The sequence below is a fragment of the Oncorhynchus mykiss genome, chromosome 4, assembly GCF_013265735.2.
Source record: "Oncorhynchus mykiss isolate Arlee chromosome 4, USDA_OmykA_1.1, whole genome shotgun sequence".
NCBI lineage: Eukaryota > Metazoa > Chordata > Actinopteri > Salmoniformes > Salmonidae > Oncorhynchus > Oncorhynchus mykiss.
In genome coordinates this window covers 19,615,118-19,676,065 of record NC_048568.1, presented here as the reverse complement: position 1 = coordinate 19,676,065, position 60,948 = coordinate 19,615,118, and the positions used below count along the sequence as shown (strand labels likewise).

General features: G+C 42.1%; 2 protein-coding genes across 5 annotated transcripts in view; one reads left to right on the top strand and one right to left on the bottom strand.

The window, feature by feature from the left end:
* Positions 1-209: 209 nt before the first annotated feature.
* Positions 210-35,557, bottom strand: LOC110522257 (atypical kinase COQ8A, mitochondrial). 3 transcript variants are annotated; one of them, XM_021600493.2, is made up of 15 exons: positions 35,420-35,557; positions 24,591-24,773; positions 23,701-24,096; positions 23,540-23,606; positions 12,932-13,006; positions 10,557-10,682; positions 6,748-6,833; positions 6,334-6,474; positions 4,486-4,567; positions 2,951-3,044; positions 1,850-1,997; positions 1,456-1,563; positions 1,198-1,263; positions 1,023-1,109; positions 210-805 (listed from the first exon to the last, which is right to left on the bottom strand). In XM_021600493.2, the coding sequence occupies exons 2-15, from the start codon at positions 24,753-24,755 to the stop codon at positions 512-514; spliced, it is 1,935 nt and encodes a 644-aa protein (XP_021456168.1). In that variant the 5' UTR covers positions 24,756-24,773; positions 35,420-35,557; the 3' UTR covers positions 210-511. The 3 variants fall into 3 exon arrangements, with proteins under 3 accessions (XP_021456168.1, XP_021456169.1, XP_021456170.1); XM_021600494.2 differs by having other exon boundaries at positions 1,856-1,997; XM_021600495.2 differs by having other exon boundaries at positions 12,944-13,006.
* Positions 35,558-38,854: 3,297 nt separating this feature from the next.
* The window catches only part of itpkb (inositol-trisphosphate 3-kinase B), a 53,993-nt gene continuing 31,899 nt past the window's right edge, over positions 38,855-60,948 (top strand). Inside the window, exons 1-2 of one of the 2 annotated variants that reach the window (XM_021600491.2) lie at positions 38,855-39,151; positions 42,179-43,446. In XM_021600491.2, the coding sequence (XP_021456166.1) occupies positions 42,310-43,446 (1,137 nt within the window). In that variant the 5' untranslated portion in view covers positions 38,855-39,151; positions 42,179-42,309. Of the gene's footprint in view, positions 39,292-42,178; positions 43,447-60,948 lie in introns of both variants that reach the window. The other variant, XM_021600490.2, reaches the window with a different exon arrangement.

Genomic DNA, 60,948 nt, shown 5'->3' with positions numbered 1-60,948 from the left:
ACTTGCAACCTTTCAGTTACTAGTCCAAGCTCTAACCACTAGGCTACCCTGCCGCCCCAATCCTTCAAGACTGTTGGAAAACAATTCCAGGTGAAGCTGGTTGAATGCCAAGAGTGTGCAAAGCTGTCATCAAGGCAAAGGGTGGCTACTTTGAAGAATCTAAAACATAAAATATATATTTATATATTTTTTTATATATATATATTTTGTTTCTACATGATTCCATATGTATTATTTCCTAGTTTTGATGTCTTCACTATTTTTCTACAATGTAGAAAACAGTAAAAATAAAGATAAACCCTTGAATGAGTAGGTGTTCTAAAACTTTGGACCGGTAATGAATATACAGACATACTCTGGTTCGGGGGAGAGACGGGCAAAAAAGTGCCATTCATATACATTAAATTAACAGCAGAGAAAGTCTGGCTAGGGTCAACATCCCTCCCCTTATAGTCCACACCCTCTGTAACTATGATGCTGTAGCCCTGCTATTGGCCCTCTGCGGTGTCCGTCACTGGCTTGGTCGGTTGAGGCGGCCCCTCCAGTAGTTGTTATAGGCCTCCTGGAACATGTTCTTGCAGCCGAGCTTGGCGTCGAGGCGGGAGCAGATGAGGAAGGAGCCGCCCATCTTGCGGTGGAGAGAGTAGGTCTCCTCGGGAGGCGGGGTGAGGCGCTGCTTCAGCATCACGGGGATCAGGTTGTGGATGCGCTCCGTGGTGCTCTGGGCTCCGAAGTTAAAAGGCTCCATAGAGGCAAAGGCCTCGCCCAGAATCATCACCGCGTCCACATGGGCGTTCACCATGGACTGAGGGAGGGGACGGACAGAACATACTCAGAGAGTAATAACCTGTATGTGTTTTTTAGTGGGTTCAGGGGGAGCCATTGTAATTAAGTTATGGGTATTCACTACTCAGTTTATGCCATGGAGTAATGAAGAGCCTTCTCAATTCATTGTCTACGACAAAATAAACTAGTACGTGGCATTGTTGATTCATGTGTTGAGAACGAATGAATTGACTCACCTTTGACTCATAACCTGTGAGGAACTTGAGATCTACTGATCTTCTCCGAACGCCCTCTCTGTCTCCCTCTGCTGCTGACTTGATGAGCTGATTAAAACAATGAATGTCACACACACGTCAAATAAATCATTTTGATCGGCTATGTTTTGTTGTGGGATAAAGCCTAATAGCTTACCTCGATGTAGATGTCAGTGAAGTCCTCACTAAATCCTCTTGTGGCTCCGAAATCCAACAATGCAACCTATGGATGGAACAGAAGTCATGTTTAGTCATTCAACAACATCGTGCTACTGGAGGTGGCTACTGTATAGGCTTGGCAGGCTCTACAGAAGACACCAAGAAGACCCATTTAAACAGAGACAACCTTTAGGAGGGTCATCAACATTAGTTACAGGACTCTAATGATGAAACTGATAACAAGAGTTAAACTCACCCTGTGTGTCTGTGGGTCGTAGAAGAAGTTGGACCAGTTGGGGTCAGTCTGCATGTATCTGAACTCAAACAGCTCCCTTAAACAAAGTTTCAGGATATTCTCACATATCTGACACACACACACCGAGAAAGAGGCAGAGAGAAAGAAAGATACTTTAAGAACACACATTTTTCAGTCTGCAATTTCACCACCAAGGGGCAGTAATACACTGTAGCAGGTGCTTTGGCGGGTGAGGTGACAGAAATGAGTTCTGTAGTGGCGTTTGTCTTACACATCAAAACAAGCTTGGGCAAGCAGAAAGCACACATCAAAATCCACAAGTACACAACGTACAATAAGTAAATACCAAAATACATAATGGTGGCCTTTGTTAATGAACACAGGTGCAGCATACAGTGACCTCGTTCTTGAGCTCCTGGGAGAGTTGTTCAGCCTGGTCCAGAGGGAAGCCTGGGACCAGCTCTGTGGTGAGGACGGCGTTGCTGCTCAGCTCGTCTATTACATCTGGCACGTAGAAGAACGGGTGGTCTTTCAGCAGCTCCCTGTACCAATCACATAACCATCATCAGACGCAGGAACACCACAACACACAGCTTTGAAAACTCAAGCTCTTAGGACTAAATGGGAGTATATGTGCAGTATTTATGTCATGACAATTCACAGGATATTTCCAGTGTTTCAAAAATGGCATTATGTCACTGTATGAATTTATAATACCACGGTATGATCTTCTGTTCAAACTCCACAGATGTGTCAGTGAGTGACCTCTGCAACAACTCATCTCCACAATCCCTCAAATAATCCTCCCGTGTCTACACTCTAGCTGTACAAATCACTGTTTAATACTGTATGAACATGTATAGAAGGGAGAGTGTCCACCGGTCATGGTGAAAAAGCATGTCATCCACAGCTGGTGCGTACTGTATGTAACAGGAGCCTCCTCTCTGGACACAAATCTTATCTCTCACCCTCACCCTGCCTGCCAACAAACCTGGGGATCATGGAGCGGGGACAGGGGGCATGAGGACAGGGTATGGAGAGGGGGTGCTTGTTGTCTCCTTGTATTATGTCCAGATCGGCTATATTTAAATGCTGGCTGTAGACGAATGATGCACTTTTATATCAAAGTCATCCAACCAACACTCCCCAAAGGGCTGGAGTGGCTATTCGTAGACCCTACAGGCTACAGTACATTTCCTGATCTGGAGTCATACAATGATATGCTGTGTTGTCCTCCCACCACGATCTGGAAAAGTCACTGTGTTTAAGAGATTCATTTACCTTGGCCCCCTTGGGATTTATGGATTTACTAAGTGCTCACTAAAAAGCCACTGCTTGAGTCATCACAAATTCATATTGCTTGTCTACATCCAAAAGATAAAGCCACATTTCACCCCTTCATTTCTAGAGCTTGCTGTGACGATTAGATGATGAAAATAGTTACGGGGGAGGTGGTCTTTAAGAGAAAGCTCATCTGGTTGTTTTGATCACTCACTGGAATTTCTTGGCACATTTGGCCTCTCTTATGTAATCACATTCCAGTGCCAGCTCTCTGCTCATCACCTCAATCAGATGCTCAGGGAAGAGACCTGCACAAGATGTTAACAGAGGGAGAAAGAGCGAGAGAGATATAGAGAAACAGATGGATTATGGTTGACTGAGGCCTAGAGGGATGTGTGCTCGGATCATTCCCAGAGTACAGTGGAGGCCCAGACGGATGGGTATTGGACACCATCATGTCATGCATCTTGGACCAAACAGTCAAATTGCGAGAATTCCGATCGCTGCCGGTGGTGCGGAATCAGCTTGTTGACTATATTTGCCTGTTTTTTTGTGTACCATTCACGTGGCTAAGTCACTACTGACAATATCAACGGCGATGGTAGACTATAGCTACATATATTTGGGGGAGCAGTAACAGTGAATGGGCATTCCCCCTTTCTCGTTATATTGGACATTTTACAGCTCCCGTGAAAAGTTTGGCTGTGCGTTAAACCCTCTGTAGTCTACATGGTCTTAGGACTAATATGCCCACGGGGAGCAATTATGGGAACTGTATTTAGATATAGCCTGATCTGAACAAGTTGTTTTGTTTTAGTCAAATTATTAACTGTCTTTTTAGGGCTTATCTTTAGTGAATTTTATCTTGCTCAGTAATGGTGGGAACTCCTTCAGGACGGTTGGAAAAGCATTCCAGAGGAAGATGGTTGAGAGAATGCCAAGTGTGCAAAGCTGTCAAGGCAAAGGGTGGCTACTTTGAAGAATCTCAAATATAAAAATATATTTTTATTTGTTTAATACTTTTTTGGTTACTACATGATTCCATATGGGTTATTTAATAGCTTTGATGTCTTCACTATTACTCTACAATGTAGAAAATAATAAATAAAGAAAAACCCTAGAATGAGTAGGTTTGTCCACATTTTTGACTGGTACTGCATATCCATATTTAAGCCAAGTATATTTAGCAAATATGGGATAGGCCTAGATTTTGTTTCTGTAGGCTATTTAACAAACTAGGCTATAACGGACTAACATTCAAATTGTAGCAGATGACAACATAATACATAAAAGACTGTAAATACACAACTTGAACCAACCACATATTTATCAATGGAGCACGTTATGATTGCCCAGTGAAGAGGGTCAAGCCTCAACATGCCTTCAACTTGTCTTCATCAAAACCCAGCAATTTCGCGCCAGCTACTGTGCCCATTATTCTGGTTGCAAAAATAGCAAAAATATTTTACACACTCCAAACCTATAGCGCTACCTACCGCCTGCTCTTATATTTACCATTGCGTTAGGGTTGTTAAAATAGAGCCCCGTATGTGTGTGAACAGGATCAAAGCAGGATCAGAGTGTGTGCTTACAGGGAGGGGGGCAGTATATTCCCCATGTTATGTTGTGCTGCATGTGTGATTTACGCTAAGTCATAAATGTAATTACTACATCATGCTACAAATAAAAAACATAAAATAAAAATTGAATTCTACAAAACAAATCTGAAATCCGTTCCGGGATCATCACCTTCAGGCAGTGCGTTGCTCATGGTGAGGAGAGTCATTAGGTTGTTGATGTCACTGTCGATGCTTTTAGCCACTCCGGGGTACTGCATGGGACAAACAGAGCAGGAGAAACAGCATGACAAAACAACCATGTTTACAGGTTTGACTCCCTGACACCAAAAACTGTGAAAACACTGCCATGATAAGGGACACCATAGTGCCCTCAAAGCTCATATCTAAGCTAAGGACCCTGGGACTAAATACCTCCTTCTGCAACTGGATCCTGGACTTCCTGACGGGCCCCCCCCAGGTGGTAAGGTTAGGGAATATCTGCCACGCTGATCCACAACACGGGGCCCCCTCAGGCGTGTGTGCTCAGTCCCCTCCTGTACTCCCTGTTCACTCATGACTGCAAGGCCAGGCAAACTCCAACACCATCATCAAGTTTGCCGATGACACAACAGCAGTAGGCCTGATCACCGACAACGGTGAGAGAACCTACAGGGAGGTCAGAGACCTGGTCGTGTTGTGCCAGGACAACAACCTCTCAATGTGGTCAAGACAAAAGGAGATAATTGTGGACTACAGGAAAAGGAGGACTGAGCACGCCCCCATTCTCATCGACAGGGCTGCAGTGGAAAAGGTTGAGAGCTTCAAGTTCCTTGGTGTCCACATCACCAACATGGTCCAAGAACACCAAGACAGTTGTGAAGAGGGCACGACAAAACCTATTCCCCCTCAGGAGACCGAAAAGATTTGGCATGGGTTCTCAGATCCTCAAAAGGTTCTACAACTGCACCATCGAGAGCATCCTGACTGATTGCATTACTGCCTGGTTTGGCAACTGCTTAGCCTCTGACCGCAAGGCACTATACAGAGGGTAGTGCGTACAGCCCAGTACATCACTGGGGCCAAGCTTCCTGCTATCCAGGACCTCTATATCAGGCGGTGTCAGAGGAAGGTCCTAAAAATTGCCGCACTGAAAGCAGTACCGGAGTGCCAAGTCGAGGTTCAAAAGGCTTCTTAACAGCTTCTACCCCCAAGCCATAAGACTCCTGAAAAGCTAATCAAGGGCTACCCGGACCCCTCTTTTATGCTGCTGCTACTCTCTGTTTATAATCTATGCATAGTCACTAACTTTACCTGCATATACATATTACCTCAATTACCCAGTGCCCCCGCACATTGACTCTGTACCGGTACTCCCTGTACATAACCACGCTTGTTAATTTACTGCTGCTGTTGAATTATTTGTTAATTTTATATATATTTTTAAACTTCTTAAAGCATTGTTGGATAAGGGATTGTAATTAAGCATTTCTCTGTAAGGTCTACACCCGTTGTATTCGGGGCATGTGACAAATACAATCGAATTTGAAATGCTAATGAGACAGGAATTTAAACTTCTGAAAAGCACTAAGAGCCACATCTATATACAAGTTTGATGATACATCTCTACAGTTTATGACAACAGACAACAGAGCTTACTCTAAAGCATTTTAAGGTAAACAATACAGAGTTGACACACAACACATGTGATTCAAAAAGGTCATGTTTTATCTTTTCAAGGAAAGACGAACATTGCCTTAAATGGAGCCACGGGAACAGCAGAATAACAAAACAGATCGTTAATGCTGCTGGTCACTGCTGATATTTGTTCGCTCATTCAACATCGGTCATTTCTACACTTTGGACTATTACGTCAATGCAGCAGACGAGGCCTTTAAAGTAAAAACAGAGGATATGAAATGCCTATACCGTGATGTAAGGTTTGTTCAGGAGGGTGCAACATCACAGAATGTTCAGATATAGAAATATACTGGTGTAAAACACAGCATCCTCCTGAATGACTCCCAGGTCTCCATCTCACCTGGATCTTCATGGCCACCTCCCTGCCGTCCTTCATCTTAGCCAGGTGGACCTGTCCAATGGAGGCCGCAGCAAACGGACGCTCCTCAAACGAATCCAGCTTGTCCCTCCAGTTAGGGCCCAGGTCGTTGTTGATGGACTTCTACCGAGGGAAAGGGACACGGATACCTAATGGCAGCTCCCTCAACAGTGTATCACTGCAATGGGCTATAGCCTTCAATGATGGTACCTTATTAGAAGACTAATAGGTATCTGTTATTCACTTTCATTGTCTTATCATGACTGACTGACTAATTCATGACTCAAAGAGCAGCTTGGCACAATTGGTTTTTCTAGTATTCCCCTTTATAGCCAGGGGCTACAGGGCTAGTGACGAGGGGATTTAAGAGTAGGTTATTAAAAGGTGAGACATTACCGTCATCTGCTTGATGGGCATGAAGTCTGCACTCTGTCTCACACGCTCAAATATCTTGGCCAGCTGGGGGTTGATGAAGGCATCATCTGAAACACAGAAGACAGGGAGATGGCAGTGAATGGCTGATTGACGTACAACAGTCAGAACAAAACATGAGGAGACAAGCCATCTTGTTGCTGTCTGTCAACCTGTTCATTACACTATGCACCAACACAGGACAGGAAATGACAGGTCTTAAATCACAATGCCTTGTTCAGTTAAAAATGACCAACTAATATAAATAAAATCTAAGGCCTTGGTACCTCTGGGCACTTAGAGTTTATCACAATTTACAGGTCCTTGCCAGTGTTCACTAAATGTCTCTGGGAGACCAAGATGTTTGGCACAGCAACCACCTTCACATACCTGAAGCTGGCAGTGCCGTAAAAGGGCCCTTAGATTTGTTATAGCAACAGAGGTGTCTGTGCATGTTAAACAAAACAAAGTGGTGTGAGGCGCACTGCAGGGCATTGTGGGTAAGATCTACAACCGTACAAACATTCCGACAACAAGTGGGGAAAAAGCACTGGAGGAGAACAGCAGTAAAACACATGACTGAGGTCAGAGGAAGAGATCCAGATCCAGCTGATTGTGAGTGAGGGTGACTTTACTCGGTATTTAGGCTTAGTTTGGCAGAACAAAAATCTATTACCTGAATCACATCCATCAGCCTGTTTTCTGAACTGAGAATTACAGAAGTGATTTTACCAGTCTTACTTTAAATTACAGTGATTATTATGGATGTTTATCGTGACTTTTATCTGTTTATCATTTATCTGTTATGATCAGACAGCCATTGAGTAAAATCATTAAAGAGATTCTCTGGTGCTCTTGTATACTTTTTAGCCAGTAGTTCTGAAAGTAGGCAAAAGTGGTCCCCTAAAATTGCATACGCGTCACATATGTGCACCAGGTCATTGTGCTCTCTCTGTGTGTGCATCTTGCTAGCTGTCATTCAAACGGCGAGGGGCTGAAGCTCATTGGCTAGAACTCAAATTGCTAGGGGGCTGGCCCATGTTGGGGAAAATGGCGCACCACAGCGTACAGAAAACAGTCACTTTCAAACTAGGGATTTAGTGGCTAAATAAGGTAATAAAGTAATTCTGCTCATAGATTTTAAACCTCCAGCCCAAAGCAGGAGGTTTAAGTAAATACTTAGTCGCCGCCAAAGTTCCAGAATATGTCTTTAACCCTTCACACATGTAGAAATGGGCTTTTATGGATAAGGCCAAATTGAAATGATTCTAACAGAAGTAGTACAAAAAGCATATGCATGACCATGGTAGCAAATGAAAGAACACTTTGGAGTTCATGGGGAAATGATCAGGCCGACGGTGAGGACAAAACAGTTCATCTGGCATAAGACTGAATCCAAACACTTAAACCGTTGATTTCATGTGCATTTCACATTTACCGTACATTTCCCAGCAATGTATACTCTGTACACATTCAGTAACGTAACAATATTCATGGGAATTCTGGGGTAGGTGCAACAAAATAAGATTACAAGGGTTTGAGTGAGAGGTCTAACTGGTGTCTCCAAGTAGCCACAAACACACACCTCTCTAAACTGTGCACAGTTCCTAAGTAATTTCAATGCACATTTATGACTCAAAGAAGAGTCTTCAAATATAGGGTGCTTTGTTGAGCTCTCCTAGCTTTGTCGTTGGAACACAGCCCTGCGTCCCCACCATCACACAATTACTGTTATTTACACAATGCAAAAATGTACATTATAAATCTCAATCTGAGTCAGGTAGGCATCATTTGAAAGTTTGTCCTATTGCCAACGTGACTAGCTAAGTTATAAAATACGAACTTACAGTGTTAGGCTTTCACAAGGCACTTCAGACAGATTGTAATTTTGGTGCACATAGAATGGAGTCAAACGCACTGTAAATTATATGAGTTTTCAATTATGGAAATGTGAAAACGCACATTTGTACTCATGGGTGTGTGGTTTCCTTGTAGGGCATCAAAATCGGTATTTATTATGATCCTCAACGTCTAATCTTTCAGAACACATGGACTCCTCTCGAATTACAGCATTTCCTACACTCTGACAACAAAAAATGCAAAAGTAACCCAATTAGCAGGAGGGATGGGGCATCTTTTTGTTGCGCTTGGTACACACGTTTAGAAGGGCTGTCAGTTGAACCCCATACAGCGCTGTAAAGCGAATAGCCTGAGCTCTGATGTCATATATAGTACATTACTGTACAGCCACTGCGTTCCAATTGAGGCGCTTATCAATGACCAAAATCTGCCATTTTCAATCCGTATACGGGATGACAGGGGCTGTGAGTGTAGGGCTACCCCATCAATTTAATGCTGTTTTACCCTGTCTTACTTGACCTAAATAATAGAAGTAGCAGCCGCATTTCTATTCAATGTGCTGAAAAGAAAAGGCTAGGACCCATCCAAGAGAACCACCAACTTCTAGATAGGACACTGTATACCCAGGTGAACATTACAGTACAACTAGGTGGCCACATATTTGAAGCTGGAATAGTTAATGGTGAAACTGCCACGTCCGTTTGCAATATTACAACAAACTGTTTTTCCTGTTCGGACTTCATTGCACAAGCGATAGAAGAGCCGAAAAAAAAGCTGTGAAACGCACGGGAAACTGTTGAGCGTGAAAAACCCAGCAGCGTTGCAGTTCTTGACAGAAACCGGTGCGCCTGGCACCTACTACCGCACACCTTTCAAAGGCACTTAAATCTCGTCTTGCCGATACACCCTCTGAATGGCACACACACAATCCATGTCTCAGGGCTTAAAAATCCTTCTTCAACCTGCATCCTCCCCTTCGTCTACACTGATTGAAGTGGGATTCAACAAAATCTATCAATAAGGGATCATAGCTTTCACTTGGTCAGTCCATGTCATGGAAAGCACAGGTGTTCATAATGTTTTGTACACTCGCGTGTACGTCACAGGTTGATAACAAGAACTGAAATTCTACGACTAAATCTATTACTAAGATTCTGCATACAGTTAAGAGCTACCCGTATGCAACACCTTCCTAGAATACCAAGCCAGTTTGAAAACCAGTTGTGTCTAAAAACAGCAGAGGACACTTTCTTAGTCACCTCTGTTTACATAGGGAAATATCAGCGGTTTTCTAACAAGCAGCGATTCTGGAGCTTTGGTAGAGACCGGCCACTTCAAAACACAAAAGGTTGCAGTTCTAACATGGCTGGTGGCTTATTGTGAGCCCTGGCTATGCCTTGGCTGTTGCTGTCCCACAATGGTACATTTGTTATGTGTCACACAATTGACATGACAACGGCAGGAGAATGCCTGTGCATCGAGTTGCATTAATCCTATGCTGTGCCCTGTGGCGCTGTTTACTAGCTGGAGCAGTTGGGAATTAAGGATGGGCATGTGTTGTTGTGAGCCGACCTGAGGTGAACTAGGCGATGCAGGAAGAGATGCCAGAGGGCCAGAAATAACTCCCGTCTCCGTCACATACTAATCTACAGAGGCTGGATTAAGGCCTCACGGTATCAACCCAGTGGAGGTTATGAAGATGACTCAAGACTGCCCTGACACTAGGGGAAAGGGTCATGAAGCCTGCCATGCTGCAGCACAGTAGACGTCGCTGGTGTGGGCAGTAAAAAGACGGAATGGAAAAGCCACAAACAACTAACCATAGGTCAACAGAGCAGTATAGAGGGGTGACTGGGGTTACAAAGGGAGAGAATGTTTGGAGAACAGAGAAGGTGCTACTGGAGGTGTGTATTACAATGTAAGCCAGTTGTCACCTTGAATGCTGAGCATCTGGCCCAGTTTCAGTGCGGCTCCGCGGACCTTACACAGCGTCCTGACGATCCGCTCTGCGTTAGCCTCTGACAGGAACGGACTGGAGTCCAGAACGGCCTTCTTGTCAGCTGAGGGGAGAAACAACAGTCAGCTCTATGCTAAACTCTGAGGTTGGCATGGAAAATGTGATTTTCCTGGCGAGAGGTAAACTAAATGTTGAATCTCATGGGTTTAGTGGATAGGTAGTACAGGTATGGCTTAAGAGAGATAACTCTTTAATAAATGATATGTAACTCGAGTTGGGATCATTTGAGGTAAAGGTGGCCAGCTGTTAAGTCAAAACAGTGATATGATAACTCCTGACTGAGAAGGCCTAACGCAGTGAGAGAACAGTGAGAAGGGTCACTTCCACACTACTGACACTCAACACATGGTGTAGAACACCAGCGCGCTTCCTCACACCCTGTCTAGAGCACCCCATTCCCATAGTAAAAATGTGTTTACTAGAAGACTGCGGAGGCCTGACATGTGAATGTCTTCCCTGGCTATACAGTAGTGTGTACGTCAATGTGTATGTGTTCTATATTCCTGGGTTTGTTGGTGTAGTGTAGTCTCTGATGAACTCATTAGGCTCCATGTGTGGCGTCTACACTTGGGATCACCGTACTCCTCCCTCCCCCTGCTCTCCCTGGACGAAGATACACCAGGGCACAGCCTGGAAACAAACCAGCTTAAAGCCTACCCACATTCCAGACATTTAACCAAAAAAAATACTTTTCATAAATGAGGCATTTTCATAAACCAGTGAGCTAAACAATCAGACAAGGAATCTGGTCTCTAGGTCAGGGCAGCCCAATTCCGGTCCTCGAGGGCCGAAACGTTGTTTTTGTTTCTACCTGGTAGTTACAGTAACTGCACACACCTGGTGTCCCAGGTCTGCATTAGTCTCTGATTTGGAGGGTGACAACCAGAAGTGTTTCGCCCTCCAGGACCCGAATTGGGCAGCCCTGTTCTAGGTAGTGCTTTGGTACCAGCACCAGTCGGTCTGGTTTGAAGCCCCCAGACACCCTCCAGCAGAGAAAGAGGACCGCCAGGCAGCCCAGGTAGAGGGGGGGGGGGGTCAGTGGGCCACACTGATGTCAGCAGTCAGCAGTCAGACTAAGGCATTAGGAGCAGAAGGAGATTTAAAAAGGACTGTTAATGTATCTTGAACCAAGATTACCTCAGCCACAGTACTGCTGTTACGTCATATCCCCCAGGACAGTCTTGATTAGCATAACGTCAGACCCCCAGTAGATCTGCTCTGATGACCAACTATACTCTACCACTACATACTCACTTTGTATTGTGCAGCAATTACGCTCATTTGAGAATGATGTGTACTTGTATACCACCTATGACTTTATTTGTACTTGACCCTGGTTTTCTCCCTAATTTCGATCTGGTCTCAATGCTCAACTCCCCAACGGGCTCGGGAGGCGAAGGTCGAGTCATGTGTCCTCCGAAACATACCCTCCAAACCCGCCCGTTTAACCCAGAAGCACCAAAGTGTCAGAGAAAACACCGGAGGAGTCGCTAGAGTGCAATGAGCCAAGTAAAGCCCCCCTGGCCAAATCTTCCCCTAACCCGGACGATGCTGGGCCAAAAGTTCACCGCCCCGGTTGTAATACTTCCAGGGATCGAACCTGGGTCTGTAGTGATGCCTCTAGCACTGTGATGAAGTAGCTTAGATCGCTGCGCCACTCAGGAGGCCCTTATTTCTGATCCATGGATTAAAGTTGGAGCTCCATTCACAGCCCTAGATTCAATGTATTTGTCTTTCTCCCAGGGTATTAAGGAGACAATGGCCATGTGAATGGCTGTGTAGTCGCCCCTGCTCTAGATTGGACTGCCACACCACCTCCAGCGGTCCAGCCGTGGCATGGCGGAAAACTAGTGCGCTGGAAAGGTCAGCTCAATAAACGGCCCTCTCCAATTCTTCCCCAGACAGCTGCAGAGGGTAATATCACAGAGGGCAGTTTCATTAAGGGCCCTTTGTAAGCGCTAAGACCACCCATACCTCAACCTAACTATAGCAGAGTCAAAGAACTACAGCCTAGTGTTTTCAGCTACGCTGAATGACAAATGATTGATTTTGATATGAATTATTATGCCTCTCTGCATGTCTGTATAGGTTCATCATCATATCATGCACTTGTCCATTGCATGCTAATTGAAAGGTTGTCATTCCTAGACAGGTTACATCCTGCAGGGGCATTGTGTGCATGTTACTGCTGGGTTAAGTGTCTAGTATGCGAGTGTGCATGCATGTACACGTAATGTCAAACATAAGCCCGCTTCCAGTTACCGTAGGAAACCGCTTATGTTAAACAGTTACCGTTATCCTCACTTGGCCTCATACTCTTCTTGGCTACCTCAGCCAGCGCTCCGAAGCCCAGTCCTACAGCCAGACCTGTGAGGACACAACACACCAGCGTTATGACATCCTGTCATAACATGCTGTTAAGCTCTGGGTCGTTCAGTAGGGTACAAGGTTATGGAACGTTCAGATAGAAATACATTGTGTAGAACAGACATGGTTCTCTGTCATGAAGCGTAAGGAATTGTTCCAGCTCTATTCATGGCCTTTATAAATCGACAACGTTCAGATTATGGTGTGCCCCCCCCCAAAAAAAGGTTCATAAAACCCATTTTTACATTCTTAAAATATTGCACAGTATAGCCCATTGGGTAAATTGCGTCGTCTAGCCTTTTGCTTTCCCCATGACACATCAGTCAGGTCAAATCAGTTCCTGATAGCTCTAGGAACAGTCATTTATGCCAGGCTAGTTTATTTAAGACAGACGCAGTTCAGTCTTATTTACAGACAGATGTTAATAACAGAACCGACGAGACGGTCTCTGACCGTTTTCTATTTTGTCATTTCAATAACTTAATTTCAATAAAAACCTTGAACCCACCTGTCCCTGCCGAAAAAATAGCGGGGCCTCGAGGAGTACCAATAGCCAGCAGTCTAATAACAAGAAAAGCCTGGCCTCATTGGACCCCCTTCGTACGAATGTAACTTGGTTGTGTTTATAAAAAGGTGTTAGGTAACATTAGAATACGAAATGTAAATATCTGAAAGAACATAACCCTTTCAATAGTTTGTTACTGTGGGCTATATGCAAAATTATTGGATATATATACATTTTTAAAGGAATTTCAAGTATAAAAGCCATTATATTCGTGGAGTGCCTTTATTACAACTATGAAACAAAAAACATGTGCATTGAAACACAGTAACAGCATATTTTTTATAATGACTAAACAAATAAAAATACCCACGCAACAGTCAATAAAGAAAATATCAGCAGCATAAACATCAGCATAGGCTCCAAGCGTGCTTGTGAATAGTGAAATCTGCACAAAAGCAAGAACGGCATTGAATGGCAGTGAAGAAAAAAGCCTATTATTGTCAGTTATTGGTCACATTTATTTGTGGCCTCACTCGTGCTGACACTATGGTGTGCGTCTTCGCGCAACAGTTAGTACAAGGGATAACGGCTAAATGAGATCTAACAGTCACCCCAAATCTTTGTCACCTTCACTTGATCGCAACACTTCCCACAAAACAACTCGCTTGCAGCCGAAACAGGTGTCGTAGGTTTTGTTCCGAGTGCATCTGCCCAGCTTGCAGTTTCTCCTCCCCAGGAGCTGTGTGCAAATGTCTCTCACGTAGCCCATGTGCCAGACTCATGATGAAGTCTCTCCTGCTCATGGTGTTGTCCATGCACTGCCTGAACAACACTTGTGCGTTGAGAGCAGCCAAGTCAAGCATGTTGTAGAACACAGCAACAGGCCAGCGTGTTGGATTGATAGCAGAGAATTACAACACTGACTGGATCATAGTTCTCTACTTGTGACGATGCAAGAATCTGGGCACAGAAGAGCAATGTGTCACCGTACTGAGAATATGAGGGGCATCCAGACCTGCAGCGCAGAATTAAGATCACACCTAAATGGCACATTCCATGGAATGTACGGGAAATGTTATTCAAGTAATGCACCCAAAACAACATTCAATAGTGCCGAGCTCGGCACATTTTCAGCCACAAACCGCATGGCACAGAAACAAAAACAAGCTTGATCAGACAGTACAGCCGTACAGTAGCGTGTTACATAACTCTACATTTGGAGGAAAATGTGGGGAAATACTGTTAACTTAATGTGGCCGATGAGCTGTTTGCTCCCTTTGAACCAGTGACCTTAGAAATCCAAAACAAGCCCGGTCTTTTCCCCTCTGTTAGGGAGAATTCTAGGTCATATCCTGCCAATGATTAAACTACCAGGCTGTTTTCCACAACACCAGGAGAAAGCCTTATCAGTTAGTCAGCCAACCATGCAGCCACACCGGTGGTTCAAAACACCATGTGTATTGTATTCCTCGTCAATGATTAAGAGGCACTTCCTACACTGGTTAGATCTAGGGCTGGGAAATGTGAGGGACCTCGCGATACGACACTCACGATATTTAGGTGCCGATACGATATGCATTGTGATTCTCAAGATTCTATATGTATTGCGATTCAATTCTGCGATTTTATGTTCCAAACATATTACTCACTATATGTCTGCTTCAGAGAGACGAGACAGTACGAGAAAAGGAGTTTTGCTCAGTCAGGGAAATAAAAGAAAAAGTGCTGAAAACAGGTTGGCTCACTACTTTAAAAAAATGAAGAACAAGCTACAGGATGAAACAATTTTATGTAGGTACAGCAGACTATCGCGACTGTATTTATACTGAGTGTACAAAACATTAAGAACACCTGCTCTATCCATGACAGACTGACTCGGTGAATCCAGGTGAAAGCAATGATTCCTTATTTATGTCACTTGTGAAATCCACTTCAAAATCAGTGTAGATGAAGGGGAGGAGACAGGTTAAAGTTTTTGTTAAATCTTGAGACAATTGAGACATGGATTGTGTATGTGTGCCATTCAGAGGGCGAATGGGCAAGAATAAATATTTTAAATGCCTTTGAACGGGTATGGTAGTAGGTGCCAGATGTAGGGCTGTCGTGGTGGCCATATTACCGCCACACCAGAGTCACGAGTCATGACTGCAGTCAAATTCCCTGTGACTGCTGGTCATGGTGATCAACTCCAACTGGTGTGCTAATTCCAGCACGGTGGAAGTGCGAACCACTGTTCACCCGTCTTGGAATACCTGATGGTTGAATGCCGACCCTTCTACCTCCCAAGGGAGTTTTCAGCCGTTATCGTGACTGCTGTACACATTCTACCTCATGAAAATAAAAATAACTAGCTGGTGCTTAACGAACTGTACAAGATTATAAACCAGCAGGAAACCCTACACCCAGAGGCTGCCTTTCTGGCTGCCAGGGGTTGGCTCTTAACTAAAGAGCAGGGCTACCGCACACAGAGCTATCGCAGACAACCCTGATGCTATGGCTGAAGACAGGAATAAGTACAAGAAGGCCCGCTTTGACCTCCGCAGTGTCAATACGAGCAAAAAGACAGTATAAGAATAAGGTGGAATCATATTACACAGGCTCTGCCGCCTGCGGCAGGGGCAACAGTCCATTATGGATTACAAAGGAAGACCCCATCCGTGACCTCCCCAACGATGCCCCTCTACCATACGAACTCAATGCATTTTAAGCACGCTTTGACAACAACATCGAGCCGGGTGTGAGGGGCGTCACCGACCCAGAGGACTGGGTGATCTCGCTCGCAGAGGCTGACGTGAGAAGAGTCTTTAAATCAGGTCAAGGGCCCCGGCGGTATTCCAGGGCTTGTTCTCAAAGCATGTGCAGAACAGCTGGCAGACATATTAACGTCATTTTCAACATCCCCTTGTCTCAGTCTGTAGTCGCCACATGTTTTTAGATGACCACAATCATTCCTGAGAACTCGAAGACTTCATGCCACAATGATTACCGCCCTGTAGCACTCAGTTCTGTAATCATGAAGTGCTTTGAGAGGCTGGTTGTGGCACACATTAACGCCATCTCAGCCACCCTAGAATCACTTCAATTTGCATACCGCCCCAACAGATCCATAGATAACGCAATCTCAATTTCTCTCCACCTACATAAGAGGAATACCTATGTGAGAATGCTGCTCATTGATTACAGCTCAGGGTTCAATACCATTGTTCCTTCCAAGCTCGTCACCCAGGTTATGACTCTGAACACTTCCCTCAGCAACTGGATCCTGGACTTCCTGACGAGCCGACCCCAGGTGGTGAGGGTTGGCAACATCACCACCGCGCTGACCCTTAACACAGGGGCCCCACCGGGGTGTGCCTAGTCCCCTCCTGTATGTCCTGTTTACCCAGGACTGTGTGGCCACGCACGACTCCAACACTATTATCAAGTTTGCTGACGACACGACGGCGGTAGACCTGATCACCAGCGACATTAAGTCAGCCTACAGGGAGGAGGTCAGTGACCTGTCACCGTGGGGGGGGCATCCCCCACCCAGATTGACGTGGCGACAGTGGAGCAGGTAGACAGCGTCAAGTTCCTCGTGTCCAAATCACTAGACTTAAAAATGGTACAACCCAACACACACACGTGAAGGTGCGACAGTGCCTCTTCCCCCTTAGGAGGTTGAAAAAGTTTGGCATGGGCCCTCTCAACCTGAAAAGGTTCTACAGCTGTACCATTGACAGCAATATTGACTGACTGCATCACTGCTTGGTATGGAAATAGCACCACCCTCAATCGCATGGCGCTACATGCGATTGAAGATTGTGCGGACAGCCTAGTACATCACTGGGGCTGAGCTCCCTGCCAGACTCCAGCCATTTACTATTTTCTCTGCTGCCGCACGGCAAGAAGTAGAAGTTCTTATTCCTTGTGAGGGGGGTTTTGTAATACATTGTTATTTATTATTGCATTGTTGGGTTTAAAGTTTGCAAGAAAGACATTTCACTGTACTTGTGCATGTGACATTAAAACTCAAAACTCAATCCAGATTATAGTGTAAAATAGCTGCCTACCTGTTGGCTTTTGGTCATTGTAGCCTTTCTTTTACATTTCACTTTTAAATTCTGTCATTTTAATTCAGTCTTCCATTGATTAGATATCCCCTACATTTGTTACGCAAGCATGCCAGGAGCACCGATGTGTCAAAAACCGCAATGCTGCTTGGTTTTTCACGCTCAACAGTTTCCTGTGTGTATCAAGAATGGTCCACCACCCAAAACATATTCAGCCAACTTGACAACTGTGGGAAGCATTGGAGTCAACATTGGCCAGTTTCCCTGTGGAACGCTTTCGACACCTTGTAGAGTCCATGCCCCCCGACGAATTGAGGATGTGCGGAGGACAAATGGGACGGTGTGATGCAACTGAATATTAGGAAGGTGTTCCTAATGTTTGGTATATGAGACACACATATTCAATTTTTTTTTTATTATTTGTACTATTTTCTACAGTGAAGAAATAGTGAAGACAACACTATGAAATAGAATGCTCAAAGTTGTCACAATTTGCCTTGGTGACAGCTTTGCACCCATTTGGTATTCTCGCAACCAGCTTAATGAGGAATGCTTTTCCAACAGTATTGAAAGAGTTCCCACATATGCTGAGCACTTGATGGCTGCTTTTCCTTCACTCTGCCGTCCAACTAATCCCAGACCATCTCAATTGGGTTGAGTTCAGGTGATTGTGGAGGCCAGGTAATCTGATGTAGCACACCATCACTCTCCTTCTTGGTCAAATAGACCTTACACAGCCTGGAGTTGTGTTTTGGGTCATTACCATGTTGAAAAACAAATGAGTGGGACTAAGCACAAACCAGATAGGACGGTGTATCGCTGCAGAATGCTGTGGTAGCCATGCTGGTTAAGTGTGCCTTGAATTCAAAATAAAATCACTGACCGTGTCACCAGCAAATCAACCCCACACCTCCTCCTCCATGCTTCACGGTAGGAAGCAGAGATCATCTGTTCACCTACTCTGCGTCACAAAGACACGGCGGTTGGAACCAAAACTCTCAAATTTGGACTCAGACCAAAGGACAGATTTCCACCAGTCTAATGTCCATTGATTGTGTTTCTTGGCCCAAGCAAGTCTCTTCTTATTAGCGTCCTTTAGTAGTGGTTTCTTTTCAGCAATTCGACCATGAAGGCCTGATTCACGCAGTCTCATCTGAACAGTTGATGTTGAGATGTGTCACTTAAACTCTGAAGCATATATTTCTGAGGCTGGTAAGTCAAATGTATACTCTGCAGCAGAGGTAACTCTGGGTCTTCCTTTCCTGTGGCGGTCCTCATGAGACACAGCTCCATCATAGCGCTTGATGGTTTTTGCAATTGCACTTGAAGAAACGTTCGAAGTTCTTGACATTTTCCGGATTTACTGACCTTATCTTATAGTAATGATGGACTGTCGTTTCTCTTTGCTTATTTGAGCTGTTCTTACCATAATATGGACTTGGGTCTTTTACCAAGTAGGGCTTTCTTCTGTATACCACCCCTACCTTGTCACAACACAACTAATTGGTTCAAACACATTGAGGAAAGAAATTCCACAAATTAACAAGGCACACCTTTTAATTGAAAAGCATTCCAGTTGACTACCTCACGAAGCTGGTTGAGAGAAGGCCAAGAGTGTGCAAAGATTATCAAATCAAACCGTCACATGCGCCAAATGCTTACTTACAAGCCTTTAACCAACAATGCAGTTCAAGAAAGTCAAATTATTTTACCAAATAAACGAAAGTAAAAAATTATAGGCTATACCGAGTCAATGTGCGGGGGTACAGATTAGTCGAGGTAATTTGTACATGTGGGTAGGGGTAAAGTGACTATGCACAGATAATAAACAGCGAGTAGCAACAGTGTAAAAACAATGTGGAGGGGGGGGGGGGGGGGGGGGGGGGGTATATGCAAATAGTCTAGGTGGCCAGTTGATTAATTGTTCAGTAGTCTTATGGCTTGGGGATAGATGCTGTTAAGGAGCCTTTTGGTCCTAGACTTGGCACTCTGGTATCGCTTGCCATGCGGAGAGAAGATATGTAGATATGTAGGATATATATAAGATATGTAGGTACGGTCACTGTGGTGACGACGTCGTCGATGCACTTATTGATGAAGCCAATGACTGAAGTGGTATACTGAATGCCACACACACACAGTTTGGGGTCACTTAGAAATGTCCTTGCTTTCCATAATGAAAACATACATGAAATGAGTTGCAAAATGAATAGGAAATGTAGTCAAGACGTTGACAAGGTTAAAAATGATTTAATTTAAATAATTGTGTCCTTCAAACGTTGCTTTTGTCAAAGAATCCTCCATTTGCAGCAATTACAGCCTTGCAGACCTTTGGCATTCTAGATGTCAATTTGCTTGCTTCCCGAAGCACCTCCCACAAGTTGGATTGGCTTGATGGGCTCTTCTTACGTACCATATGGTCAAGCTGCTCCAACAACAGCTCAATAGGGTTGCGATCCGGTGACTGTGCTGGCCTCTCCATTATAGACAGAATACCAGCTGACTGCTTCTTCCCTAAATGGTTATTGAAACATTTGGAGCTGTGCTTTGGGTCATTGTCCTGTTGTAGGAGGAAATTGGCTCCAATTAAGCGCCGTCCACAGGGTATGGCATAGCGTTGCAAAATGGAGTGATGGCCTTCCTTCTTCAAGTTCCCTTTTACCCTGTACAAATCTCCCACTTTACCACCAAAGAACCCCCAGACCATCACATTGCCTCCATAATGCTTGACAGATGGTGTCAAGCACTCCTCCAGCATCTTTTCATTTTTTCTGCATCTCACGAATGTTCTTCTTTGTGATCTGAACACCTCTAATCTACGTTTCTGTCTATAACACTTTTTTACAATCTTCCTCTGTCCAATCTCTGTACTTTTGCCCATCTTATTTCTTTTTTTTCATTGGACAGTATGAGATATGGCTTTTTCTTTGCAACTCTGAGACAGGTGTTTGCGGGGTACTATTTAATGAAGCTGCCAATCGAGGACTTCTGAGGCGTCTGTTTCTCAAACTAGACACTAATGTACTGGTCCTCCTGCTCAGTTGTGCGCCGGGGCCTCCCGCTCTTTTGTTCTGGTTAGAGCCAGTTTGCTCTGTTCTGTGAAGGGAGTAGTACACGGCGTTGTACGAGATCTTCAGTTTCTTGGCAATTTCTCGCATGGAATAGCCTTCATTTCTCAGAACAAGAATAGACTGACGAGTTTCAGAAGAAAGTTCTTTGTTTCTGGCCATTTAGAGCCTGTAATCGAACCCACAAATGCTGATGCTCCAGATACTCAACTAGTCTAAAGGCCAGTTTTATTGCTTCTTTAAAATCAGCACAAATGTTTTCAGCTGTGCTAACATAATTGCAAGAGGGTTTTCTAATGATCAATTAGCCTTTTTAAAATGATAAACTTGGATTAGCTAACACAACGTGCCATTGGAAAACAGGAGTGATGGCTGCTGATTATGGGCCTCCATACGGCTAGATATTCCATTAAAGAACAGCCGTTTCCAGCTACAATAGTCATTTAGAACATTAATCTCTGCACCGTATTTCTGATCAATTTGATGTTATTTTAAAATGGACAAAACATTTGCTTTTCTTTAAAAAATAAGTACATTTCTAAGTGACCCCAAACTTTTGAACAGTAGTATATGTGCACACATACCACTTTTTTTGTGTTGTTTACAAATAGATAGTCAAATATCAATTTATATTTTTTTTAATGGAAAAAATGTGCAAAATGTAACTATCGATTTCCACCCCACCATCACTAGTGAGATCCCAAAGGGTTGTTCACAGGACAGTTAGCAGGGTGCATATCAATCAAATGTATTTATAAAGAACTTTTTACGTCAGCCGATGTCACACAATGTATGTACACAACTAAGTACTAAATAAACCAAATCTGGTTTTAGATCATTTTTAACTCTGAAAAGGGTTTAGTAATTGATTTCTTCACTAACTTTACATTGCCCTCTAAATAAATTCAAGCCAAAGCAACAACACATTCAAAAAGCATCACCATGATATGTGGATATCGGTTTGTTTTTTTACACCCATTTGAACCCCTCAGTATTAAGCCTTCCTGGTTAAACAGCATCCAATCAATGATTTCTACACTTCATGGGCAGTAGCTGACTAAGTCCTTCTGCCAGCCAAGTCTCAGTGAAGGCACAGAGGTTACACCTCTGTCATCTCCAGACACTGTCACACACAGCACTCACTGCTTCACACCCCCAAGTTAGGTTAGGACAAAGCAGTGGGACACACCATACCAGGAAGCTGCTGGCTCACCTGGATATCAACTTACAGAAATAGGGAATTGTGTTTATGGGGGGGGGGGGAATAGATGGCTTGTTTTGGAGATGACAATAATACCAGGGGTTTTCATAAAAAGACAACCGGTTAGACACATTTTGAACTTCATGGTATGCTAACTTCCGTGGTAAGACTACAACAACAAACAGCTCTACATGGAAGCATGTGTACCTGTCAAAGGGAACTGAAACCCAGAGAGCATGGTGTTAACTTATGTATCCATGTTCCAACCCAGAATAACAACCAGGAGAGAGCAGAACAGGAAACATGCATGGCTAGGCATTCCCTCGCATCGGTACACCGACTTCAGGAACTGGATAGCCTGTCAGCAACTCGATCTCAACGTGAGACCAATTTATGTTCAATCCTCAGGGGACAGCACATCACTTTTCCCCTGTAGGAGAGGGCCCTGGGGGGGGCTACTAGGTATCCCCCTGAGCCATGTTGGGGAGGGAGAGCAAACCAATAGGGTCCCAGGGTGCTGGACCGGCAGGTGTCTGTCGAGACTCACATTACTCCAATGCCACCAAACCTGGCAACCCTAACTTCCAGCTGAAGGACGGTATTGACCGGTCAATACTGTCCCCACCCCAAACCTCCCATGAAAGAGAGAGAATGCCAGAGCTGGCCCTGTAATATATAAAGATGGGTTCTCCTTAGTGGCTTTGCTCTCACTTGTGTATCAGCTCGCTGCGCGGATCTGATAACCTTTCAAAACAGTGACAAAACATGCAGCATGCTGACAGCGACAGGTGGCCCATGCTAGGGCAGGGCCGGGCCGTCCCGTCAGTCCAGGTCCCAGAGAACAGCAGGACCAGATATCAGACTGTCTCTTTTACCAAGACGCTGCCTCCGTAAACTCAGCCTGTGTTTCTCTGAGACGGCAGCAGTTGACTGGCTTTACTAGTTAAGAACTCCAAAGTAGCTAAATCTGTAGTCTGCTCTGCAGGCCTACTACTGGTCAAAGTGCAGATTAACCTCCAGGACTCAATCTGACCATGTGGCCGTCAAGGGGAGAGGAGATCTCACTCACGGGATGAAGACACACGGGCCACCTTTCACCCACTGGCCTGCAATTTACAGGCAGTAGATATATCAAGTTGAGGATAAACAGACACTAGGGTTGTGTTAGGCAGACACTGACAGGGAACATGGGGGCATGTGGGTGGGACACTTTGGTACACGGGTGGCTTGAGAAGGGGACATAATAGGGTAATAAATAAATAAAAACACAGGCCGAAACACAGGCTCTATTTCTAGATATTGACACTGGTTACAGCAATAGTTGTCGCTGAAAGTTTTGGCAGAAGAGTAGGTTTGCCTCGTGTGGATCGGTGGCATACGACTTCCCATTTAATGGGATGTGGATGAAATGGGGGATTAAAAAGGTGAGCTCAAGCCAGAAACAGTAGAATAGAGCGCTGTGTGTGTCAGAGCCTGATGTGAATATTGATGTGGTGTCCTCAACAAGTTAAAAAGGATCAAGTTCTTAATACTTATCGCAATGTAAGAAAGGAGGGATCTTACTGATCCAATCACATTTTCAGTACTTTCCCGACACGAACATAAACAATATAATACATTTGTAATGGTAGCCTTTTGTGCACTTCAACGTCAGACAGAGCAATATTAAAACAACATATTAGAAACCAACATAATGTACAGCCTTACCTCCAAAATTAGCCAGTCTCCCTAACCTGGTCACTGGTACCTTTCTCTCTCGTGCCCTTTCACTGAGCTACAACAGAGAGAGAACAGCATAATGGTAGACAAGATACACACACAGCACATCTCTGAGCCACAGGTACCAGTGAGAGAATGTGTAGACGTACCATTTGTTTGTGTGGTTTCTCATTCCTCTTGGCTTCTCTGGCCTTCTCTATGTCCTCGGCCGTGAGGCCCCCAACCCCCGAGCCGTCCTGATGATAGGAGCGGTAGGAGCTATAGGATAGGTAGGAACGGATCTGTCCTGAGAACTGGCTGCTGGGGTCCTTGTAGCCCTCAAACAGCTTGGATTTGACTGAGGCCTGGCCGTTGTATGTCCCGCAGTTCGTGCTGTCTTTGGTCCCCATCCCCTCTGAGGAGACGCCTTGTCCCTCTTCTCTGAACCCTGGCTCTACGTGTTCCCCACTGTCCATGCTGCTCCCCTCTGCTTCGGAGAAGTCATACTTACTGTCTATGTCTGCTGGGAAGTTGTCAGACACGCTTTGCTGCTGCCCACCAAACTCCTGGAACAGATATACAGATGTGGAAGGTCAATGAGGAGCTGGGGTTTCACTGGAGCGTCCGAACCAGGAAAAACTCATGGCCCGAGATATTTTCCATGTCAGGTCATGCGGTCAGAAAAAAAGGGGAAAAAAAAACAATTCTTGGCCCTATTGATCCGCCTCAAGTCAAACTGTATTTACATCCACAGCAGGCCACTCTTAGTGGCAGCTTTGTTCTCTACTATTGGACTATTTCTACGCTGTGAAAACAAATAGGAGCCAGTTGTACAGACCGTAACTCAGCCATGATAAGACCACAAAAGCTCTATGAATCAATCTTTTGTTGAGCTCACACAAAATTAGATTAGGCAAAAAGAAAGGCTAGGAAGCTATGACACCGAAGCGCCGTCACCCATTTTACATCTGGCCATTGGTGGTGTTGTCTGACAATGAAAAATACAATCTTTGCCCACTACCCCCATAGAAGAGCCCCGTTCATCTCTCGCTTTACCCACCTGCATCTTCTGCATGGCTACTCCCAGGCTCTGCTCTGCAGTCATCTGCATGCTCTGGGCCATGGCCTGGGCTCCTCCAATACGCAGTGTGCTGGCCTGAGTGTCTATTACCGCCTGGCTCAGCTTGGCCAAGCCACGCATCACCAACATCATGTCGGCTGCCATGGTGGGTCTCCCTCACACCTAGAACACAGATGTGGAAAGAAATCATATTTTTGAGGGTTCGGAGTTACATACCAAAGTCGACTGTATGTACATACAACATAGCCGGAGGCTAGATGTACTGAAAGTAGGCCTAGTCGTGCTGTAACTGTGTATAATCTAAGAAACCTTCAAAAGAATGAATGTCATTTCAATAGTGAACATAAGTGTGACAAAGGGAAAGGACATGAATCATACTGGTGAAATAAGAACTGGCTACAGTCACCAATGGCCTATTGGAGAATTTGAAAGTCACAACACTATAGGCCATTGGCTGAGGTTTAAGTCTCGCAGGCTAGTGGCCAGCTATCCACTCAGCACTGCAGTCAGTCAACAACTAGAGAGTACCTGGCCGGGCAGGCAGAAAAACACAGCTGTTATCAAGGATCACCGTGGCCATGACAAGCTCGTAAAGGTTAAACACGTTTTCAATCTGAGACATGGAGACAAACCTTTAAGTAACAACACACGGGCTACACCGGGCATCAGAAGGTGTTACGTTACAACAAACATGAGCATGTCTCTACTAAACATTCTCTGGAAGGAAAACGGGAAGGCTTGGCACGGAAAGTATCCTTGCATGGCTTTCGATGCAGGACTTTGATAGTATCCACTGCTGGTCAGTTATTTTTTGCTATAATCCTGTGCCATACTCACAAGTTCCTTGCATCAGTAAGTGACCGAGAAAGGCCACTGAAATGTGGCTTTTACAACTAGATTATCTGGCCTTTTCAAATCTCATCGTTTTAAAATGACATAACTGGGCTGGCCTTAACTTCTATGGCTGCAGGGGCAGTATTGAGTAGCTTGGATGAAAGGTGCCTAGAGTAAACGGCCTGTTCCTCAGTCCCGGTTGCTAATGTATGCATATTATTATTAGTATTGGATAGAAAACACTGAAGTTTCTAAAAGTGTTTGAATGATGTCTGAGTATAACAAAACTCATATGGCAGGCAAAAACCTGAGAAGAAATCCAAACAGGAAGTGAGAAATCTGAGGTTGGTCAATTTTCAACCCAGGCCCTATTGAATTCACAGTGGGATATGGATGAAGTTGCACTTCCTAGGGCTTCAACCGTCTTTAGAAACTTGAATGAGGCTTCTGTGTTGTGGGGCTGAATAAGAGATGAATTAGTCAGGTTACTGGCAGAGAGCCAGACAAGTAGACAATGGACCTGATCGGACAGCTCAGAGCCTCTGCTCTTTTCTGTCCATAAGAAACAATTGAATTAGTGGAAGAGGCAGGGCAGGCCAGGAACAAGGAAGAAGGGTGTGGTCAGTAGGGCATCCCCCGAGGCCGAATGCCCTAAGGTTTTTATCAGAACGGTTGTAGGTTAGTTTCGCCTTTTTGCTTTTCCCGACATGAGTTTGTGGTGTTTTGTTTTATGGCAGAGAGCCATTGCCTGGTCACGGGAAATATAACTTTTTGAAGTTTTTGCCCGAAGTTATGCTGGACCTGCATGAGCGTTTGGATGTGTACCTAACGCCCTAACAAAAGTATCTACTTGGACATAAATAAATGGACATTATCGAACAAATCAATAATTTATTGTGGAACTACGATTACTGGGAGCATTCTGATGAAGATCAAAGGTAAGGGAATATTTATAATGTGATTTCTGGTTTCTGTTGACTCCAAAATGGCAGATAATTTTATTTATTTTCTGAGCGTCTCAGATTATTGCATGGTTTGCTTTTTCTGTAAAGTTTTTTTGAAATCTGACAGCGGTTGCATTAAGGAGAGGTATATCTACATTTCCATGTGTATAACTTGTATTATCATCTACATTTATGATGAGTATTTCTGTAAAATGATGTGGCCCTCTGCAATATCACTGGATGTTTTTGGATCTAGTGAATGTAACGCACCAATGTAAACTCAGATTTTTTTATAGAAATATGAACTTTATCAAACAAAACATACATGTATTGTGTAACATGAAGTCATATGAGGGTCATCTGAAGGTTAGTGAATAATTTTATCTCTATTTGCACTTTTTGTGACTCCTCTCTTTGGCTGGAAAAATGGCTGAAATATTCTGAGAGTAGGTGGTCACCTAACAATCGTTTGTGGTGCTTTCGCTGTAAAGCCTTTTTGAAATCGGACACTGTGGTGGGATTAATAACAAGATCACCTTTAAAACGGTATAAGATACATGTATGTTTGAGGAATGTTAATTATGAGATCTCGTTTTGAATTTGGAGCTCTGCACTTTCACTGGCTGTTGTCATATCATTCTGTTAACGGGATTGCAGCCCTAAGAAGTTTTAACCAAACCCAATCAAAATACGTCTACCAGGTAATACCAGGACATAATTCAAGGATTCCAGTCATATTGATCAATGGCATGGGTCTAAAATACTACCTGAACTGGGTCACTCAGTCCAGTCCTGTGATTCACTTTCCCTGGCTGGTGATGAGGGGACAGTGGACGCTGAGTGAGGGCAGAATTACATAGGATTTCAAATGAACAGAGGAGTTAAGCTAGTCAAAAGGATGGATTGTTTGTGCTTGGTGACAGCTTGGCCAGCCTGGGACTCAAGAGGGCTTTAGAATTAGCCTCTGTTCTGAAGTAGAACCAAGCAGGCTGCTTACTCACTGTGAGGAAACACGAAGGTCCCCTTAAAAAAAATTGCATGACTTAATGTTAGTAATGGCTTGTATGGTTATTCATAGCTGGTGGTGAATTCAAATCAAGCAACGATATCTTGCGCATAGCCTTCTTCCCAGACACCATTTATGGGTCTGATATTCTCTTTACAAACCAGGGCGCATAGAAATCAGTAAATTGTGTCACAGAGCCATGGATCAAATGGTTCTTCATATATTAGAGAAAACACCAACTTCAAGGCCGTCCTCGCTTGAAACAAGGTCACCGTAACGTTGTCTCATTTATTTGGCAACAGAGTAACAACTGCATACTAGCCAGCCAGACTACCCCTGTATTCACACCACACATAGTGCCTTCAGAAAGCATTCATAGCCCTAGACTTATTCCACATTGTTGTGTTACAGCCTGAATTCAAAATGGATTAAATAGATTTTTCCTGCCATCCAATCTACACACAATAGCCCATAATAAAGTGAAAACATATGAAGACATTTTTGCAAAGTTATTTCAAATGAAGTACAGAAATATCTAATTCACATACAGTACCATTCAAAAGTTGACACACCTACTCATTCCCGGGTTCTTCTTTATTTTTTACCATTTTCTTCATTGTAGAATAATAGTGAAGAGATCATAGGAAATTACTGTAACCAAAGTAACAAACAGTAAAGATTAAAAATTAATAGTAAATCTACTACAAGTGATATGTAAAGGCCAATTAATATACACTAACAATCAAACGCAAACAATTCACACAATGAAGTTATGAAACACTGACTGTGCACAAATTGGCAGGAGCGCCCATTCTGGAGAGATTAGCGTATTGTCAATGGTCAATCCGACTTCGATTTGGCCTCTGCGTGCCCCGCAATTGCTTCACACCCTCAATATGGAGCCTCGGACCACATTTTCGGATCAAGTATAAATTGGCTTTTAGTCAATGGATTAGTTCACTGAGATGGGCGCAAAATCTATCAATTACTGCTTGACTAAAACAATCTTGGTCGACCAACAGCCTAACGACCAAACAATCGACCAGTTCGCTAATTGGGGTCAGTCATAGAAGAAACTACAAGCTGTTTTGCCGAAATCTGTAATGACTGAAGGAATTTCAAGAGTTACCATACTCGGTCACAGTGACGGCTCTCGTACTTCTATAGGTTAGTATCGATGTTCAGTAGTACAATGTAGAAGGTTTTATAGAAGGGCTTTGTAAACAGGCCTCAACAGAATGCAATGATTTGACATACGCAACATCAGAGGGCCTGACTACTTTCTAATAGAGAATTCAGGGAGAGTGCAAAACCTGTCGCCCGTAATAAAACGAAGTGTGCTGTGGTAAACTGCAGCCAACGGCTTTAATGCAGTGGCAGCTGCATTCCTGTAGATGATGTTGCCATAGTCTACAGCCGGTAGGAACATCAACTGAATGATCTGCTTTCTATTAAGCGAGAGACTCGTGTTTTTTTTATTTAAAAAAATGTAATAGAAAATGTATTGTCTATCCAAATGCCCAGATATTTGTAAGCAGGGACACAATCAATTTGGGCACTAGCCAAGGTAAAGATGCCTAAATCTTTAGCCATTAAATGTTCATTTAAGGTCAATTACTGTTTTTTGTAAGACAATGAAAGCAGTCTGTAGGTCAGACAGAGCCTGATCCACATGCACTTTGGTATTCAGAGAAGGAATTTGTTTGTGTCAATGGGCGATACCATGCCAGCGTAGATGAAAAATGTGTGTCGGATCTCAGATTGGTTATGGTAATTCTCACAGAAACTTCATTGGGAGGAAGGATGTTTGAAATGCTTCAAGTTTGTATCTCAAATAGTTCTTCAAAATCTTAATTAAAGTGGCCATTTTTAGACCTATACATGCCTCCTGTAAATCCCTATGATCCGTGAATGAAACACACAATATCTTGGTGTCATACTCCATATAGTGTGCTCTAACATGTAGAGTATGTCTAGATTCTGAAATACAATCTCACATGAATTGATTCAACATTAATATGAATATTAAAAATGACCCTTTTTGATCTTGTTAATTTTAAGACGTAACAATTAGTGATGCAATGATATGACATTTTTGGCCGATATCCGATATTTTCCTTGCCCCCCCAAAAATCGATACTGATAACCGATATTTCAAATTTTAGTGGCCTTTGAAGTATTCTAGTTCAGTTAAATAGGTAACACACACACGGACGCAGCGGTCTAAGGCACCACATCTCAGTGCAAGAGTCACTACTTTCTCTGGTTCGAATCCAGACTATCACATCCAGCCGTGATTGGGACTCCCATAGGGCGGCGGACAATTGGCCCAGCGTCGTCCGGGTTTGGCCGTCATTGTAAGTAAGAATTTGTTCTAAACTGACTAGCCTAGTTAAATAAAGGTTACACACACACACCAAAAAGTTATTTTGTTGGCATTTACGTATGTCCCCATTACCATTCAAACATATTCAAAGCCTATTTCTTTCACTTACTTGCTGTGCTGTTTTGTTGTTCATTTGTTCAGTCGTTTCATCCTCAACCAGGATTTCTATGGAATGCGATTTGGGTCTTTACATGTTAAAAGAATATACTATTTGACGTGTCAATTAAGCTTGTTGACCAATCAGGACCTGAATATGACTGCACGTCACATAATTTAACGCGTTCATTAAATTTTTACGTAGTTATTACACAATCACTCGTATTTCATATGTCACGATTCATCGATACGTATGATGCTGGTAAAGTTGTCTCGTGCACCTACAGTGCTAGTCATTACAAAAAGCTAGCTAGCTCATGGATGCAAACAATGTTCTTCCCCAAAAACATAGCAAAACGACAATCTGTTTCAGTTAGCTAGCTAAGTAGCTATGTGTCATCATCGAAAATAACCCTAATTTATAAGACCGTTCTTATTTGATTAATGGTGGTCGGACCCATCTATGTAAAGCAAGCAATAATACGGATTAGCCATAACAGTGGACTTTGCGGGTAGCCTTCAAAATAAAAATATGGCATAATTCTACTATTGGTATTATTTTGCATCACTGCATACTTTTACTTTGAAGGCAAACCGCAAATTCCACTATTGTGCCTAGCTTCACAACACATTACTCAGTCCGGTCGAGCCTCTCTAGCCAGATGAAGCTAGCTGGCTGCTTATAACGTTAGCTTTGGCCAACAGGGTTAAGTAGCTGGCTAGCTATTGATTTTCATGAACTGAAGTTTCAATAGGCGAACAACAAGTGGTAACCTAGCTAATACTTACTCACAAGGATTCCTAAATCACTGCTAAGAATAATGAAAATTACTGCAGTTTCTATTGGTCATTGTTTTCAGGCTGGTTGTATTGCTGCTAGCTAGGTACCAAGCTAAAGCTAACTACCCCAGAAGTTGGGGTCGAACAAATGCTTTATTACCAACGCGGTATTGAAAACCCATAGTTTCTGGCCTGTGTTGGCAGACTTCTTTGTACAGCTTTGACAGTGCTAAATCGGTATCGAAAAATCATAATCGGTCAACCTCTACCTTCTAGGCAGAGTTGCAAAGAAAAAGCCATCTCTGACTGGCCAATAAAAATAAAAGATTAAGATGGGAAAAACAACAGACAGTGAACGGAGGAACTCTGCCTAGTTGGCCAGCATCCCGGAGTCGCCTCTTCACAGTTGACGTGGAGACTGGTGTTTTGCGGGTACTAATTAATGAAGCTGCCAGTTGAGGACTTGTGAGGTGTCTGTTTCTCAAACTAGACACTAATGTACTTGTCTGCTTGCTCAGTTCTGCGCCGGGGCCTCCCACTCCTCTTTCTATTCTGGTTAGAGACAGTTTTTACTGTTCTGTGAAGGGAGTAGTACAGAGCGTTGTAAGAGATCTTCAGTTTCGTGGCAATTTCTCGCATGGAATAGCCTTCATTTCACAGGACAAGAACAGACTGACGAGTTTCAGAAGAAAGTTATTTGTTTCTGGCCATTTAGAGCCTGTAATCGAACCCACAAATGCTGATGCTCCAGATACTCATCTAGTCTGAAGGCCAGTTTTATTGCTTCTTTAAATCAGGACAACAGTCTTCAGCTGTGCTAACATAATTGCAAAAGGGTTTTCTAATGATCAATTAGACTTTTAAAATTATACTCTTGGATTAGCTAACACAACGTGCCATTGGAACACAGGAGTGATGGTTGCTGATAATGGGCCTCTGTACGCCTATGTAGATCTTCCATTAAAAATCTGCCGTTTCCAGCTACGATAGTTATTTACAGCATTAACAATGTCTACACTGTATTTCTGATCAATTTGATGTTATTTTAAATTGACCTTTTTTTTGTTGCTTTTCTTTCAAAAACAGTGTATACCAAAACGGTGTGTGTTATATAGGTATGCTCATCAGCTTTGACATTGGTTTTGCACATTGGCACACCGATGTTGGCATTTTTATCTAATATCGGCCGATTCAGATACGTTCACCAATATATCATGCATCCCTAGTAACAATATACTCTACAAGTACCTACAATTTCCAGTGGGCTTGCTGCTATTTCTGAAGTTCTGATAAATTTTATGAGCACCCACAATACAGTGAATGGGAAAATGGATTCAAAGCAAACTGCCTCTGCTGATTTGCTGAATGCGCAATCCGAAAAGGAGGGCTGTGATTGGTTAATGACCTATAATGTCAATTTCTATGTATAAAATGGGTCCTAGTTTGAAGAGTATATTTTCAGACCCTTTGTGTTCACTGACATTCGGATAAGCTGTCCAGCTACTCTGATAAAACGTTGCTAATGTCATCTAGCTATGTCACGTTTCAAGGCAGCAGAGTTTACTCAACTCCCCGTTATAGCTATACATCCTGTATGGAAGATATCCATATTACAGGGAACTAAACTAGAGAGTTAAGGCATTTTTTTTTTTTTTAGATATCCAAACGTCTAAAAAGAAGCCAAATAAAAAAACAAGGTTAATTTTGAGATATTCATTTATTCAACATGAAATATTAATATGAATAGATTCTGAAATACAACTTGACATACTCAATTTTTTGGGAGCACACAATAAGAGTATAATGACACCAAGATGTCTGTATCATGTACAGACCATAGGGTTTTACAGGAGGCATGAAGGCTTATAGGTCTAAAAATGGCCACTTCCATCATAATTTTCTCAAAAATTGTTTATGACACAAACGTAAAAATTATGTATGTCAAACATCCTTCCACCAAATGAAGTTCCTATGTGAGAATTGCCAGAACAACCGGATACCAAAAATATTCCGTCTACGCTGGTGTATAATTGCTCCAATCTCTTGCAAAACATTAGAATATTACCAAGGCACAGTTTATTATGAAATAGAGGATCTAAACTAACTGAAGATATTTTTTCGCAGTAGAAAAAGTTATTCTCCATGTGTGCAGTTCATATTCACCTGCACTACTATCCAAATTTACAGTGCATTTGGAAATTATTCAGACCCTTTTTCCACATATTAATATGTTGCAGCCTTATCCGATAACTGTTTAATTATTAAAAAATATAATATTTACATAACTATTGAATAACCTTTTACTCAGTACTTTGTTGAAGCATCTCTGGCAGCGATTACAGCCTAGAGTCTTCCTGGGTATGATGCTACAAGCTTGGCATACCTGCATTTGGGGAGTTTCTTCCATTCTTCTCTGCAGATCCTCTCAAGCTCTGTCAGGTTGGATGGGGAGCGTCACTGCACAAGTATTTTCAGGTCTCTCCAGATATGTTAGATCGGGTTCAAGTCCGGGCTCTGGCTGGGCCACTCAAGGACATTGAGACTTGTCCCGAAGCCAATCCTGTGTTGTCTTGGCTGTGTTCTTAGGGTCGTTTTCCTGTTGGAAGGTGAACCTTTGCCCCAGTCTGAGGTCCTGAGCGCTCTAGAGCAAATTTTCATCAAGAATCTCTCTGTACATTGCACCGTTCATCTTTCCCTCAATCCTGACTCGTCTCCCAGTCCCTGCCACTGAAAAAACATCCCCACAGCATGATGCTGCCACCACATGATGCTGCCACCACCATGCTTCACCGTAGAAATGGTGCCAGGTTTCCTCCAGATGTGACACTTGGCAGTTAGGTCAAAGAGTTCCATCTTGGTTTCATCAGACCAGAGAATCTTGTTTCTCATGGTCAGAGTCATTTAGATGCCTTTTGGCAAACTCCAAGCGGGCTGTCATGTGCCTTTTACTGAGGAGTGGCCACTATCATAAAGGCCTGAATGGTGGAGTGCTGTAGAGATGGTTGTCCTTCTGGAAGGTCATCTCATCTCCACAGAGGAGTTCGTGGTCACCTCCCTGACCAAGGCCCTTCTCCCGATTGCTCAGTTTAGCCAGCGGCTTCCTCTAGGAAGAGTCTTGGTGGCTCCAAACTTATTCCATTTAAGAATGATGGAGGCCACTAATTACATTTTTTCATACCCTTCCCCAGATCTGTGCCTCGACACAATCCTGTCTCTGAGCTCTACAGACAATTCATTCGACCTCATGGCTTGGTTTTTGCTCTGACATGAACTGACAACTGGGGGACCTTAGACAGGTGTGTGCTTTTCCAAATCATGTCCAATCAATTGAATTCACCACAGGTCGACTCCAATCAAGTTGTAGAAACATCTCAAGGATGATCATGGGATAACAGGATGCACCTGAGCTCAATTTACAGTCTCAAAGGGTCAGAATACTTATGTAAATAAGGTATCTGTTTGTTATACATTTCACTTTGTGTGTGTGAAAAATGAGGAAAATAATTTAATCCATTTTTAGAACAAGGCTGTAATGTAACAAAATGTGGAAAAAGCCAACGGGTCTGATTTTTTTCCAAATGCACTGTAACTCACCACAATTTTCCTATTGTTCCTGCCAATCTAGGAACCCACGTGCTGCCTAGCTCTGCACATCAACAATGCCCTCTTCACCAAAATCAACGTGAGACATTTCCTCTGCAGCTATGACTGGATATGATTGCACTAGGTCACTGCTTGCTCTATTGGTCACATTGATGAAAGCAAAAGTTGATAAGAATACTTGCCAGAAAAGTTACAAACCATTAAAATAATGCAGAAGTTAACCCAATCAAGCAAACTGTCTGCTTTGCAGTACGCCATTTACAGCCTGTAACGTTACTGTACGATTCAAGGTCTTATCATTAAAGTCATGCAGCCACAAAACTGTCAAGTATAGGACTTGAACAACTCAGCAGGCCATAAACAGAGCCTCACACTGTACCGAGTAATTGCATAGCAGCCTATCCACTTCATTTCAGTAACACAGTAAAGGACAAACTGTAATAATACAAATAATAAGGTAAAGCAGCCCATTAGCAGACACACTTGTAGGTATCCTCCGCTTTGAAAATAACCAGGCATGTGGTGTGCATGTGTCACAGCTGTCGCTGGTACAGAATTGTGTTTACGGGCCAGCAAGCGCCTCTTCTAGCCCTTCGTGACCGTTGAGAGCTTTGTCCTTCAGGCAAAACTACCAACACAGTGGAAACGATTCTTCATGTTCACTCTGCCCATTTACTTTCTCAAAATACAGACGTCATTCACTTCTACAAGCTGATTTAAATATGCGGAAATTAGCATTTATGAATTACCTATCGTTGGCTAAATGTCACGCCAGATAGCGGATCATGCATGCACGTGAAAGTTTGATGCCTGTAGTTACAGGTTGTATTGCTTCTATTTTTTGTAAGATTTATACTGCATCATGAGTTAAAATGTTTGGATTTCATCAGATTTGCATTCAATCTCGGTGCAATGTCAGTAAACTAACTAACTACACTTTTCAGACATGCTGTATTCACTGACATTCGGATAGCTATCCAGCTAGTTACTCTGATAACATTAACGTTAGCCATAGTTTAGCTAGGTCACGTTAAGGCAGATGAGACGCATCGTTTTTTCACCAATGCACTGCCCAAATTGTCAAACCAGGAAGAATCAATATGTATTAATTCCATTATTCCAAGCACCATACTTGTCATAAAACAAAAAACCCACTTACCGCCAGTAATTACGACTGTTTGGATTTATTTTCAATGCTATGCAGCCTCGTCCCCTAACAGTGTGTCGTCTTCCACCATGAGGTCAACGCTGTTTACCAACTCAGAACCGTGATTGTCAAAGGCATTTTACCCCGCCTCTGAACATCTTCTATTGGTCGTGTCCTGAGCGATGTGGTCTGTTTTGGAGAGGTGGTGGCTGAATACTGATCCCTCATTGGTCAATTGTCAAAGAAAAGGTTGTACTCTCCAATGAAAAGTCAGATTCCTGTTATAAGGGCGGTTTTAGCTGTGGTTTCCACTAGCTCGCACAGCCAGAACCTCGAAATTGGCTATATCGTGAAAATGTATGAAAAAAAGAGACTAGGGTTGGCCATAAAGTTAGCAGTGGTTAAGGTTAGATTTAAAATAAATATTTAAGAACAGAAAGAACAGGGATTATGAGATTGTGGCTGTGGTAACTAGTGACGACCCTTATAAATAAGCTACATTGTAAAAATGTACAACATTGTGTACATGAGAATCCACGACTTGAATAGTGTGATATTTAAAACAATAGCTAGGCCTGCTCTATCATGTGTCAAAAAGTCCCAGTTCACAAACTAAATGTGGCTAATAGAGAGTAACAAGTCAAAGACGATCAGGTACTCTTATTAGTTATATTACAGAAATATCGTAGTAGAGCATAAAATTATATACCTGGTTGGTTAGTGATTTTTTTTAATATAATTTCAAAAAGACAGGTGTTTTATGTGCATTTTTACTGCCACCTACTAGTATTTTTTCAAAAGTTTTCCTCTTATAAAAACGTTTACACATTTGCTGTACCAATATCAGTCACGCGATGGCGTACGTGACTGGCAAATTACATCACCTGTGGAAAATATAGGCGAGCGAGAAAGGACTTGAATGATTTATAAAAGTGGATTACACTTTTTCATTTGTTTGAACTCACTTCTCATTCAGTTCATATTTGTATGTAGTATATTTATAGTGTTGCATCATCTGTATCTTTTTTTATGCAGTAGCCATAACAGTTGATTGATAACCATATTGATAACCAACATGTTGATTGATAACCATATTGATCATAGGAAATTATATCAGTCAGGTAGTTGAGAAATGAAATCACAGGCCCTCTCCTGGCATCTAATTTCTTTATTAGATCATTCACAGGATAAAGTCACCCTCCATGACATATATTGATAAAAATAGACTTAAATGAGAGACCATGTACAGTGCACTTTACTTGACATTTGACAAATGTATAACCACCAACATCTGCATAGGTCAGGGATGGATATAGATTTTTCTTACTACCTCAGTAAACAACAGATCTGGGTAGTGCCTCGCAGCCATAGTTTTTCCATGTGATTGGTCTTTATTGACACACAGGGCTATTATCTCAAAGTTCACCTCAGGATTTCCCTCCTTATGGGGTCTAGAAAGTACTCATGATGTTGATGTCCGTGTATGACAGACACACCCATTATACAGTTAATTTCTGACTACTTGTAAGGTAAACATGACACAGACTCAGTTGTAGGGAACACTGAGGTTACACATACACGCACACACGCACACACACACACACACACACACACACACACACACACACACACACACACACACACACACACACACACACACACACACACACACACACACACACACACACACACACACACACACACACACACACACACACACACACACACACACACAAACAGGTACATATGCAAACATTCACCCCCCTTTTGTTTTACTATCCTTGTGGTGGACCAATCAATTGATTCCCATTCAAATCTTATTTTCCTTACCCCTAACCCTAAACCTAACCCTAAACCTAATTGTGACCCTAACCTTAAACCTAACCCCTAAGCCTAAAATATAATTTTTCCTTGTGGGAACTGTTGAAATGTCCCCACTTGTCCAAATGTTTTCTTGTTCTACTATCCTTGTGAGGACTTTTTGTCTCAAGGATAGTAAAACCACACACACACACACACACACACACACACACACACACACACACACACACACACACACACACACACACACACACACACACACACACACACACACACACACACACACACACACACACACACACACACACACACACACACACACACATATGCAAACATTCACCCCCCCCCTCCCCCAAAATGATCCAGTGTTTAAATGCTGTGTTTTAATACAATCTTTCTGTCTTAGCAACAGAGACTACTATTATTAAGCTGTTTCACTGAAGTAAACACCACGGTAGATCTGTGACTATGTGTCTAAAGCTTGTGTAAATCTTCCCCCTTTATTAACTTCATAAAAGTGTCTGAGTTGTGTGGGGCTGCACGCTGGACATTGTGCATTAACAGACATGGTTAAATGCTGATAACACTAAAATGGTCAAACATGAGGCAATCATGACCTAACCTGGTCTGAAATCTCAAGGGACTGGAAAGTAAATTTTCATACCAACTATCAGGGAACCAGGCTCATTCAAATCAGAAAGGCCACTAGCATTTTCCATCCAGTTTAGTATGCCAGCTGACACACTTCCCTCCCTTCTACTAAATGGTCATTGGTCATTGGTTTGTCTGCTGATCTACACAATCATGAGCTAGAATTTTAACGGGTGAGTAATGACTGCTTTACAGCAAATGACTGATTGAATTTATGAAATAGATAAGTTAGTATATGAATTTCACAGAGATCTGTTTCACACTCATTCTGCACAATGCTGTTTGAAGGGTCATACAGAGGCTTCCAAAAAGGTTCAAATGGTTATTGATATCACATTGAGTAACATAAATTATAAATTAATTATAAATTATTCAAATAACAATTGTGAGAAAAATGTTTTACAACTTGCCTACAAGACAGCAATCTATAATTATTAATGTATGGTCTGATTTGGTTGATAAGGGCCATTAGGGAAATTAACACTTTCCCCTAGAGCCATGTAAATAGCAATATGCTAAAGATATGCTAAGAGCAGGGGCAGGAAGTGATAGTCTCAAGTAAAAAAAGGCAAATATTTACTGTAGGTAGTCCTATAATATTATATAATATTTCTTCAATGAAACGTTTGCTTTAAAATCTAGAATAAAGTATATAAAACACTGTTTGATTGAACAGTGATCAATTCTCCATAAAGTTATAAAATGTCGTTGCAGTGACAGGTAGCATTTCACCTTTTGCACGGTTTGTGGCTATACAATGCAGAACAAACATGCAGAATGTGATGTGACTATAATATCAGATCACTAATATTACTAAAATGTTATATTGTTTTACATCGTTCATTATTATGATCCTGGGTTTATTGAATAAATTTCACTCCAATTAAGTTTTATTATGTGATGACCCAATCCAGATGCACTAGCCCAGCCAAAAACACAACCCAAAACAACGTCGGTTACGTCTCAACCTAAGGCTGTATGCGTATCAAGCATTTTTCTTCCCTGCTAGGCAATTGGGAGAAAAGCTGTTTGTTGCGTAGTAATGACTGTCTGTGTCTACTTCCTTCCTGCTTTTTGTAGTAGCCTACACTAAGCAAACAACAGCCTAGTAGCCTACTACGCCGAAGCGAGGTGTTGAAGAACTCAAAGGGTCATAAGAGCAAGTATTTTGGACACGCAGCGGGAGAAAAAGTTAATTTCTGGGAGAACTGGCCTTCCTTTTGCCTGTCCGGAAATAAGAAGATTGCGTGTTGTGTGAAGTTCGCTCAACAGGTATTGAATGTTCTGAGACGCGCTGGATAGCACTTTGTGCTGTACACATTCTCATCGGCTTTGATGGTTGGTCGGACAGCCACCCGTTCGATATTTCAGAACTCATAGAGGGGGTTTTATTAGGTGTCTGTTAGTACAAGGTAAGACACTCATCTTCAATGAGTCTGTTTGGTGTCTTTTTTAAACTTTCCAAGCAAATTGTCGGAATGAATTGAATTGCGTTGGTAAAAGCAATTTAGATAAAACGTTCTTTATATAACAGCGTTTTAGCCTTTATTTACAACCACGCTGCTCACCAAGATAGAAATGTGAAAAATGAACAAGTGATATGAGGTACTGTTGTATTTAGCTATTGACAACAAGGGAAAAAACGAACAGTTTTTGTTGTTACAATGTATCAACAATTTTGGAACTCTGTTACAACAACTGTAAGGATATAGCCCAGATACTGCTGATCATGATCATAATAAAATCATTAATAATAACAATAATACATATATTTATTATTATTGCTATTGTATCAAAGAAGGTCAGAGAAAATATTACTAGTGATAGTTGAGGCTTATAAACTACTGCACTTTTTCTCTTGGTTTCTTCTTGTTATTAGATGAGCTAAACTATTGATGTGGATTTCCTAAAGAATGTCATGATGGTTATGATCCAAACCCAGTAAGCATTTTATAACAATGGCAAGTTGAGCTTGCAGTAAAGCTCACATGCAGCTATAGATTACCACGTGTTTGACAGAGATATGTAGTTATTGTACTGGAGAGAATCTGCTTTATGTCATATGAACCAATTATTGTCAAAGTTAAACAATATATATAAATTAAACAAAACAAACTTGTAAATCGTTGAATATTAGTTCAATCAAGTCCCAAATGAAATTCAGCCACCGCAGTCCATTTATTGTACGGACTCGATTTATCTTTGGCAAATCCTCATGTTTTTTTTCCTTTTATTTGCGATGTTTGCAAATGTATTATTATTTTTTGCCTGGTCATACAAAGAGAGACAATAATTTGAGTTAGTCAATGCTGACTAAGTTCCAGGGAGGTGATGGAGAGTTCATGGGAACCATCACAGGTTATACTCCCTCTATAGAGGCTGGAAGTGCTACTTTGCCTCTGAGAGGTGTGGGTCTGACTGGGAGAGAAAGACGCTAAGTAGTTGGTCAGAATTTGACCTGTCCCCAGGCACCTGGCCAGAGGCACAGGGGTGTCCCTGTGAATGCCTGTTAAATAAATGTAACCTTTATTTCTCTAGGCAAGTCAGTTAAGAACAAATTCTTATTTACAATGACGGCCTGCCGGGGAACAGTGGGTTAACTGCCATGTTCAGGGGCAGAACAACAGGTTTTGACTTTGTCAGCTCGGGGAGTCAAACCAGCAACCTTTCGGTTACTGGCCCAACACTCCAACCACAAGGCTACCTGGCTGACATCTCCTGCCTGGCTCTTCTCCTCCTCTCTGCCTCCAATTGGTGGGGACTGGGGAGGCTTGTGTGGGGAGCCACACTGCAGCTGTAATTCAAGCATTATCCCACATGTTAACCAACATTTCAGTTTGAGGTGAACAGTAGTATTTTCTATATATTTTCTATTTTCTATTGTTGTTCCATGGTGTGTCAGTGTAACAATATAGATCTACTGTGGGCTTGTGCAGAATATAGACAAGGGTGCCATTTTCAAAGCAACTAAAACTCATTTAGAACCATTCATAGGAAAATCCAAAGCCCAACTCTGTCTGGTAAAGTATACAGGGAATAATTTTGAAATGTTAAGTCAATGTCTTGTTTGTGTAACATACATTCAGCAGGGATGATGATTTTCTGGGTTCTGATCCAGGGTGCCCTTTAAACAATACTTCTTAAATGTCTTGCATCAGCTCTTTTCCCTTAAAAGGGAATACTTGATGTGTTCTTCTCTCCCTGCCCCCTGAAACACTAATCTTGCAGTATTTCATATAAATGTAGCTTATACTTAATCTTTCCTTCTGTCTTTTATGTTTATTATGATTCACATATTTTCCAGAGACTCTAGTCACTGCAGTTAACCTACAGTAACAGTATCCCACTAGACAAACACTGGTTGAATCAATGTTGTTTCCACGTCATTTCAATGTAATTACGTTGAACCAACGTGGAATAGACGTTGAATTGACATCTTTGCCCAGTGGGATACTTGTTTCTAGATCCCTACATTTGAGCTCAGTCACAATATGCTTACTCACTCTCAAAATAGCCTACAAGCCTTGTTATGGGATTATTTCTTTTGACTGTTTTGTGTCACAGGTTAACTAAACCAACGTTATGTGATATAAAGATTCAGGAATGCAGTCTGAAAGTATTACGCTATTAATCACATTTCTGTCTCACTGAAGCGTAGACATAAATGGCCGTGTACATGTTCTCCTTCAGAAGCATATGTTTTAGGTATTTGGAATACACTCTGTATTTTGTCCAGCAGAAGACTTAAAACTGTATTTCCTCAAACGCTGCTGGACCTCATTCGCAGACAAAATGTGGGGGCTGCCCTAGATTAAAAAGAAAACTGAGTAGACAAGCACGTCATCAAAGAGCAAGGCCAAATAGACGTATCATTCCATTTCAGGAACATGTAGTTTACGGTAGAGAGCTACAGTGAATCTCTCTCTAAGACTAATGGCAACATGTATATCTATTATTGTGTCTCATTACATACAGTAGATTTTAAGTAAGAAAAGTTAAACTCTGGGTATTTTCTTAGCTAGAGAAAAAGCAAACACATTACTATTTCATGCAACATTGATTTGATTCTTGTATAGGCAAGTAATCCGCCTTGCCTTGGGAAGGAATGCTACCTTTGTGAGGGATTTGCTGGGTCATATTTTTAGAACAAAATGAAAGCTACACACTCATTAGTCCACACTCCACAGTGTGGGAAATAAGCTTTATTCTCATTCAAATGCAAGTCATATAATTTCAGCCTTTATTGAAGCTTTTACTGACTATGTTTTGTTTTTCCTCTCCAACAACTCTCCTCCATAGAAGATTCAGCAGGAAATTCCACCTCTCTTTTCACATACCCCACCAAATGCTATGGTGGTGTGTAGATGCCAGAGCACCAACCAGGACTAGAGCTAGATGGGAGAACATACTGACAGTACGAGTCTGATACTATGGCTGCTTATGCCCTGAGCAGTCTAATTATGATGAATAGCAACAATCTGAAGAGTGAGAGCAGCCCTCGGACTGGGAGGCCTGTGCTCCCTGTGCCAGACCGCTCCACCTACTGCCAACTCCTGGTGACTGGGGGCCCCTACAGCCCTGGCAGCCTGAGTCCTGGCTCCCCTGGGGGCTCCTTCGTCTTTCCCCCCTCTCCAGGCCCCAGCAGCCCCAGGGCCCGCTCCCCTTGCCGCCACCCTGATACCCTGGGGGTGATTGTGGGCAACCGTGTCCGCCGACTCAGCAGCAACGGAGATGATGAGGCCCCAAACGGGGAGGTGAAGCGCACAGTGCAGCTCCTGCAGATCCACCGGGAGCTCCTGAATGTGGAGGTCAACAAGAAGGTGGGTCTGTTCGAGGCCCAGATCTCTGGCCTGCGCACCCAGGTTCAGAACGCTGAGATCCAGCGCAGTCCTAGGGCCCCGCGCAGAACCGTGCCAGCCTCCCAGGCCAGTCAGCCCACACAGGTGCCCACACTCAACCCCCCACAGAGAGACTGCTCTCCAAGCATTCCCAAGGAACTCCAGAATGGGAAATTGTGTCTCCGCTCGGAGCAGGGAGTAACCGGGAATGGCAGAATAGAAAATAGCACGGCTGACCCAAATACAGAACAGGGAAGTCTGCTTGTGAAGAAATCAGCAGGAACTTGGTCCCAAGCTGACAGTTCAGCAAGCAGTCACTCCCCAAGTTCACTGAGGATTGGCAGCTTCTTGGCAGGCAGTGACAGTGAGCACCCTGTGGAGAGGGCCCAGACCTGCCTGACAAAGGCAGGAACGGAGCCAATGGAAACCCAGCTGCAAGCAGCCTCGGCATGGGCTGACAGAGAGGGGAGCTGCCCAGAGGTGGGGACCACCATCCCAGCCGTCATAGTAACGGACCACGGGATGGAGGCCCAGGGAGAAGGCTGTGATCTGAGCAGCGAGCCCCAGCACAGCCCCAGATCATCCCGAGCCCTGAGGAAGCTGTCCTCCTCCTCAGCCTCTTCCACAGGCTTCTCCTCCTCCTGGGAGGAATCAGAGGACGACATCTCCAGCGACCCGGAGAGAGCCGAGGGACTGTCACCTGCCCTCCTTAACACCCAGCAGAAAGCTGTGAGTAACTCATTTTTATTAAGGAACAAACTCATTCATTATTTAGTCTGTCACTAATCAATGTATATTCTCTTTCACATTGAATGGGTAGATAGATAGAAATCAAATTTTACCCAAAACATTTGGTTTATTGTTCAATGAAATAGGGACTGAAGTTAATAATTCAAGTTTTAAGAAAGCTATTTAGGTAATTGGGAAATTCTGTTTTGACACATTTAAGTGGCATATGTAGGTCCGTGACACTCCCATCTCTAAATTAACTTGTACGTTTGCTAGAGGGCCTCTCTTCCTCAAGTTCTTTGTCACACGGCACTCTTGCAACAAACCGATCCGCTTCCTCCCTGAATAACGGTTGACATTCTCACTAACAAAGGTACTTCTGTGTCCCGTTGTCAACCTCAGAGACTATGACTCTGACCGCTGTTGGACGTTCTTCAAAGAGAAGGCTTCTGGCATGGTTTATATATGAGGGGATGTGTATACAGGTGTAGGATCTTCATATGACCAGTTTTTCACAGCAGGAAAATAATCCTGCAGCAACAGGAAATGCAAATGATTGTGTGGATTATAATTAATGGCCATTTTTGTGGGTGTTGACACATTTTCAGTTAGGGCAAATAAAGTCTGAAATATTTAGGGGAAATTACAAACTTTAGAAGCCTTTTAAACCTAAAATACATTACAAGTTGGCATTTCCTACTGTTCAGGACATTTCTTGCAACAACAGGATGATCCATTTAAGATCTTACATCTGTACGTTAAGGGAAGAGTTTGCTTTAAAACAATGCACCAGGATTTGCTTACCCTAAGTGTTAGGACCAATAAATGTCATTAGTGGTGAGTGTGCTACTGCTGGGTGGTCTGAGATATTAATTACAATATACCTCGGAAATCATCTTTGAGAATTTGTCATCTCATTAAAACCTCCTTGGCCTGTCTACGTCTGACGTCTGACCTTATGTCTGAGATGCGTCACTGATTACCGCCATCACAGTGTTGTGTTGCTGGGTTGCAGCTGGAGCACACACACAGACACAGGCCTCCAGTGGCAGACTAAAGTGGCAGGATGAGGATAATGTGCTCCACATGCTGTACGGGACGTGTGCCAGTAGATCCATGTGATGTCTTGTCTGGGATAAACAAGTAAATCAGAGGGAGAAAACACTTCATTGTGCCCATCTGGGCTGACCATAGCAAACAAAATAAATATATGAATGCAGAGCACAGCCGCAAGGCCTAGATGGCCCAGATAGCCTTGAAGTTAAGTGAATGGAACTGTGCTGGTTTTGTGAAGGCTGTTTACACTGTAATTGATTTGCTTTGGAGATGAATGTGTTGCTTTTATGTATCCATGACAGGGAGGCAGTCCTCTTTTACTGGCCTATGTCTGAGGAAAGTGTCAATCCCAGAAAAAGAGAAAATACACTTAGCAAGCTACTTGATGATGATAGATGGCAGAACCATTACCCAGGAGACCTCTGCTTATTATTGAGCGATATTATCTTGACCTTAATGATACACTGATCTGTAATTGATATATTGCAGTGAACTCAGATTGGTGGTTAAGGTGTTTGGAGTGCACACAGGAGAAATTGACCCAGCTGGAAAGGGCATATTTTATTTTATAATGCCATTTTTTGTTACTTTCCAAATAGTTCAAGTTAACTGGGTATAAATAGTAGGTTTCTGGAGTCTATTGGCTATAGTTTATACTTACTTTTCACAGTATTCTCTTATAAGGAATTAGTTATATGTGGGTCGTTTCACCAATTAGGTGCCTTTGGAGTAGTGTAACTTGTTGAGATTGTTTTTGTTGCTTTATTTCACCTCATTTTAACATTCAGTCATAAAAAGCACGTTCCCATCTCAAGAGGTCAAAAAATATATACTATAGTAACTGCCTATTAAGTGCCAATTAAAGTTGACCATAACAGGTTTGACTAGTTCCTCTTAAATCATCCATAAATCCCCTTGTGACAGGGGAAATGGAAGCTTATTTTGTGCAACAGGGATGGACAATTGAATGCAAGCGTCACAACAAAATGTTGATCGTTAAAACATTTCTAGCCTTTCTTATCTATGGGTAACAGGATTACTGTGTTATGTTCAAACCGCTCAGGTTTCCACCACAAAACACCAGAAAATGTCCAAAAAGAGTAGAACCAGCTCACCTGCTTTTATACTGTGATTTGACTATTAGATGTTCAATGTTTCTTTTGAAAAACAAACATTTAAAAAGGAATAGTTTCACCATATTAAAACGAGAGTTCAGTTCATGTAACAAGGTTGACCTTGGAATGAGGGACAGGTTTTTTTCCCCCCAACTTTAAAATCAATCAGTAATAACATTAAATACATAATCATCTTTGGAAATGACTTTGTCAAAGCAGCAAAATAACTAGGGCTTTACAGTCATGGTGAAAACTTGGATAAATGTTGGGGTCAAGATCATAAAGTCACAGAGGATGCAGAGTGACATGTCAAAAAGCTGCATTTTGGAACTCTAGCAAGTCTATTCATATAGAAAATCTGACTTATTGAATTGACCATGTGGTCTATATTAAATGTAGACTCGAAATGACGTTGCCATGTGCAGCACCGAAGATATTGAGACGAGCGAGACGGAAGACTTTGCTCTCACACATTGTATCTGCACATGTGTATGGGTTCTCTTCACATTGTTCCAGCGTGGTAGCCACGGAGACGTTAAACCTCGCGCTTCAACACCTTAAGTTGTTGTGGAAATTGACATTATGAATGTCCCTAGGCAGGTAGTATTGTTTACACACAGACTGAAAACCTTCTAAGCACTTCAACATGTTCTAGCATCTGCCCCCTTCCTTTCTTAGTCACAGCAGTAGATTACACCAAAGTGATGGCAAATACCTTAAGTACAATACCAAACCATAGCCATGGGAAGTAGGGTGCTGATTGTGCTGCAGTATTTTTTTAATATATATATATATACAGTGCCTTGCGAAAGTATTCGGCCCCCTTGAACTTTGCGACCTTTTGCCACATTTCAGGCTTCAAACATAAAGATATAAAACTGTATTTTTTTGTGAAGAATCAACAACAAGTGGGACACAATCATAAAGTGGAACGACATTTATTGGATATTTCAAACTTTTTTAACAAATCAAAAACTGAAAAATTGGGCGTGCAAAATTATTCATCCCCCTTAAGTTAATACTTTGTAGCGCCACCTTTTGCTGCGATTACAGCTGTAACTCGCTTGGGGTATGTCTCTATCAGTTTTGCACATCGAGAGACTGACATTTTTTCCCATTCCTCCTTGCAAAACAGCTCAAGCTCAGTGAGGTTGGATGGAGAGCATTTGTGAACAGCAGTTTTCAGTTCTTTCCACAGATTCTCGATTGGATTCAGGTCTGGACTTTGACTTGGCCATTCTAACACCTGGATATGTTTATTTTTGAACCATTCCATTGTAGATTTTGCTTTATGTTTTGGATTATTGTCTTGTTGGAAGACAAATCTCCGTCCCAGTCTCAGGTCTTTTGCAGACTCCATCAGGTTTTCTTCCAGAATGGTCCTGTATTTGGCTCCATCCATCTCCCCATCGATTTTAACCATCTTCCCTGTCCCTGCTGAAGAAAAGCAGGCCCAAACCATGATGCTGCCACCACCATGTTTGACAGTGGGGATGGTGTGTTCAGGGTGATGAGCTGTGTTGCTTTTACGCCAAACATAACGTCTTGCATTGTTGCCAAAAAGTTCAATTTTGGTTTCATCTGACCAGAGCACCTTCTTCCACATGTTTGGTGTGTCTCCCAGGTGGCTTGTGGCAAACTTTAAACAACACTTTTTATGGATATCTTTAAGAAATGGCTTTCTTCTTGCCACTCTTCCATAAAGGCCAGATTGTTGTCCTATGAACAGAGTCTCCCACCTCAACTGTAGATCTCTGCAGTTCATCCAGAGTGATCATGGGCCTCTTGGCTGCATCTCTGATCAGTCTTCTCCTTGTATGAGCTGAAAGTTTAGAGGGACGGCCAGGTCTTGGTAGATTTGCAGTGGTCTGATACTCCTTCCATTTCAATATTATCGCTTGCACAGTGCTCCTTGGGATGTTTAAAGCTTGGGAAATCTTTTTGTATCCAAATCCGGCTTTAAACTTCTTCACAACAGTATCTCGGACCTGCCTGGTGTGTTCCTTGTACTTCATGATGCTCTCTGCGCTTTTAACGGACCTCTGAGACTATCACAGTGCAGGTGCATTTATACGGAGACTTGATTACACACAGGTGGATTGTATTTATCATCATTAGTCATTTAGGTCAACATTGGATCATTCAGAGATCCTCACTGAACTTCTGGAGAGAGTTTGCTGCACTGAAAGTAAAGGGGCTGAATAATTTTGCAAGCCCAATTTTTCAGTTTTTGATTTGTTAAAAAAGTTTGAAATATCCAATAAATGTCGTTCCACTTCATGATTGTGTCCCACTTGTTGTTGATTCTTCACAAAAAAATACAGTTTTATATCTTTATGTTTGAAGCCTGAAATGTGGCAAAACGTCGCAAAGTTCAAGGGGGCCGAATACTTTCGCAAGGCACTGTATATATATAGCATGTCCTGCGTTGCATATAATCGATGAGGTGCGCATTCACAAAAAAAGGACTATTGCTCCAACGTGTACCTAACCATAAACATCAATGCCTTTCTTAAAATCAATACACAAGTATGTATTTTTAAACCTGCATATTTAGTTAATATTGCCTGCTAACATTAATTTCCTTTAACTAGGTAAATTGTGTCACTTCTCTTGCAACAGAGTCAGGGTATATGCAGCAGTTTGGGCCGCCTGGCTCGTTGCGAACTGTGTGAAGACTATTTCTTCCTAACAAAGACAGCCAACTTCGCCAAACGGGGGATGATTTAACAAAAGCGAATTTGCGAAAAAAGCACAATCGTTGCACGACTATACCTAACCATAAACATCAATGCCTTTCTTAAAATCAATACACAGAAGTATATATTTTTAAACCTGCATATTTATCTAAAAGAAATCCAGGTTAGCAGGCAATATTAACCAGGTGAAATTGTGTCACTTATCTGCGTTCATTGCACGCTGAGTCAGGGTATTTGCAACAGTTTGGGCCGCCTGGCTCGTTGCGAACTAATTAATTATGACATAACATTGAAGGAACAGCAATATTTAGACTTAGGGATGCCACCCGTTAGATAAAATACGGAACGGTTCCGTATTTCACTGAAATAATAAACGTTTTGTTTTCGAAATGATCGTTTCTGGATTCGACCATATTAATGACCAAAGGCTCATATTTCTGTGTGTTATTATGTTATAATTAAGTCTATGATTTGATATTTGATAGAGCAGTCTGACTGAGCGATGGTAGGCAGCAGCAGGCTCGTAATCATTTATTCAAATAGCCAGCAGCTCTTTGCAATGCTTCAAGCATTGAGCTGTTTATGACTTCAAGCCTATCAACTCCCGAGATTAGGCTGGTGTAACCGATGTGTAATGGCTAGCTAGTTAGCGGGGTGCACGCAAATAGCGTTTCAAACGTCACTCACTCTGAGACTTGGAGTAGTTGTTTCCCTTGGTCTGCATAGGTAACGCTGCTTCGAGGGTGGCTGTTGTCGATGTGTTCCTGGTTCGAGCCCAGGAAGGGGCGAGGAGAGGGACGGAGGCTATACTGTTACACTGGCAATACTAAAGTGCCTATAAGAACATCCAATAGTCAAAGGTATATGAAATACAAATTGTATAGAGAGAAATAGTCCTGTAAATACAATATAAACTACAACCTAAAACCTCTTATCTTGGAATATTGAAGTCTCATGTTAAAAGGAACCACCAGCTTTCATATGTTCTCATGTTCTGAGCAAGGAACTTAAACGTTAGCTTTTTTTTATATGGCACATATTGTACTTTTACTTTCTTCTCCAACACTTAACGAGCATTATTTAAACCAAATTGAACATGTTTCATTATTTATTTGAGGCTAAATAGATTTTATTTTATTATTATTATTTTATTTTATTACAGTTAAAATAAGTTTTCATTCAGTATTGAATAATTGTCATTATTACAAATTTAAATAAAAAATTAGTCCGATTAATCGGTATCGGCTTTTTTGGGGGGGGTCCCCCAATAATCGGTATCGGCATTGAAAAATCATAATCGGTCGACCTCTAGTACGGTTGCATTTTGGCTTTGTTTAGATGGATGAAACCAGTGGGCAGCATACAGACACCACCGGCTACAGACCTGCCTTAGAACTACACAGCTGCAAGTAAGATCTATTTGTTTAGATGATGGAGCGCAAAATATATGTAAATGACGTCATCATTTCCTCAATCAACGTTTGTACCGACAGCCTATTGAATAACCTATCACGGCTCCCCAACCCTGTTCCTGGCGTGCTAACGTCCTGTAGAATTTCACTCCAACCCCAGTTGGAACTAACCCGATTCATTTGATAAACCAGCTAATTATTTAGAATCAGGTGCGCTAGATTAGGGTTGGAATGAAAACCTACAGGATGGTAGCTCTCCAGGAACAGGGTTGGAGAGCCCTGTAGAAAACATGTATAAAATGCATCCTCCAATTGCAACGTCTGCCAATGCTCACACATATTGTCTCAAGAAAATGTTGTACAGTGCATAGCAAAACATTCTAAAAACCTGTTTTGCTTTGTCATTATGGGGTAGTGTGTGTAGATTGCTGAGGGAAAATGTATTTAATCCATTCTAGAATAAGGCTGTAATGTAACAAAACTTGGAAAAAGTCAAGGGGTGTGAATACTTTCCGAAGGCACAGTGTTTTTAGTACCCTCCAACACCAAGTTAGGCATACCTCATTTCAAAATAGGCCATCATCACTGTCAATCATGAATGATAATGATTTACGTTTTACTGGTGAAACTGCATCTGCATGCCAATCATTTGATTGATCTCAATCAGTTTCATGCATTTCGATCTTCTTGAATTGCTGTTTTATGAGCGAATTAGAGCAAATTATGTTAACAAACTATTAAGCGTTCTTGTATTTTGTTTCAATCAAAGCATAATGTATATCCTGCATAGTGGCTCTGAGTTTTGGCACGTGATCATTTTTTGGGGACTATTCAGCTTCAGCTAACCATCCTAAAATGTCATTAGAAATGAGGTGTTTTGGTGGAACAGTAATGTTATAGGCCTGCTATGCTGTTCGGTTCTGTTATATTAAATTCTAATTCATCGTAATGTGATCTTGCGAGACATTGCTTCAGCTTTGATCTAACTTGACTAAACGAGCACCATTGTGAGAAGTGATTATCTTCTGTAATAATGATAATAATAATAATTATAATAATAAGTGATGAGGGCTATTTGGTGGAGGCAACAGATCTTGATGAGTGTTATTTTACACGATTGGAGCACCCATCGTGGTTCTAAAAGGACTGTATTATATAAACTTTGATTTGATTAGCTTGAACACATGGTTACAATATACCCGATCACAGAATAAAAGAAAACAGAGGGCTGAACTATGAATTCATATAATTTATTTGCAGATATTTAATCATCAAATCAATGGATGAACATAAGTATTGACCATAAATCGTTACTACGTAGAATTGCAAGAAAATTTGTTTTAAAACAGCCATAAAATGTAAAGACCGCAGCCGGACAGGAGAAGCAGGTACGGGGAGTCAAACGTTTATTCAGGAACAGACAAAGAACATGACAGGAGCAGCGTCAGCACACGGGTAAACAAGGACATATGACAAACATCAATCCCAAAGCAGGGAACAGAGCTAGGGAACAGACAGATATAGGGAAGGCAATAACACAAGTAATAGAGCTGAGTCCGATGAGTGCAGATGCCCATGACAGGGATAGGCAGGTGTGCGTACTGATGGTGAGTCGATTGCGTAATCCTCGGGAGCCTGGTGCCCTCGAGCGCCAGGGGGAGGAAGAGCGGGAACAGGCATGACAATAAAATCAAGCTTTTGGTGTGGTGTATTCATGCATCCCAATAAACTAGAACCTAAAAGCATTATTACCTCCAACTTGGCCCAATTCATGTTTTCAATTTCCCACCCTGACATAGCCTACCTTAACGGGCCCTGCGTCTCAACCAATAGTCAATATAGGTTAAAGATCCAAAGCAGAGCTACAGCAACTTGGGCTTTACAGTGGCCACTCTGGTTTGCGTGTCCTCTGCAGAATGGTGCAGCTGTAACCAAATGGTCACATATCGTTCTGGGTTCCACTGCGCAAGAGCAGATCGGTGGAGTTTTATAAACATCAAGGCAGACAGGTGATTTTTTTTCTTCTTTTTTTCTATACATTCTGAAGTTGTCAAGTCTCCAATGGGCCTCTGCATTGCACACATGTAGCCTACAGTTATTCATAATTCACCATAAGAAAGGGAAGAAACCACTATTTACCTACCTCTAGGCTGCTGTAGTCTACATATTTATTTGGTTTGTCATTGTATCGTTTTTCATGAAATTTGTGGTAATTAAATATAATTTATTTAGAATTTATCCCCCCAAAATGTCATGCTCTCTCACGCTCCCCCAGCACTACGTATCTGATTACTTGTGAAGCTAAGGCAGCTGCACTGCACTATTTCATCAATAAAAATATATATTTTGGGGGGAGAAAATTATTTGTCGCGAGCCCCCTTCCCCCCTCCCCGCAAATAAAATCGCAGCACCCCCGACCCCAAACTACTTCCCGTGGCTATGCACCAAACCTATTGTAAGATGCCTCTTTAGTCAGGAGCCGTCTGCTCTGCCTCCAATGAGGTTTCCTAATCCCAACAACAAAAATAAAGCAAGTTTATCACTAAACAGTATCAGTCAAAAGTTTGGACATACCTAGTACTCATTCCAGGGTTTTTCTTTATTTTTTTACTATTTTCTACTTTGTAGAATAATAGTGAAGACATCAAAACTATGAAATAACATATATGTAATAATTTGGTAACAAAAAAAGTGTTAAACAAATCAAAATATATTTTATATTTGAGATTCTTCAAAGTAGCCACCCTTTGCCTTGATATAGAAGGTTTGTCCAAACTATTGACTGGTACCGTATATATGGCCTATTATATATTTGTTACTAAATAGTAATTATAGCTCTATTGTTTATATTATCAAGCATTCAGATGGCTTTTTATAGTCTGGATGCAAATCTAATGCTTTAGCCAAGTTCTTTGTCATGGGTTATTGAGCTTATTAGGAAGGGGTTCTCTGGGCTGCGGGCACTGTGACACCCATCTGGAACCATGTCACGGTGGTGTCTCCTTTTCCTGTGTCGACCAGAGGAGGGAAGAGCCCTGCGCGCTACAGCACAGTGTAGCCTTGCTAGAACTGCAGTGCAGATGATGCAGGCTTGCGGTTGCCTGTTGCAACAGGCACAATAACAAATGCCCAGGGGAGCTGCTGTCTACAATGTGGTGCAGTCAGGTGTTTCTCTAGCGTTGTCTAGCTCCCTGTTGTCCGAATTATCTATCTAAAATATTATTACTCACGTGATAGAATATATACATATTTGAATGATATCTTCGTCTTGGGCTGTGGCCAGTTGTTTTTTTCTAACATCCGGCTTGATATTTTTCTGTGAATTGAAGTTCACGTCAAGTCCAGGGATAGTCCTGCATGGCCAGACTCAGGAAGACTGAAGATCCAGGGGTTCCCCATTGGAAACTACATGGAGCGTTATCTGTTGTTTTTGCAGTTTGTTGTTGTTCTTGTTGTTAATGATGCATGGGATGGCAGTTTAAAGGGCTGGGTAGCTAATAAGGCTGCATTTAGTGATGGCAGCTTCCTGTCTCCAACAGGAAGGATGAAGGGGGCTTATCACAACCACATGGCTGGACATGCTGTTGTGGTGCCTGGGTTATTAGCAGAATGGTGACACTCACTCAACACAGCTGGGTAACAGTTCAGACGAGTTCTAATGAGAGAGATTGACACCTTTTTTATATTATTGTTGTTGTGCTTTCCCTTGAACTCAGTGAGAGGGACGTCAGCAGTGATGTGAACCAAATACGCACACACACATTTCACACACCCACATATACCCCAAAAGCGAACTTTAATTTAGGTGAAGGATCTTGAGGGTTCAGAGCAATGGAAAAAGTAACACCCCTGTGGTAGCCTGTTGCCTGGGAGACCATGTGACGTCAAGCGAGGCCTGCTTCAAACAGCTGGGTTCTGTGTGCGCGTGTGTGTGTGTGTGTGCGCGCGTTCGTGTGCATGTGTGTGTGTGTGTGTGTGAGAGAGAGAGAGAGAGAAGTGCTGCTAGGAGGGAGGGACCCGCTTTCTTATGCATGAGACAGGAAGTGCAACAATTTTTACATTCCCCCTCTTTTAGGTTGTATGAGGCTGACCCTAATACTCCATGGCAGAGCAGAGAGCTTAGCCTGGCTGGTTGGGTACCCACTAAAGGGAAAGTATCAGTGGACTCCTAATCAGTGTTTTTGTTTGCTATCTCACTCTGTCGAGATAGAACGACAATTGCATTTCTCAAGTGGCGTGTTGGCGGTTGTACTCTACTTATAGTAGTGGAGATTCCTTACTAGTTCTATATCTATGCCCGTTGTGTTATGAATGGTTTGTGAGTAATTGCCACTCAATCAACAACCTTGTGTTTAGAATTGCTAAACCTGTTGGATCCCCTTGTATAGCTGATGCTGCCTGCCACACAATTACCTACAGTGACATGTTGAACTCTAGTAAATAAGCAGAGAGGTGTTGCTTTGATGCTCTCTGCATAGATGTCTTCCTTTAAGGTGATTCATAGAAGTTGATTCACAGCCTCTCCTTTTATGTCTATAAACCACCTCCCATCTTACTAGCACAGTATACTATACAGATACAGGATCTTAATTTGACCGGTTTCTCGTAGCAGGAAAATAATCCTGCAGCAACAGGAAATGTGGATTATTGTGTGGATTATAATCAATGGACATTTTTAAAGGGATTGATACATTTTTTTTGTCTGAAATGTTGAAGTGGAAATTACAAACTTTATAAACCTTTTTAAAACGTGAATACACTACAAGTTAACCTTTCCTGACAACAAGGTGATCAAATTAAGATCCTACATCTGTAGGTATAGTAGATGAATCTTATCCCTGGTGCTAGCTCACTGGAATGTCTAAATCTCACTGTTATTGAAGGAACAGCAATGGTGTGCATCAAACAACTCTCATTACATTGAAGCAAGTCATTTACCCAGCATGGGACCAAAGTAGGACATTGAGTCCTCTAGGATTGTTATTTACACGTTTCCACATGTCTACATGTCTCAGGGTATCAGCATAATAAAGAGAAGGCATGATGTCAGAAGAGGCCTGTTAAAGGATTCCCTTGTTTATGGCCCATTGCCAGTAGCTAGGTCTTTGTCTGTCTGTGTAGCTAGGTCTCTGTCCGTCTGTCTGTCCTGCTTCTGTATGGTTACTGCTGTGATGCTGCTGTGGGAAGACTAAAGCTGGATGAACTTAGGTCACATTCTCAGGCTTTGCACATGGTTAGTATATAGGATGCAGAGTTATAACACGTTCACTGTTATTACATTCTTCAGAACCTTTCACCTGAGGATTAGAGATGAAAGTATACTTAAGTGAATTTGTTTCTCATTTAGTAGAAGAGTGGTGAGATCAATACCATACAGTAATATGACAGAAACCTTTTGCGTGTTTGAAGAGTGGCTGGATGGACGTGAACTTTTTTCAGATAAAGGTCAGACAGACATATACATAGATCTTATTGGCCAGTGGAAAGTGTCTTATCTTCACAAGATCTATCTTTTTTTGTCACTCTATAATTTTTTTGTCGCAGATGTGGAAAATACTGTCGCCACCAACAAGCCCCCACCACTTTCCTGTCTCTCTGACAGAGGTTCCTCTTCAGGGGTTAAAAACCACTTCCTCCCTGTGCTCGGCGCTGTGCTCAGTGGAAACTTTAACAACACCAATGAGGTGGAGGAGTCGCTGAAGAGCGGCATCCCTTTCCTCCTGCTCAATATAGAACACTGCCTGGGTCTATTTTATCAGAACAATAGCACGACGCAATGAGGTTACGTGCTCTCCCCACGATTACGGTTCTGCCTCTTCCGGTCCCCAACTAACAAACCCGCTGGGGCTTTTGATAACATGCTTGTAGAATGGCTGGAATGGAGATAGAGGGATGGACGGATGTGAGAGGGGTAGAGAAAGAGAGTGATCTTCTGGCCCATGGCTGTCCTGAGAAGAGTAGCTGAAGATGTTTCACACCCAAAACAATTTAGTCAGGGCCCCTGTATACACTGGATGCCAAAACATAGGTTCATTCACTACAAATAAATGTCTTGCAGTATAATAGGGTGTATGACATGTATTCACTGGGGACATATATTCACTGGGATGGACTATGTTGAGAACGGCCGTAAACAAATCCCACCCCGTCATGGCTGTGGTTTATTCACAGTAGGATGGCACAGTCATACAGGATTAAGGGGAGAAGGGAGGATCTGTGGGCCTTTTATGATGGATGAAGACTGTGGAAAGTTTGTTGAGAGGTGATACTGAGAATGTGCCCGTGGCCTCTGCCCTGCTGTGTTGTTTGTTTTGTTATGTTCTATTTTGACTATTTACCTCCAGCACTGGCCATGTGATTCTCATCACTGAGCCAGTCCATTAGATTACTGTGACTGATGCATTGAGGAGCACTTCATATCCCAATTAAAGTGATAAAATCCAAATGCCATGAGGTCGACTACAAATCACCAGATCTTTCTGTACTGAGGATGTGATTGAGGAACAAAGGGCACAGTGTATGTATTTGGAAGCACAAAGTCAAAGGCCCTGAACGAAATGAGCAAAATCTACTTTTGAACAACAACTATCTACATCTACTATCTTCCGAAGAAAATTAATGCTGCTTGCCTGCTGTGCTAGGATGAGGGTTGCAAAGTTACCGGAATCTTCTGTAATTTTGGTAATTAACAGAAAAATCTATAGCAATATATTGTAATTTTGGTAATTTATACTTGAATAACTTAACTTTTTTTTAAAAATGATTCATAAATAGTATTATTATTTTTTCATCTGTGTCCATATTGTCCTTGCGTTTCTAGTAGATAGACCATATGGTTCAAGAGAAAATAGCCTAATTAATGATGAAAACATCTAATCAACACTGACTTAATTTTAAATAAACTCTTCCACTACTGACTTTTTTCACAACTGCCACCAGTTTGAAGCCAAGACATTGATAACAAATACATATTGACAGGGGTGCAACTTTGGTTTTAGAAGTGGGGAGGGCATTTTTTAAATGATTTATTATTTAACCTTTATTTAACTAGATACAGTGCATTCGGAAAGTATTCAGACCGCTTGACTTTTTCCATATTTGGTTACATTACAGCCTTATTCTAAAATTGATTAAACAATAACCCATAATGACAAAGCGAAAACAGGTTTTTAGAAATTGTAGCAAATGTATTAAATATAAAAAAAACATCAGATTTACATAAGTATTCAGACCCTTTACTCAGTACCTGGAGGACCTTTGGCAGTGATCACAGCCTCGAGTCTTCTTGGTTATTGTTGGGGGGAATCTAAAGCTAATTTCCTGCATTTCTACACAATCCAATATGACCCATTGCCCTTCTAGCTGTCTCTATTTAAAACTACAAAAAGTAAGCAAAAATGCCCCCAGTCACCAAGCTAGGTAAGATATAATTGTTAAATATGTTTCTTGTGGGAAGCTCCTACAGACCACCAAGTGCTAACAGTCAGTAGCTGGATAATGTGTGAAATGCTTATGTTAATGTATGTGATATACAGTATGTGGTATACTTTCTGGGTGATTTAAATATTGAATGCCTTTCATCAAGTTGCCCACTCAAGAAAAGCTTCAAACTGTAAGCAGTGCCGGCAACCTGGTTCAGGCTATCAGTCAACCTACCAGTGTAGTTACAAAAAGCACATTAATTAAATCATCAAGATGTATTGATCACATCTTTACTGTTGCAGCAGAAATTTGCTTTAAAGCAGTATCCAAATCCATCGGATGTAGGAAAACCAAAGTTCCAAAGGCTGGGCCTAATATAATGTATAAGAGGTATGTATGTAGTGATTCCTATGTTGCTAATGTAAATAATATTTGTTGGTTTGTGGTGTGTAATGAGGAGCAACCAGATGCTCCAGTTGACACGTTTATGAAATTGCTTATTCCAGTTACTAATAAGCATGCACCCATTAATGACTGTAAAAACTGTTAAATTCCCGTGTATTAATGAGGAATTGAAGGAAAAAAATGATGGCTGCACAACCGATTGGCAAATGGACTGCAAATTGAGAAAACATGTGACTAAACTGAATAAAAAGAAGAAGAATCTATACTATGAAAAATGTATAAATGATATAAAGAATGGCAGTACAAAGCTTTGGAGCACTTTAAATGACATTTTGGGAAAAAAGGCAAACTCAGCTCCATCATTCATTGAATCAGATGGCTCATTCATCACAAATCCCACTGATGTTGTCAATTATTTTAATTATTTTTTCATTGGCAAGATTATCAAATGTAGGCATGAATGGCCAGCAACAAACGCTGACACTACACATCCAAGTACTGGAAATGAAATTGATGATATAAAGATTGTGGGAGCTGTTTTGTTACACTTCAGTCCAGCTTTTGACATGATCGATCATAATGCAGGAAAAACGTATGTGTTATGGATTTACACTCCCTGCTATATTGTGGATAAAGAGTTACCTTGTCTCGCCTGCTCCCGCTCTCCCTCCCTGGCACTCGAGGGCACCCGGCTACCCATCTTTACACGCACCTGTCGCCATCATTACGTGCAGCAGCGCTCATTGGACTCACCTGGACTCCTTCACTTTGTTGATTACCCCCTGTATATCTGTCTGTTCCTCTAGGGTCTTCCCTGCGTCCGCATTAATTGTTGTTATGTGTTCCTGTCTAGACGCTGTTCCTGTTCCGTTTCACGTCCGGCAGCTATTAAACCTTCACTCCCTATACCTGCTTCTCATCTCCTGCGTTGATCCTTACATACCTGTCTAACAGAACACATAGGGTGTTCTTTAATGGAAGCCTTTCCAACATAATCCAGGTAGAATCAGGAATTCCCCAGGGCAGTTGTCTAGGCCCTTTTTTCAATCTTTAATTTTGAGTAAAGCCCGTGTGTCTATGTATGCGGATGACTAAACACTATATACATCAGTTACTACAGTGAGTGAAATCACTGCACACTTAAAGTTAGTTTCAGAATGGGTGTCAAGAAATAAGTTAGTTCTAAATATTTCAAAAACTTAAAGCATTGTATTTGGGACAAATCATTCACTAAATCCTAAATCTCAGCTAAATATTTTATTATATAATGTGGAAAGCAAGTCGAGGTGACTAAACTGCTTGGAGTAACCCTGGATTGTAAACTGTCAAGGTCAAAACATTTTGATACATTAGTGGCTAAGATGGGGAGAAGTCTGTCCGTAATAAAGCGCCGCTCTGCCTTTTTTTCACAATCCCCAAGTCAAGAACAGACGATGGGATATGCACAGTACTACATAGAGCCATGGCTACATGGAACTCTATTCCACAGCAGGTAACTGACACAGGTAACTGATAAAAAACAGATACAAATACACCTTATGGAACAGCAGAGACACACACAGACACAGGCTTACACACACACACATGATAAGACACATACTCTGCACACACGTACACATTGAGTTTGTATTGTAGATATGTGATAGTAGAGTAGTAGCCTGAGGAAACACACTTAATGTGTTGTGAAAAGTGTTATGTCATGTAGTATTTTATTTTATTTTATATATAACTGACTTAATGTTGCTGGAACCCAAATGAAAATAAGAATGAACAAGATCAAAGATAATTCAATAATCGATATTGTGTTGCAACTTTAACAAATACCCTAACAAATGAACAAATCAAGTACAAAGACTTTTGATTGTCTTTATTAGTAAGACATCCTCTATATCAAATTTCCACCAGACCTCCCAGACAGCCCGAGCCGCCTGCATACCCGACCCCCGCCAATCTAATCAATACCTCAACTCCCTCTCAACAAAATCCCCCCCCCCCCACACCTTTTTTAAAAGTATTCCCAAGGGAAAGGTTTGGAAACAAAAGTAAAAAATTATAATAACACATACACCTACACATTAACACACACAATTAATATCATAGGCCTAATAGTATTGTAGAGCTCTTTTTACTTGCACACAATATAGCTGGGTCGCCCCGTCCTACCCCTAAGGGTCCACCATCCTGCACTGCCCCAAACCCAACACACCCACTCAGCTTTAGGATCTTAGTGAAACATTCATTATTGGTTTTGGGTGTGTTATGCCAAGGCCAGAGTGACAACCCACAGGACGGCAGACCCCCAGGGCCAGGACCAAGCAGCCCAGCAGCTAGGGATTGCCTAAATAGGTATCTCCCCTGACGTGGGCATGTTTTTTTAATACAGACTCATTTTGTCGTACTGTTATTCCATATAAGGCATCCAGACCTTATGAAAGTTGCCCAGTATACCCCTAATCTTGTAAAAATCAAATCTAGCGATACATAACTTGACATTTCTGCCATCCTTTGTGACATTGTGGGAGGATAACCAACCTTCCAATTAATGGCAATGCATTTCTTAGATGCTTGGTTACACAGTTTCGTTTGATAAGTCTCCAGTATCAACAAAAACGGGGAGAAGGGAGAATCTGTAGACATGCTGAGGTAAAATACATACTCTGACAGAATTCAGCCAGCCTTCACAAGACCATAACATATGCAAATATGTCCCCTTTTTACACCTCCTGCAGAGGAAGTACATTTCTGAGTGCATGTTATTCAGATACACTGGCATATAGTACGTTCTACGGAGGGTCTTAAACTGCAGTCATTCATCATCATCAATAGCTTCTACCAGGTCTTCCTCACATTTTTGTTTTACATGCTTTGTGTCATTGGGAAAAGCATCTATCAACCCTTGATACCGTTTGGAAATCAATTTGAGGTTTTTCAGGCTGCCTTAAAATGGTTTCAATCTTTGAAACATCTGGCTTGTAAAGTGTTTGCTGCACAGAGAGAATAAAGTGCATCTGCAAAAAATTCCCCTCAGCTTCGTCACAGACTGGTCTTCCCTGGCTGCCTGTCCCTGCTGAGACTCATCACCATCTGGTCCTCCTAAGATGAGGCATGACAAATAATTAATAGTTGTATAGTTTAAATGACCATTATTCCCAGATCCAAGACTGTAGCTTTAAGCTAATGTACTGTAGCTAGTGTGGGGTCTACCAATCAACTCAAGATGGAAGTTTGTATCATTCACTGATTGTTAATATACTGCAAAATTCAACTGAGCTCCGTAGATTCGTCTTCCCTGGCTGTCTGACCCTGCTGGGACACCTGTCACCATCTGATCCTGCTAAGACATGATGATCATAGTGTTGTGTACCGACGGTGCACCATGACAGTGAAGCCTGT

Excerpts from the sequence above, each read along its gene's own strand:
- LOC110522257 (XM_021600493.2), bottom strand. The coding sequence starts at position 24,755 with ATGGCAGCCGACATGATGTTGGTGATGCGTGGCTTGGCCAAGCTGAGC. Across the intron at positions 1,110-1,197 it reads TCACTGACATCTACATCGAG|CTCATCAAGTCAGCAGCAGA; the intron begins GTAAGCTATTAG and ends TGTTTTAATCAG. Across the intron at positions 806-1,022 it reads TCACAGGTTATGAGTCAAAG|TCCATGGTGAACGCCCATGT; the intron begins GTGAGTCAATTC and ends CCCCTCCCTCAG.